This window comes from Salvelinus namaycush, chromosome 4, assembly GCF_016432855.1.
Source record: "Salvelinus namaycush isolate Seneca chromosome 4, SaNama_1.0, whole genome shotgun sequence".
Lineage (NCBI taxonomy): Eukaryota > Metazoa > Chordata > Actinopteri > Salmoniformes > Salmonidae > Salvelinus > Salvelinus namaycush.
In genome coordinates, this window is record NC_052310.1 from 26,058,047 (window position 1) to 26,129,691 (window position 71,645).

General features: G+C 42.3%; 5 protein-coding genes across 11 annotated transcripts in view; all 5 read right to left on the minus strand.

Annotated features, from left to right (window-relative positions):
- Positions 1-7,575: 7,575 nt before the first annotated feature.
- On the minus strand, positions 7,576-19,864 carry LOC120046385 (sesquipedalian-1-like). 3 transcript variants are annotated; one of them, XM_038991570.1, is made up of 4 exons: positions 19,581-19,864; positions 16,757-16,877; positions 8,604-8,910; positions 7,576-8,156 (listed from the first exon to the last, which is right to left on the minus strand). In XM_038991570.1, exons 2-4 carry the CDS (start codon positions 16,835-16,837, stop codon positions 7,726-7,728), a joined length of 819 nt encoding a protein of 272 aa, XP_038847498.1. In that variant the 5' UTR covers positions 16,838-16,877; positions 19,581-19,864; the 3' UTR covers positions 7,576-7,725. The 3 variants fall into 3 exon arrangements, with proteins under 3 accessions (XP_038847498.1, XP_038847497.1, XP_038847500.1); XM_038991569.1 differs by lacking the exon at positions 19,581-19,864 and adding an exon at positions 17,416-17,696; XM_038991572.1 differs by lacking the exon at positions 19,581-19,864 and adding an exon at positions 17,061-17,361.
- Positions 19,865-20,433: 569 nt separating this feature from the next.
- On the minus strand, positions 20,434-24,323 carry zgc:113090 (uncharacterized protein LOC553741 homolog). 2 transcript variants are annotated; one of them, XM_038991578.1, is made up of 3 exons: positions 24,011-24,323; positions 21,933-22,123; positions 20,434-21,820 (listed from the first exon to the last, which is right to left on the minus strand). In XM_038991578.1, the coding sequence occupies exons 2-3, from the start codon at positions 22,120-22,122 to the stop codon at positions 20,877-20,879; spliced, it is 1,134 nt and encodes a 377-aa protein (XP_038847506.1). In that variant the 5' UTR covers position 22,123; positions 24,011-24,323; the 3' UTR covers positions 20,434-20,876. The 2 variants fall into 2 exon arrangements, with proteins under 2 accessions (XP_038847506.1, XP_038847507.1); XM_038991579.1 differs by lacking the exon at positions 24,011-24,323 and having other exon boundaries at positions 21,933-23,011.
- Positions 24,324-36,396: 12,073 nt separating this feature from the next.
- Positions 36,397-39,658, minus strand: LOC120046387 (zinc finger protein 24-like). Of its 2 annotated transcripts, none has more exons than XM_038991577.1 (2): positions 39,131-39,658; positions 36,397-38,800 (listed from the first exon to the last, which is right to left on the minus strand). In XM_038991577.1, exons 1-2 carry the CDS (start codon positions 39,318-39,320, stop codon positions 37,875-37,877), a joined length of 1,116 nt encoding a protein of 371 aa, XP_038847505.1. In that variant the 5' UTR covers positions 39,321-39,658; the 3' UTR covers positions 36,397-37,874. The 2 variants fall into 2 exon arrangements, with proteins under 2 accessions (XP_038847505.1, XP_038847504.1); XM_038991576.1 differs by having other exon boundaries at positions 36,398-38,827.
- Positions 39,659-39,766: 108 nt separating this feature from the next.
- LOC120046386 (zinc finger and SCAN domain-containing protein 2-like) lies at positions 39,767-47,286 on the minus strand. 3 transcript variants are annotated; one of them, XM_038991573.1, is made up of 3 exons: positions 47,082-47,286; positions 45,896-46,105; positions 39,767-41,243 (listed from the first exon to the last, which is right to left on the minus strand). In XM_038991573.1, exons 1-3 carry the CDS (start codon positions 47,083-47,085, stop codon positions 40,210-40,212), a joined length of 1,248 nt encoding a protein of 415 aa, XP_038847501.1. In that variant the 5' UTR covers positions 47,086-47,286; the 3' UTR covers positions 39,767-40,209. The 3 variants fall into 3 exon arrangements, with proteins under 3 accessions (XP_038847501.1, XP_038847503.1, XP_038847502.1); XM_038991575.1 differs by lacking the exon at positions 47,082-47,286 and adding an exon at positions 46,481-47,060 and having other exon boundaries at positions 45,896-46,102; XM_038991574.1 differs by having other exon boundaries at positions 39,768-41,243; positions 45,896-46,102.
- Positions 47,287-70,613: 23,327 nt separating this feature from the next.
- The window catches only part of pkmyt1 (protein kinase, membrane associated tyrosine/threonine 1), a 10,503-nt gene continuing 9,471 nt past the window's right edge, over positions 70,614-71,645 (minus strand). Inside the window, exon 8 of the mRNA XM_038991581.1 lies at positions 70,614-71,405. Within this exon, the coding sequence (XP_038847509.1) occupies positions 71,000-71,405 (406 nt within the window). The 3' untranslated portion in view covers positions 70,614-70,999. The remainder of the gene's footprint in view (positions 71,406-71,645) is intronic.

Sequence of the window (71,645 nt, forward strand, 5' to 3'; positions counted from 1 at the left end):
CTCAAGGGGGCTAACTTTAGCTGCACCATCAAGTTTGGCAAGAAAAGAGGGAGCTGAGGAAAGTAAGAGAGAGAGGGAGGAGCAAGGGTATCGCCTTTCCGTCACTCCAAAATAGGCACAGGGAGTCTTAGAATTAGATGAATTCGAGCACAACATTCAGGCCTTACTTTGGTGTCAGTGTCACACTTGGACTAATATGGACAAACCTCTATTGCAGCCTTTGGGACTATTGAACCGCCCCTCGGCCCTTCCTCTTCCTCTCTCTCTTTAACACTTCATTCATAGCATGCTCAGGGTCTTTGTTGTAGCTATTTTTCATTTTCTTTTATTCCATCCACCCCAAGGCGGCAAACAACACAATGGGCTATTGTGGCATATCCATTGTATCCATGTCATGCCTGTTACCAGTTGCAGGTCCTTCCTGTTACAACACTTTACACTGTCCATAAAACAACAGATAAGTATGTATTTCAAGCACAGGCTTTAAAACATATTTTAAAGTCACCACTTGTTTAACTGACCTGTTGAGATCTGTGTATACAGTACGTACCCCCTACTAGTGTGGAAGAAGCCAACTGAATGGATTACAGTACTGACATGTGGAAACTGTTGGCTGAGGGGGATTGGTAACATTCCAGTAATGACAAGGTCACACATATTCAAGAGACAGAACAGAATATAGCAACAATTGCTAAATAATTACCAAAATATACTATACATTCCTGCAACTCCAGTCCTGGATTACCCCCAACAGCACACATTTTGTTGTTTGATGTGATTTTGATTTGACGACTGGACTAAACAGAAATGGTTTTCCAACATGGAGGCTCTAATTTGGGTTGCTCCTGGTCCCTGGAGATGCCCAGGACAGTGCTTGACTGAACAGGCCACCAGACCACCAACTCAACTCCATATTGGGGCTCGATGGTCGGCCATCTACCATGGAAGTGTACAGTGGAGCTACGTATGGAGATATCAGTTCTCACGGCTCCCTGAAACTCTACCTCTCTCCCCTCAAACTACCGCACAATGTTTCTTTCTTTGACATTCAAGGGCCTTCCCTCCAAAATCTGTCCACCCTCAGTTGATATGTTTTCTTCTCTGTCTCTGCTTTTCTCCCTCATACACATTGCATAACTTGTGAGAAGAACCAGTGGAGAAGTTTCAGTTGGAAGTAACGTAATGGGCTTAGTTGACAAGTGAGGAAAAACAGGAGTGCTTTGACAGAGTGTAATTAAAAATAAAAATAAATTAACAGCTGTGGATAGACCAGAAATAGCAATGCCTCCGCCTCCCCCTGTTCTCATTCGGAGACATTTTGGCTCTCCCTTTAACTAGAGTCTAAGGGCCCGGGGCTGGGTTTCTACTAAGCCAACATATGGAATTGTTTTAAGATGGTCATACCAAGGATCATTTAGCTATTTGATTTGTAATTTTAGGATCTCTGTAGGTATAAAACAAATATTTACTAATCATTTTATGAAACATTGAATTGGGCCTTAATGCTATTAGCCCATAGAAACGCATTGAATAACATATTCATAAATGGCAAAGCAGATCAAAAGGAAGTATGTTTTGAAGTGTCTGTCCTAAGGTGCATTCGGAATGTATTCAGACCTTGTTTCCCCCCCCCCCCACTTTGTTATGTTACAGCCTTATTCTAAAATGTATTAAATCATGTTTTCCCCATCAATCTACACACAATACCACATAATGAGAAAGCAAAAACTGTTTTTTAGAAATGTTTGCAAATTTATAACAAATAAAAAAACATATCACCATATCAAAACATTTTTGAACTTTTGGCAGCAATTACTGCCTCAAGTCTTCTTGGGTATGACGCTACAAGCTTGACACACCTGTATTTGGGGAGTTTCTCCCATTATTCTCTGCAGATCCTCTCAAGCTCTGTCAGGTTGGATGGGGAGCATCACTGGACAGCTATTTGCAGGTCTCTCCAGAGATGTTCGATCGGGTTCAAGTCCGGGCTCTGGCTCGGCCACTCTAGGACATTCAGAGACTTGTCCCGAAAACACTCCTGCATTGTCTTGGCTGTGTGCTTGGGGTTGTTGTCCTGTTGGAAGGTGAACCTTCGCCCCAGTCTGAGGCCCTGAGCAGGTTTTCATCAAGGATCTCTCTGTATTTTGCTCCGTTAATCTTTACATCGATCCCGACTAGTCTCCCAGTCCCTGCCGCTGAAAAACATCCTCACAGCATGATGCTGCTATCACCATGCTTTACTGTAGGGATGGTGCCAGGTTTCCTCACGGCGTGACGCTTGGCATTCAGGTCAAATAGTTCAGTCTTGGTTTCATCAGACCAGAGAATCTTGTTTCTCATGGTCTGAGTGTCCTTTAGCTGCCTTTTGGCAAATTCCAAGCTGGCTGTCATGTGCCTTTTACTGAAGAGTGGCTTCCGTCTGGCCACTCAACCATAAAGGCCTGATTGGTGGAGTGCTGCAGAGATGGTTGTCCTTCTGGATGGTTCTCCCACTTCCACAGAATAACTCTGGAGCTCTGTCAGAGTGACCATCGGGTTCTTGGTCACCTCCCTGACCAAGGCCCCTCTCCCTCGAATGTTCAGTTTGGCCGGGCGGCCAGTTCTAGGAAGAGTCTTGGTGGTTCCAAACTTCTTCCATTTAAGAATGATGTTGGCCACTGTGTTCTTGAGGACCTTCAATGCTGCAGAAATGTTTTGGTACCCTTCCCCAGATCTGTGCCATGACTCAATCCTGTCTCTGAGCTCTACGGACAATTCCTTCGACCTCATGGCTAGTTTTTCCCCCCTGACATGCACTGTCAACTGTGGTACCTTATATAGACAGGTGTGTGCCTTTTCAAATCATGTCCAATCATTTGAATTTACCACAGGTGGAATCATATCAAGTTGTAAAAATATCTCAAAGATGATCAATGGAAACAGAATGCACTGGAGCTCAATTTCGAGTCTCATAGCAAAGGGTCTGAATATTTATATATATATATCCACATTTCTAAAACCCTGTTTTCGCATTGTCATTATGGGGTATTGTGTGTATATTAGATGACATTTCTCAAAAACAGGTTATAGGCTACATGTGCACCACCGAGTCAGAACAGTAACGTTAGGCGAAATTAAGATGTGAGAATAGACCAAATTATTAGGGTGAGACACATGGGCTACTAACAGCTTACTACACAACATACACTTAGTATTACTTTCTTAGCTACATAATACATATCTCCATGGCGTATTACATCATTTATGCAGCATCATATAAGACATTGTTCGACTCACCTTGTTGTGATGTGCTCACTTGAACAGTAAGGTGGCGCGGTGATCCTTCGTGGGCAAATTTTGTCTTCAAAGAAAGATTTACAATTCCAAGTTGGATAACCGTTCAAAACGTATTCTCCCAGTCTGATCAAGTTTATTCCAGGCTTTGCAAGTGGTAATGATTGCGGTTAGCCAATGTCACCGATTCCTTCCAAACCACTCATTGTTGAATTATCGATTTCCAACTTGTGTGTAATGCATGTAATGTTTATGTCCAATGACCGATGAGCACCAATACATTTTATCTATAATGTATCTTAATTATTTATCTTCATAGGACAAGGATTAAAAAGGATTTGCCAGTAGATTGTCGACTTGATTCATGATGATGACGGCTAGCTAAGATTTTGAAAGTAAGATGTTGACATGATCAGTCCAATCAAAGCTACTGTACATACAGTTGAAGTCGGAAGTTTACATACACTTAGGTTGGAGTCATTAAAACTAGTTTTTCAACCACTCCACAAATTTCTTGTTAAAAAACTATAGTTTTTTTGGTAAGGACATCTACTTTGTGCGTGACACAAGTCATTTTTCCAACAAATGTTTACAGACAGATTATTTCACTGTATCACAATTCCAGTGGGTCAGAAGTTCACATACACTAAGTTGACTGTGCCTTTAAACAGCTTGGAAAATTCCAGAAAATGATGTCATGGCTTTAGAAGCTTCTGATAGGCTAATTGACATCATTTGATCCAATTGGAGGTGTACCTGTGGAAGTATTTCAAGGCCTACCTTCAAACTCAGTCCCTCTTTGCTTGACATCATGGGAAAATCAAAAGAAGTCAGCCAAGACCTCAGAAAGCTGAAGAACACCATCCCAACCGTGAAGCACGGGGGTGGCAGCATCATGTTGTGGGGGTGCTTTGCTGCAGGAGGGACTGGTGCACTTCTCAAAACAGATGGCATCATGAGGCAAGAAAATTATGTGGATATATTGAAGCAACATCTCAAGACATCAGTCAGGAAGTTAAAGCTTGGTCACAAGTGGGTCTTCCAAATGGACAATGATCCCAAGCAAACTTCCAAAGTTGTGGCAAAATGGCTTGAGGACAAAGTCAAGGTATTAGAGTGGCCATCACAAAGCCCTGACCTCAATCCTATAGAAAATCTGTGAGCAGAAGTGAAAAAGCGTGCGCGAGCAAGGAGGCCTACAAACCTGACTCAGTTACACCAGCTCTGTCAGGAGGAATGGGCCAGCATTCACCCAACTTATTGTGGGAAGCTTGTGGAAGGCTACCTGAAACGTTTGACCCAAGTTAAACAATTTAAAGGCAATGCTACCAAATACTAATTGAGTGTAAGTAAACTTCTGACCCACTGGGAATGTGATGAAAGAAATAAAAGCTGAAATAAATCATTCTCTCTACTATTATTCTGACATTTCACATTCTTAAAATAAAGTGGTGATCCTTCTTGGAAGGGCACTAGTAATGTAACTATATGGCAGGACACAGAGGGCAATCATTTTTGATGTCTCCCATTACTAAGGACTGGTGACGTAGTTACTCCATCAGTGACAGAACACTGAGCCAATCACAGCACAACGTTCCTATTTTCTGGTGGCTCGCCTCCGCCACAGAAAGCACTGAGCTAGGCTGAAACACCTGCATTTTGGAGCTGCATAACTCAAGAAAACAAAACAGAGACCATGTTTGTATGCGACTTTATTAACTCAATGGTTTAAAAAAAAAAAATGACATTATTTGCAAACTTAAATGTGACTCGTATTAATGCCAAAATAACATGCAAAACAGACATATATATTTATATATTTTATGCAAAAAATGTGGGCCACCTGGCATGAATGACAGATCTCACCTGCTCTTGTGGCTGAATGGAAGCAAGTCCCTGCAGCAATGTTCTGACATCTAGTGGAAAGCCTTCCCAGTAGAGTGGAGGCTGTTATAGCAGCAAAAGGGGGACCAACTCCATATTAATGCCCATGATTTTGGAATGAGATGTTCGTCGAGCAGGTCTCCGCATCCTTTTGATCATGTAGTTTATCTGAGTATACAAGAAAGCTCAGGGCCCGCATACACAAAGCTTCTCAGAGTAGAGAATTGGTCATAATACAGACATTTTACTCTTACTGTTATGGGTAAAAATAAAAGCTATACATAAAGCCTCTTAACTCATAGTCCTACCTAGTCAACAGCGACCTCATGAGCTGTCCTAACCAGTTAAGAGTTACAAGCAGGTGTCTTGATAAGCGAGTCAGTGGTTCCTGCATCACATGCAATTGCTTTGGAGTTGTTCAAATTACATTTTGATATTTCTAAATGACCAATCCATAAATCTAGAGACTTACATGCAACAGTATCTCTTGCACTTTTGACAATGCTTTCACAAGAGGCCTATTTAACACATGCCTAAATACATATAACCATTAGGCTCATAAATAAACATTTTCTTTCCATTATTTGATAACCTACATCATGTTATCCCTTTGGAGCGAAACATCACATTGTTAAAAAAAGATACCTAAATTGGGCTTATGTTAACTTCGATTGTGTTCGATGAAAATTATAGACCATTCAAACACTAGATGCAACATTGTATGCAACATCACTGGAAAGTGACTTGATGCCTACTGTGCCAAAGCGATTTAGAGTTGTTAAACGTGAGTGATGATGAGTGTGTTGATATAACAGTAATATTGTCCAAATTCCTCTTTTAAAAACCATCAGAATTGGATTTAAAAAAAGGTTATGTAAGCCTACATATTAGGCAATAATTAAGAGTAGGCAAAGTGATCGTATCAGGCAAAAAATTATATCAATTGTTTTACCATTTCAACAGATGTTGTACAGTCACATTCACCGTGGTTAGTTAATCCCCATTATTTGCAACTATGTCAATGAGCGTCATAACAATCTTTCCTTTGCGGTACCTCAAACTGTCGTGATTACCAGCTAAAATAAATCAAATTTATCTCAGAATGTTTATTTAACTAGGCAAGTTAGTTAAGAACAAATTCTTACTGACAATGATGGCCTACCACCCCGGCCAAACCCTCCCTTAACCCGGACGACAATGGGCCAATTGTGCGCCGCCCTATGGGACTCCTGATCACAGCCGGTTGTGACACAGCCTGGGAATGAGCCAGGGTCTGTAGTGACGCCTCTAGCACTGCAATGCAGTGCCTTGGACTGCTGCGCCACTCGGAATAGAACAGGTGTAGACCTTACCGTGAAATGCTTAGTTAATTTAGTAAATATTTTCTTAACCAACAACGCAGTTCACGAAATAGAGTTAAGGGCTTGTAAGTAAAGTAAAAATAAAAGTAACAAAATAACGAGGCTATATACAGGGGGTACCGGTACCGAGTCAATGTGCAGGGGTACAGTTTAGTCAAGGTAATTTGTACATGTAGATAGGGGGTAAAGAGGACTATGCATAGATAATAAACAGCAAGTAGCAGCAGTGTAAAAACAAAAGGGGGGGTGGGTCAACAGTCCGGGTGGCCATTTGATAAATTGTTCAGCAGTCTTATGGCTAGTCTTCAAACAGGTTTTAACAAGATTCCAGGGACCTTTTCTGAAATGCTTTGTGGATAAAGGCCCTGGATATTCTGTTGTTTTTTTTTACCCATATTTAACCCCTTTTGGGGGGGGAGCACTAAAGTACTTAAATACATTTTTAAACCGGTACCAGGTTACCTTCAGACGAGTCTTGTGAAGCTTGTGGCTGTTGTGGAGCAAAACAACCAACATGTAGCCTACGTGTTCGTGAGCGCTTTCGATGGTGGGGTCATATTAATTAGTACCCTAAACCGGTTAGTTCGTTTGGCACATTAGCGGTACTGACATCAGACAAGTCCCGTGGGGCTCAGTGTCAGCGAAAAGGGATTTCATGTCACCAAGGAGGAACATTTGTGGACACCCAAATGGTGTATTGGAGTGCTCAGTTATCAATGGCACCAGATGAATGTATTTCCCATACTGTATTCATTTTTAGGTTGCATCTAACAGCGTTTCATATCCTCTGCATAATTTGTGTGGGTTGAGTTGCTGTGTTGAATAGACTATTTTTGGAATCATCCTGGCTTTTGTGAATTTCAACCAATGTGAAGAAGACAACTAATAATACATGCAATTGATTTGTGAGTTTATCTATTGAATGTAATAGCTGTATTATTACGGCATTACATGTAATAATATTGTAGCTTATTGGCTCTAAATGGGGAGAACAACTGTTGATAAATGATTGACTTTTAAATCATAGATATTAATTCAAATGATTGGGGAAGAGGAAAACTGTCTAAAAAACATTTATTTTAAAATAATCATTATATATTTTCTTACATTCACAAATATTCATTGATGTTGGCATCCATTATTGCAATTGGTACAGACTCCTTTGGTATGGACTGTTTACATGCTTATAGTGACATACCATGCTGAATCAACCAAAATCAATTAAGTCTTCTTCCTGAATTACATCTTTCTGTCCCCTTCTCAACCAATCAGCAATCAGCTCCTTCACCTCCTTGCCAAAGTCCTCGTGCAGTTCGCTAAATTCCACCTTGGGTCCTGACCCAGTCACTGACCACTCCCCTTGGGGTGGGGCTGGGACATTAATAGGCACAACATTTGCATTTCTCTTGGGCCAGAGTTTTGGAGACCTCTTATTGGTTGGTTTAGAGGAAATGGGAGGAATTTGTAGCATTTGATTTGTGCTAAAGCTATGCCCGGCTCCCACACCTGGCCCTAGGTACTGTGAAAGGGTGGCGGTCCCAGAGTTCAGCCAAATCAGCGACTGAGTTGGCCTCTCTGTGTTTGGGCCAGCCAGTGTAGACTGCTGGGATGGGTCATCAGGAAATGCTTTCATGGCCTCTGTGGAAGGAGTAAGGAGTGACTAAGAAAAAAGGTGCGAGGACATTCATGGACACTTTTTCATCAAACACCATTCATGGACACTTTTTCATTAAACACAGCTGAACATTGATGAAGGTGCTTTGCATATGTAAAGCCATCACGCGTATAAGTAGCGGGAACCACTAACTCATAAGTACATTTCAACGCGGTCACCAATCCTGATCCTGTAGATATTTAGGACGTGCAGTTTTATTCCAGCCCAGCACTAAAACACTTGATTCAACTAAATCGGGGACTTGATGATTAGTTGAATCCGGTTATTTACCTACTAGCTCTAGACGACCAAGCTTGACCACTTGTCTTCCAGCTACTCTCATGACCAGGCAAACACCTTGTTGATGTATCTACTCCTAATTATCTAGCTTGCCTAGTGCTGGAATGGAACAAAATCCTGCACCCATTCACCTTTGTACTGTTTTTCCAGATCCATGACCAGCGCGGCCAGGTAGCCGTGGTTGGCCGACAGCAGGGCCCTGATCCAGCTCTCCTGGCTGGGCTGGTCCTCTGCGGCTAGCTTGTAGGTGCGCAGGCCCGGTTCACCGCTCCACACCAGCGAAAAGGCAAACTGCTCTTCAGACTCGCACAGCTGCACTGAGCAGCCCTCCAAAACAATGACGCCAAGCAGGTCGCGGTGGTTGGGCCGGTCCTTGTAGAAGAGCAGGTTTGCCTTCAGCATGAACCAGCGCTTCTGATAGGAAGTGTTTCTCTCACCCTGTATGTAATGGTACAATGGGATGTTTAGTCAAAACAATCTGTTGTTCCAACAGGTCTGATGTCAGTATCAGCCAGGGGGTATGCAAATAGTTATTGTAGTTGAATCATTCTGAATTAAAAATAAATATGTACATAATTTTATTTTCTTTAAATCTAGCACAAATGAATGTGCTCTGGAGAGAACATTTTACATATCTGGCATTAGTACTGTATTAAAAAATATCTTTATCATATAAAAAAATACCAATAAAAACTAGTTTACTTTATGTGCAGGCCTGAATAGGCACTCTTCCCGTTCCAAGCTCAGCCTACACAGTCAAATACGTGCGCCTGTGCAGTTTATTGCTCAATTGTCACTGAGGGGGTTTCGACTAGGCTGAACCAGGGTGCACCAGGTCATGGCCCGTCAAAGTTGCACTTCTGCTTTATCCCAACCGCTCCGAAAGACACACATACAGTGCCTTCAGAAAAGGACTTTACTTTTTCCACATTTTGTTGGGTTACAGCCTGAATTTTAAATGGATTAAATTGAGATTTTGTGTCACTGGCCTACTCACAATAAGATCAGGAGTAAAAATGTGCTTAACAAATCACATAAGTTGCATGGACTCACTCTGTGTGCAATATTAGTGTTTAACATGATTTTATGACTACCTCAGTTCTGTACCCCACACATATCTGTAAGGCACCTCAGTCAAGCACTGAATTTTAAACACAGATTCAACCACAAAAACCAGGAAGGTTTTCCAATGCCTCGCAAAGGGCACCTGTTGGTTTAAAAAAAATATATATATATATATATTGAATAGCCCTTTGAGCATGGTGAAGTTATTAATTACACTTTGGATGGTGTATCAATACACCCAGTCACTACAAAGATACAGGCGTCCTTCCTTACTCAGTTCCCAGAGAGGAAGGAAACCACTTAGCGATTTCACCATGAGGCCAATGGTGACTTTAAAACAATTACTGCGTTTAATGGCTGTGATAGGAGAAAACTGAGGATGGATCAACAACATTGTAGTTACTCCGCAATACTAACCTAAATTAAAGAGCGAAATGAAAGACTGTACAGAAAACAAATATTCCAAACATGTATCCTGTTTGCAATAAGGCACTTAAGTAAAAGTGCAAACAAATTGGCAAATAAATTAACTTTATGTCCTGGATACAAAGCGTTATGATTGGTGCAAATCCCCAACATGACATCACAGAGAACCACCATATTTCCAAGCATGGTGGTGGCTGCATAATGTTATGGAAATACTTGTCATCGGCAAAGACTTGGGAGTAAAAAAAATATAAACATTTGTGGAATAAAGCTAAGCACAGGCAAAATGCTAGAGGAAAACCTGGTTCAGTCTGCTTTCCAACAGACACATTCACCTTTCAGCAGGTCAATAACCTAAAACACAAGTCCAAATATACACTGGAGTTGCTTACCAAGACAACATTGAATGTTCTTAAATTGTTCTTAAATGTTCTTAAAAGACTGAATGGCTGTCTAACAATGATCAACAACCAACTAGACATAGCTTGAATCTTTTTTTAAAGATAATGCGCAGATATTGTACAATCCAGGTGTGCAAAGCTCTTAGAGACTTACCAAGAAAGACAGCTGTAATCACTGCCAAATGTGATGTATTGTCTCAAGGGTGTGAATACCTATGTAAATTCAATATTTATGCATTTCATTTTCAACACATTTGCAAACATTTCTAAAAACAGGTTTTAATTTTGTCATTGGAATATGTTCCGGGATTCATCCAATGGAATTCATCCAATGGAAACCAATGGAATATGTTCCGGGATTCATCCAATGGCATATACACCATATCAGTCACTGGCTTCAACGACGTCGTCCCCACAATGACCGTAGGTACAGATCCAAACCAGAAGCCATGGATTACAGGAAAAATCTTAGCTAAAGTCAAAGAGCTGCCGCTTTCAAGAAGCGGGACACTAATCCGGACACTTATAAGAAATCCTGCTATTCCCTCAGATGAACCATCAAACAGTCAATGCGTCAATACAGGACTAAGATTGAAACCTACTACACCGGCTCTGACACTCGTCAGATATGACAAACTACTACGGACTACAAAGGGAAACCCAGCCATGAGCTGCCCAGGGACGCGAGCCTACCAGACGAGCTAAATGCCTTTAATGCTCACTTCGAGGCAAGCAACACTGAAGCATGCATGAGAGCACCAGCTGTGCCGGACGACTGTGTGATCACGCTGTCCACAGCCGTTGTGAGCAAGACCTTTAAACAGGTCAACATTCACAAGGCCGAGGGGCCAGACGGCTTACCAGGACATGTACTCAGAGCATGTGCGGACCAACTGGCATATGTCTTCACTGACATTTTCAACCTCTCCCTGACCGAATCTGTAATACCTACATGTTTCAAGCAGACCACCATAGTCCCTGTGCCCAAGAAAGCGAAGGTAACCTGACTAAATGACTACGCCCCGTAGCACTCACGTCGGTGACCATGATGTGCTCTGAAAGGTTGGTCATGGCTCACATTACCATCATCCCAGAAACCCTATACCCACTCCAATTCGCATACCACCCCAACAGATGATGCAATCTCAATCACATTCCACACTTCACACTGCCCTTTCCCACCTGGACAAAAGGAGCAACTATGTGAGAATGCTGTTCATTGGCTACAGCTCAGCATTCAACACCATAGTGCCCTCAAAGCTCATCACTAAGCTAAGAACCCTGAGATTAAATAACTCCCTCTGCAACTGGATCCTGGACTTGATGACTGGCCTCCCCCAGGTGGTATGGGTAGGCAACAACACATCTGCCACACTGATCCTCAACACGGGGGCCCCTCAGGGGTGCGTGCTTAGTCCCCTCCTGTACTCCCTGTTCACCCACGACTGCGTGTCCAAACACGACTCCAACACTATCATTACGTTTGCTGACGACACAACACTGGTAGGCCTGATCACCGACAACGATGAGACAGCCTATAGGGAGGTGGTCAGAGAACTGGCAGTGTGATGCCAGGACAACAACCCCTCCCTCAATGTGTGCAAGACAAAGGAGCTGATCGTGGACAACAGGAAAAGGAGGACCAAACACACCCCCATTCACATCGACAGGGCTGTAGTGGAACGCAATGAGAGTTTCAAGTTCCTTGGTGTCCACATCACCAACAAACTATTATGGTCCAAACACACCAAGAGAGTCGTGAAGAGGGCACGACAACACCTTGTCCCCCTCAGTAGACTGAAAAGATTTAGCATGGGTCCCCAGATCCTCAAAAAGTTCTACAGCTGCACCATCGAGAGCATCCTGAAAGGTTGCATCACTGCCTGGTATGGGAACTGCTCGGCATCAGACTGTAAGGCGCTACAGAGGGTAGTGCGTATGGTGCGTATATCACCAACTACTTCTCAGATAGAGATCAGTGTGTCAAATCGGAGGGTCTGTTGTCCGGACCTCTGGCAGTCTCTATGGGGGAGCCACAGGGCTCAATTCTCGGGCCGACTCTTTTCTCTGTATATATCAATGATGTCGCTCTTGCTGCTGGTGATTCTCTAATCCACCTCTACGCAGACGACACCATTCTGTATACATCTGGCCCTTCTTTGGACACTGCTAACAAACCTCCAAATGAGCTTCAATGCCATACAACACTCCTTCCGAGGCCTCCAACTGCTTTAAAATGCAAGTAAAACTAAGTGCATGCTCTTCAACCGATTGCTGCCCGCACCCTCCCGCCCGACAAATATCACTACTCTGGACGGTTCTGACTTAGAATATGTGGACAACTACAAATACCTAGGTGTCTGGTTAGACTGTAAACACTCCTTCCAGACTCACATTAAGCATCTCCAATCCAAAATTAAATCTAGAATCGGCTTCCTATTTCACAACAAAGCCTCCTTCACTCATGCTGCCAAACATACCCTCCGTAAAACTGACTATCCTACCGATCCTTGACTTTGGCAATGTCATTTACAAAATAGATCCCAACACTCTACTCAGCAAACTGGATGTAGTCTATCACAGTGCCATCTGTTTTCTCACCAAATCCCCATATACTACCCACCACTGCGACCTGTATGCTCTCGTTGGCTGGCCCTCACTACATACTCGTCGCCAAACCCACCGGCTCCAGGTCATCTATAAGTCTATGCTAAGTAAAGCCCCACCTTACCTCAGCTCACTGGTACAAATAGCAACACCCACACGTAGCACACGGTCCAGCAGGTATATTTCACTGGTCATCCCCAAAGCCAACACTTACTTTGGCCGCCTTTCCTTCCAGTTCTCTGCTGCCAATGACTGGAACGGATTGCAAAAATCACTGAAGCTGGAGTCTTATATCTCCCTCTCTAACTTTAAGCATCAGCTGTCAGAGCAGCTTACCGATCACTGCACTTGTACACAGCCAATCTGTAAATAGCACACCCAACTACGTCATCCCCATATTGTTATCTATACTCTTGCTCTTTGGCACCCCAGTATCTCTACTTGCACATCATCATCTGCACATTGATCACTCAATTGTAATTATTTCGCCTCTATGGCCTATTTATTGCCTTACCTCCCTACTCTTCTACATCTGCACACACTGTACATAGATTTTTCTATTGTGTTATTGACTGTGCATTTGTTTATGTGTAACTCTGTGTTGTCGCACTGCTTTGCTTTATCTTAGCCAGGTCGCAGTTGTAAATGAGAACTTGTTCTCAACTGGCCTACCTGGTTAAATAAAGGTGAATAAAGGCCACTAACAATGAAAAGAAATGTCTTTAAAAATGGATGGCAGTTGGGAGGAGGCAAGATCAGGTGGGACCATTCTAGCCAATGAGAGGGCAGACACGCGTGTGAACAACAGGCACAACGGTTTCCACTAGTTACCACAGCCACAAAGTCAAAATTGTCTATTTCGTTTAAAAAAAGTATATAAACAAAAATGTGCTTTTTGGTTTCAATTTAAGGTTAGGGTTAGGCATAACACATTTTAAGATGTTAAATTGTAGAAATAGGTGGACTTTATGACTGTGGCAACTAGTGACGACCAGGCACAACTCCAGTATAAAGTAATTTTTCTCAAAGTTACCAGGATGTCACGTGTCCGACTTACATCAATAGACTCTTAACAACCTAATCATTACGAAACTTCTATTCGATCAAATAAGCCATATATAATTCGACAATCTGACAAAAATTCCTCGCTTCGTGAGCGAAAAAAAGCCACCTGCTGGAGAAGACAGATTTTGGGCACAGTTATCAACTCTCGCTTCGCATCTTCCTCTCTGGCATCACTGCTTGTGACTGCGTCTCATGTAACTCCTTCCCTGATAAATATTTTAGTCCCAGGAACTAATCTGCCGCATCCACAATAATGACCATCTTCTTGGACTTTCCCTCCACTTTAGCCGTCCCAATGATCACTGTTACCATAAAAAAAAAAAAATCACAAAGTCCACCTTTACATGTAACATCCTTGGATCCTGCTGGTAGAAGCCAACTCTGCAGTCTGCATTGAAGGCTTACCCAACACCATGGAGTCCTTAGGAGTACCTTTAGTTCCCTCCACCCTTTTGACAGCCTCTGCATATGAAATACTCTGGACGACCCTGACTTTGGCAACTTCATTATTTTTCGACCTCGTCAGGCACTCCAAAAATTTGCTACGTGCTTTCCACCACAGTTGCAACACTTTACAGCTTCTTCAAAAAAAAATCACCATGAGCTTCTTTTCCACAACTTCTACATCTTGGATTCCTCCACCTGCAGACACTCTCTACATGTCCAAACATTCTACACAGTTTACACTGCAACTGCCTGGAAATAAAAGCTCTTACGGTAAAGTGCACATACCCCAGCTTAATTCGGGTCAGGAGGGACTCCACATCAAAAAACAAGAATAGACCAGCTCTTCTCTTTCTTGCCATTGAGCCAACAATTCATCCTCCATGCATCAACCACTCCAAGAACACTCATCAGCTCCTCAATGCCCACTCCCTCCGAGACTCCAGCAATTACTCCCTTGACAGTTTATCTTCTCCTTAGCTCTGCATGGCCATCAATTCACCTGATACCCAACACACGCTTCCTCTGTTCAGCAGAAACACAAAAAAGCAAGACCAGCCCACTCCTCGTGACCCCCACCGACTCCACACCTCTCTCTACCATCTTAAATACTTCTAACGGATTTGACAATTCAGTCCCCAATTCTCCCAGGATCCAGACTCACAACAGATATGAGGTATTCTCAACATTAGGAGTCTTCTTTCCAACCCTAACTTTGCTTCTTTTCCCATTATTTTGGACAGAGGTCCATTCTTCCTTATTTACACTGCTATCCGATTCATATTCCACATCCCCCTCTGCCATCCTTCCTTAATCAGTGTGCCCTCATCTTCTCCTGATGTGCTATCATATTCCATTGTTTCCCATCTCTGAGCACACCTGCCCTAACATTTCATCATGCTTAGGGTCATGTATAGAAATGCAGGGCAGGCCATTATTTTGGCTACCATGGCTATGCTCCCATAGGATGAAAATGCCCCTATCCACAGGGCTTGAGTGGTCACTGAAAGGTTTGATGAGCATGAAAGCGATGTAAACCATATGCCATGGTCGTCTCTGTCACCAGATCTCAACCCAATTGAACACTTATGGGAGATCCTGGAGTGGCGCCTGAGACACGGTTTCCACCACCATCAACAAAACACCAAATGTAAGAGTAAGAGTTGGAGACACTTGTGGAATCTATACCAAGGTTCCACAAGTGATTTTCTGGCTCGTGCTGGCCCAACGCCCTATTAAGTCATGTTGGTGTTTCCTTTATTTTTGGCAGCTACCTAAAGTTAAATCTAGACTTGGTTTCCTCTATCACCCCAGCTGCCAAACTAACATGATCATCCTACCCATGCTAGATTACGGAGACATAATTTATAGATGGGCAGGTAAGGGTGCTCTCGAGCGGCTAGATGTTCTTTACCATTCGGCCATCAGATTTGCCACCAATGCTCCTTATAGGACACATCACTGCACTCTATACTCCTCTGTAAACTGGTCATCTCTGTATACCCGTCGCAAGACCCACTGGTTGATGCTTATTTATAAAACCGTCTTATGCATCACTCCCCCCTATTTGAGATAGCTACTGCAGTCTTCATCCTCTACATACACCCATTCTGCCAGTCACATTCTGTTAAAAGTCCCCAAAACACACAGATCCCTGGGTCACTCCTCTTTTCAGTTTGCTGCAGCTGAGACTGGAACTGGAGTTTTATCTCAATCTCTTCATTCAAAGACTCAATCATGGACACTTTTACTGACAGTTGTGGCTGCTTTGTGTGATGTATTGTTGTCTCTACCTTCTTGGTCTTTGTGCTGTTGTCTGTGCCCAGTAATGTTTGTACCATGTTATGTTGCTACCATGTTGTTGTTTTGTGTTGCTGCCTTGCTATGTTGTTGTCTTAGGTCTCTCTTTATGTAGTGTTGTCTCTCTTGTTGTGATGTGTGTTTTGTCCTATATTTATATTGTATTTATTTATTTTTTCTAATCCCAGGCCCCGTCGCCGCAGGAGGCCTTTTGGTAGGCAGTCATTGTAAATAAGAATTTGTTCTTAACTGACTTGCCTAGTTAAATAAAGGTCAAATAAAATTTAAATGAATTTAAAAAGTCACTTCGTTTTGCCCTGGCTTCACCATTGGCTTTGAATGGGCATTTGATACACCTAATTTAGTCAATCTGCAATTAAAAGGCAAGGTTAACAAGCAAAGGATTGTGATAGCTGAAATTATAGAATATACAAGTTAGTCTGTAAGACATGCAGAAAGGCGTGTTATCGGGTTACCTTTTTATACAGGTATCCTTCTTTGTCGACGGGTGAGCTGCACGACTGAAAGTGAGTGAGGATCTTCCCAGTAATCTTCATCTCAACACCATGCTTTTACCATAGGAGTAGCTGAGTTGGGCTACATAAAAACAAGGAAGTTAGTAGGGCACCCACCACATCACTGCAGCACATTCTCTCACTGCGGACTTTAACTTGGCAAAAAAATATTCAAATGTTTTTGAATTATCGAATATTTTTTTTGTCTAATGATTTAACGCCATTTGCGTTTGAACTTTGAGATTGTATTACAAAGTTCGCATACTTCATTGCTGTGATGGTGAAATGACGCATCTTTACGAATATTAGGCTTATTCAATATGCGCAAATTCATTCGCTCGATTGTTTAGCTACCGTTCACAATCCGTAATTATTATATACAATTATAATGCTTTGTTGCAGCTATGGGGATGCGTAAAACAAAAACGCATAGGCTACTGTAGCGTTCATCATGAGAAATCCCCTTAACGTATCTGCTTCCGCATTTTTAAAATAAAGGCAAATGGAAGTTTTGTAATATTATTGGGCTAAGAAGTCGAAGGCTACTTCTCTTCATCGAGAGGAACTAAGATGAGTATGCCTAGTAAAAGAGCATAGGGTAAATGGGGTTGTTTACTCACCTCTCTGTAGAATAACGTGTAAAGGCTCACCAGGTATTGGCTAGATGGGATACAGTTGTTGTCAAATTGACGTAAAAATAAAATGTTGCATTTTAGCTAACCCTAACCCTTTTCTTAACCTTAACCTAATTCTCATAATCTGTTACGTTAATTATCCTAACCTGCTACAAAAAGTCCATTGTGACATAAACTGTATCCCTTCTAGACAAAACCGTCCTACCAGCTCCTTGGGTGTTGTCAAACACTTCCTGGTAACTAAGGTGAGCGCTCAACTGAGCACATCATCCAGGTCAGCGCCTCATAGGTAACATGGGCCACGCCCCTCAACTGTATGCTGATAAAGCCAGGGGTGTAAAGTCTTTAATAAGTAAAAATACTTTGAAGTACTTCTTAAGTCGTTTTTTGGGGTACCTATACTTTACTATATATATTTTTTACAACTTTTACTCCACTACATTGCTAAAGAAAAGATATACTTTTTACTCCCATATATTTTCCCTGACACCCAAAAGTACCTCTTACATTTGGAATGCTCTGGCAGGACAGCAATATGGACCAATTCACACACCTATCAATATAATGCGTTGTCATCTCTACTGCCTCAGATCTGGCGCAATCGCTAAACACAAATATTGGGCTTGTAAATTATGTGTGTTGGAAGTGTGTCCTTGTCTGTCTGTAAAAAATAAAATGTTGCAATCTGGTTTGCTTAAATTTGATGTATTACTTTTACTCAAGTGTGACAATTGAGTACCTTTTCCACCACCATACATAAGTACATTTTAAAACCAGATACGTTTACTCAAGTAGTATTTTACTGGGTGACTCACTTTTACTTGAGTCATTTTCTTTTAAGGCATCTTTACTTTCACTCAAGTATGACCATTGGGTAATTTTTTCACCACTGAAGCCAGCATTGGATTGAATGAACTGTATTCACAATGTCAGGTCACACTAGATCTGAGGTCATGTTGATAAGGGACTCCTTTGTCATGGGGATGTATACCCCATTGTCTTCTCTGTTGGTTTATGCAAATCTCATCAACAATCTCATACAATCTTGTTGTACCCTATGAAATCATACTAGGTGTTTATCCTTTGAACTGTACAATTTAGTTAATGATTTGTGATAGTTTCTGAATGTGTTGCAATTGCCTCAAATGCACACATAATGGAAATTACTTAGATGAAACTGCTTATGTTAATGTTGATTGCGGAAACAGTCATGGGAATTAATTCCATACAGTGTTAAATGCCATGTACTATCCTCATGGGTTTGTAATAAAGTAAAGGCACATGCTTATCATGTGTCTATTTCATTGTCTGAGTAGTGACTGACCACCAAACACTATAAGGCTGTGTTTACACAGGCAGTCCAATGCTGATTTTTTTTCACTATTTGAGCAAAAGCTGCCTGTGTACACACAGCCTAAGAGTTGCACAATTCCCCACTCTAAGACTAGTGCTATTTTGTAACATGAGGTAGGCCTATCTTTATGACGATTATAACGTTAGAGCATGACATTCTGAGATGAACACTAAAATAACCCTGTTCCTGTTTTGTCCCAACTAGCCACCAGACCAACTAAGCTAATTGATCAGTTCAATGATTGACTAAACTCAACACACCTGAGCCCTATACTAGCCTGCTCCGGGTCAGGCGAACGCCATTTATCCTGAAAGGTTGCGTCATCATCCCCTTCATTTGAGGAAAATAACGGATTAAATATTCTAATCCAATGTTTGTGTTAAATGGTAATGTTAATACCTATCAAATTTAGTAATGACAGAAAGCATTTGAAATTTCACAAGGTAAAACATTTTGTATGAATTAATACAATTATTGTATCGATAGGAGGGGGGAAAGGTGCTCATGCATTAATACGCACACCAAAACCGGCATTAACGATAATAAAATAAAGACCGCACTTCTAAAATACTTTTCACACCATAGCCTGCTAAATTTGCAAGCTAACCTTCATTTAATTTTGAAAATGAACAAATGAAAATGTGTCTTTCAGCATTCTCAGCGAGGATTTCGACATTCACACGCAGTTATAAACCGTCTAGATTTAACAGTAGGCAGGCGATCAATATCCACCGTCATTACGGAAACCATCTAGCGTAAGAACCGAACAGAAGCAAACAAACGGGGCGGGACCTACCTGAATTTGTCCAATAGGAAGTCTTGAGTTTTCCGTTTTCAAAACAGAAACAGCGTAATTACAGCCCTGGCTAGCTTTAGAAAACCATGAGTAGATCCAGCTTCATTCGTAGTATATCCGAAGAGGAAGAGAGGCCGAACTCGGAGGAAAATCTGTCTCTCTCTAGCAGGAGTTGTTTTTTCATTGTTTCGCCCACCAAGCAAGAACTTTCATAATACTGACATTTTTTTATCATGCATATTCATGTCATGAGGCTAGTAGCATAGCATCCCTCTCCATTGAATACTGGCCGTTGATGTCAATGTAACAGTATAACTTTAGTACGTCCCCTCGCCCCGACCCGGGCGCGAACCAGGGACCCTCTGCAAACATCAACAACGGTCGCCCACGAAGCATCGTTACCCATCGCTCCACAAAGGCCGCGGCCCTTGTAGAGCAAGGGGCACATCTACATCTAGGTTTCAGAGCAAGTGACGTAACTGATTGAAACGCTACTAGCGCGTACCCGCTAACTAGCTAGCCATTTCACATCCGTTACATCAACAAACCACATCGAATATTAAGAAATAGATTACAACAATGAGCTGTATCCACCAATTCAAAGAGAGGATAGGCAGGAGCTAGACAGACACCGTGCTGCTTCGTGAACGACGACTTCCATTGTTAGGGTGGAAAGACATGTCAGTATCTCCATACTCTTTGGTATACCAGGTAGGTTAAAACAAAAATATTACATGCCTGAGTCACTACAGGACCTAGGTTGCCTACTCCTCTGCATTAGAGGTTGCAAGCCTGTTCAATTCATTCTATTTCTATGTTCTGACAGGTAGAAAGAGAGTCTTGACCCAAGTCCTCAGTTTGCTCACTTCTCTCTTTAATCATCATGAACACAATGTTGTAATGCTAGATATTTGTCACACAACATCCAAGCCTTTCCTGTATGTGTACAGAGGAGATAAATGTTTCAGTGTACAAAACATTATTTTGTTGCTCACACCGTACTCTCTTATTCAAAAGCCAGTGATAAGAGGTTTGCCTATTGAATAATGAACACTCCAGTGGATCAAAGGTATGCCATCCACTAATGGTCAAAATACATGTTACCCATTGACTAAATCGATAACCTGAATAAACCAGCCAATCCACCCACGAGTATGACCCAATCACTTTACTTTTTCAGCACTGCAGATCTTATGTTAATTTCAGTACCACGCACTGCATGTGCATTCATATAGTCATTCATATGCACTGTATGTGCATTTATATAGTTTTTTCTCAAAAGATTGCTTTGAACGCCTAGTTCGACTGTTGATCTCTCCATGCCTGCTGCAGGTGTAAGGTCTCTCCGATGTGGATCTTCTGATGCCTCTTTAGGTTCTCCCCACGGCTGAAGCTCTTGCCGCACTGGCCGCAATAGTATGGCTTCTCCCCTGTGTGGACCCTTTTGTGCTTTTTGAGGTCCCCGGCCTGACTGAAACACCGACCGCACTGAAGGCAGCAGTAGGGTTTCTCGCCCGTGTGACAGCGCTGGTGGATACGCAGGTTCCCCACCCGGCTGAACGTCTTGCCGCACACAAAGCAGCTGTGCGGCTCATCCCTCCTGAAGTGTTGCCTATGGTGTTTCCTCCCGTCCCTGCTGTTTTTCCCAAACCCAAACCTCCTCCCGACGCTGTTGTGACTCGAGTGGACGAATACGAGTTCGTTATATGGTCCAGTGCTCACATGAGACTTGTGAGCATTCGTTGTTGGGTCGTAGCGTGTGGAATTGCAGCTTAAATCGACACAATCAAAGGTCTCCGGGATAGTCAACGTTTCGGGGGCTGAGCACTCGGTGGGCTCGGGTTCCGTCTTGATAACAGTCAGATTGATGCCAAGCTGGGTGTTTCCCTGTGAAGTGCTATTCAAGTCTGAGTGCGAGTCATTTTTCACACCCTGAGGCATGTGGACCAAAATGGCTTCATCTGATTGCTGTGCCACCCCCTCATGATGCCCGGGTAAGGTTAAGGTAAAGTTACACTCTGTCTCATAGTGTGCTGTTTGATCCAGCTCCAGTGCATTGTACTCCTCCTCCTCCTGCCTTAGTCTCACAGTCTGTTCGAAGGTGAGCGCTGGTTTCTCATCTACCTGTGTGGGCTCTGGGCTGTCCTGCCTCAGACTAGGGCTCCAACCCTGCTCTGACGGTTTCTCGATGGCCGCACTTCCATGGCCACCAGTTGCAGGAAATGTTGCAAGTTTAGCAGCTGCAAAACAAAACGATGAAAGGGTGAACTTGAGCAAGCAGCAGAAAATGCCATCTTATTGATTTGATTATGTTGGCCAGCCACCCACCACCGAGACACTATCCTGACTCACCTGTGTTCTCTCTCTTCATCTTGTCCTGCATTTCCTGCAGTCTTCTCCTCAGACTCTCATTCTCTCTCTGAGTTCTGGCTGTTTTCTCCTGGTACTCTGACACAGTCTCTTTCACCACCTCCAGAACCTCATGCACTGCCACCGTCAGCAGCTTCGCCACACGGGCATTCAGACGCTCAATTTTGGACATCCTGAAAGGAACATAAACAGAGGAGTCTGCTGGTCTGGACCAAAAACTATTGCATTACTTTCATTTGATGATAAGCAAACAGTGCAGTGTCAATTCACCTGCCACTAGATATTGATAGGAGGGATCGACTGTTATTGAATGACATATTGAACAGCTTATCCAATTTGAACAGAAAGCTCAACCAATGAGAATGCTCATTGGTTGGTCACCCTCTTTGGTTGTACCTCTGTAGTGTAGTGTTGCACGGTATACTGAAACTTCGATACTAGAACATGAAAAACGGTTCGGTACTAGAATTTGTTGCTTTCTGTACTTCTGTCAAATGTGTCTCACGTCGTATAATGATTGAGAGGATGAAGTCTATCAGCGCAGCCGATGTCCCCTTCTGCAGTGAACGCACCGTTCATGCCTCTTACCTGCTCCATTTACTCATTGCTAGCTCCCCACTCATGCTGCACAGAAGTTACCACACTTGAATAATGCAACACGGCATGTAGAAACTGTTCACAAAACAATGTCCATACAGGCTAGAAACCTTCTACAATGCAAGAAGATACCGGTAGTTACCAGTTGTAATTGTAGGTTAACTTTCATTGCTAGCTTACAGCTGAAGCTAACATCAAACAATTCACAACCCTAGTACTTTGTGATATAATGCAAATCATTATGCAAAATATGCTGAATTCAAAGCGGTGTCACCAAAAACTTTATTAATTCACTTAATCGTCTCTGCATCACATCCAAAGATACTTTCCCACCATCTGTAACGTCTCCCTCAACTGACTATATGGGCATATTTTTTATTTAATTTCACCTTTATTTAACCAGGTAGGCCAGTTGAGAACAAGTTCTCATTTACAACTGCGACCTGGCCAAGATAAAGCAAAGCAGTGCGACACAGAGTTACACATGGAATAAACAAACGTACAGTCAATAACAATAGAAAAAACTCTATATACAGTGTGTGCAAATGAGGTAAGATTAGGGAGGTAAGCAATAAATAGGCCATAGTGGCGAAGTAATTACAATTTAGCAATTAAACACTGGAGTGATAGATGTGCAGTAGATGAATGTGCAAGTAGAGATACTGGGGTGCAAAGGAGCAAAAATATTAATAAATAACAATATGGGGATGAGGTAGTTGGATGGGCTATTTACAGATGACCTATATGCCTCGTCATGAATGACTTCATTAATGGATTTTATAAAATAAGAGATTGTAAATGTTGATCAGTACAATAAAATAAGTCACAAATGGGAGGGAAACAGATTGTCATCTGTAGCCACATTAAATAATTGTAAAAGTATTTTCTTAAAACTGCATTGTTGGTTAAGGGCTTGTAAGTAAGCATTTCACTGTAAGGTCTACACTTGTTGTATTCAGCACATGTGACAAATACAATTGGATTTGAATAGTGAAACCAAGCACAATAACTCAATGTATGCACTTACTCATTGAATATGCTTTCACCTGTATTGTGAATAGGCCCTAGGCCATCTTGATTTACCATGTTTACCAATAGAGATTTACCATTCAAATAAATGATTACCGTTATGTAGTTACATTGGTAAAAACAGTCAAATTAATTATGATTGTACAATTTATTAATTGATGCATACATGGCTGTCTCTGAAAAATGTTGACATCAAATTTAAAATGTAATGATATTGAACTCAAAAAGATATCCAACGATAAAACAGAGCAGTAACGTTAGCTGAGTTATCCGTCTGGATCAAGTGCCATGGTATCGAGTTACTAAACCTGGTATCGAAAGAAATTCTGGTATCGTGACAACACACTCTAGTGGTGGAAACCCAGTCAGTGAGTTGGATACACTTTGTGTATGACACTCAAGTTTACACAAAAAAAAAATCAAACAATAGATACCTCTCTTTGTTGACCCTTATCCGCCGACTAGGTGTCCAAAACAACAGACAAGTTTGTATGGGGAATGGGCTAGCCAGCTAACGTTAACGCGTTAGTTAGCACAGTACAACACAGTCGCCAGGAAAACAACGTGTCCAACCTTTGGCTTACAACTTTTTAAAGTAATGTTGATAAAATGTACATTGTAAACGAAATAATCTTCGTATGAATACAGGTTAACTAATTGAACTAAGGTTCATGTTTTGATAGAAAAAAAACACGCAGCAGCAGCCTCCAAGTATGACGCCCGCTATGAAGCAGGTAGGAATAAGGAAGTACTTCCAGGTCACGGATATTTTTCGATGAGGTTTATAAGCGGTTGGCATCCCAAAAAGGTTGCATTACCACCACCTACTAGACTGGAGTACAACTTCCTTAAACTTTGTTTAAAAATGTTTTTAAATAATAAAATAAACAAATAGTCTACACTTACTAAAACCCACTCCACTATTTAAAACTATTTAGTCCTACCTCAGGCCAACAGCCTGAAAGGATGGGACACTACCACACAACACACCCTGTAACTCTTCTGACATCAAGTTTCGCACACCCAAATACCTCTCTGCAGCTGCCACCACCATTTTTCTGTGACTTACATTCCATCCCTGCAGTAAAGTTGATAACCATTGCTATAAATGAAAAAAATCCAATCTTACTGAAACGTATAACTCTTTTGGCCTATCACTTTGTACTGGTACAGCTCTACTACTCACACCACTCCTCTCAGGATCTCTCCCCTTGACCCAACTTCCTCTACTTTCTTCACTGGCTCAGCATACGACAACTTCTGCAGTACTCTAACCCTGGAAACCTCAACCTGCCTCTCTCGCACCGGACATTTCTGATCCCCAGCCCCATGGGCACCCCTACAATTAAAATATACCACTAGTTTCCCCAATGCTACACATTCTTTTGTCTCATGCCCTTCTGCACACTTCTCACACCTAGGAACCTCCCTCCTACAGACTGCTGCCACATGCCTATGAGCTTAACACCTGTAACAATGTAATGTATTCGGCACAAAAGCTTGTACGAGATAACTTATATATCCTAACATCACTTTGTTGGTCAAAGACTCAACATCAAAACTCAAAAGGACAGACAATGACTCTTTTGTTTCACCACTCACACCACCCTGTCTGCGTCGCACCAAATGATGAGCGTCACAAAACCAGGTCACAGATTTTCTTCTTCTTTAAATTTGTATTGGTGGATCGCAACTAACTGAAAGGTGCATACACCACCACCTACTGTACGGGAGTGTGAGGATGATCACAGACTCCCAATGTAACAGGGTTGGTTATGTTTCCACTTGCCTCTAAAGAAATGTGTATTTAATGTTCAAGCATTCTTATTGGTTAGTTCAACTCTGATGACAATAAGGTGTGTTGTGATTGGCCCCGCTTGCAGATAGGGGGAGATCGCGAACGTCAGGTCTTCCCAGTAGGAAATGTGATGCAAGGGGTAGGTCACGTTCTGAATACTGTTTTCTATTTTCTATTTTACAATGTGTACAAGTTTGCTGTACGTTACTGATTTATACATGTGTGGGTATATGGTACCTGTTAGGGATTGAGGGGCTTTCTGGGATGTGCTTTGGCATATGATTGCTGTAAATAAGTGTGTTAGCTAGCATACACCGATGTCATGGTCACATAAGCCACTGCTAACACAGTTGTCTTCATGCTACAGATTTTGCCATCGACAGCCATCAATACTGTTAAGCCCTGCACAACTAACGTGCTGTTTCCTATTTAACAACAGGTATTTACACGTTATATTTTGTATTGTATTTTTGTATTTTGTTCGCCCAGTAGGAAAATGTGATGCAAGGGATTTTGCCATCGACAGCCATCAATACTGTTAAGCCCTGCACAACTAACGTGCTGTTTCCCATTTAACAACAGAAATAAATGATGCTCAACTGGGACCACTGGCCGAAGTGATTTATTTTGAAAAAACACAACGCATGGAGAGTACATTATACATCTGTTACACTGGTGCCGTGACTCGTCTTCTTGTCTTCGCCGGACGTCACGTGGAGGGATCGGAGACCCGGCTTCAAGAAGTACTGTGGTTGCTGATGCACGCCAGAGGCCTAGGTTTTGCATTCTGCAATTCATCTGTTTCGTCTACTGTTCTGGAAAGTGAATTCATTACACTTTGTGAGACAAAAAGGGAAGGGAAGAAAAATTCCTCTACCATCTAACCTTACAACCAATAAAACCTCACCACTATTCCACTACCTGACCCTATCTGATCCTACACCAGGCCGGCATTCTGCGAGGACGGGACATTATCGTTCAACACACCTTGTAACTCCTCTGCAGTAAAATATCATACACCCAAGTACTTCTCTGCTGCTGCCACAACAACATCTATTTTCTGTTATTTACATGCCATTTCTGCGGTACAGTTGATAACCATGGCTATGAACGCTAAGAAGCCAACCATACTGAAGCACATGTTATTTCGATCATTCCCCATTGGCCTCAGCCTACTCACAGAGAACCTCTTACATGCTGCCCAGACTGGACGTGTCGCGTGCGCGAGCATAGCAAAATAAGTGTACACATACATGTTATTCAATCATTGCACCCACGCTGCTCGCACGCATTAGCAAGCATCTGCGTGGTCAGGCGCTAAAATAGAACTTGGTTCTATTTGTGACGCTCAGCAAGTCCTGCCTCTCCCATCTCCTCATTGGTTTTTAGGAGCAAATACCCACGTGCCGTCTTCTCATTGGTTTTTAGGAGCATATACCCACGTGGGTGATTGAAAGATGAACTGAGGTCCACACTCCAGTCGGTTGTGGTAATGCACCTTTTAAAGTTGGTTGCCAACCGCCACATAAATTCCAAAGAAGAAGAAGCCTGAAGGAGGAAAGATTACTAGAAACAAACGTTTACCCTTTTATCTGTGGATTAATTGGTGGAGTAGAGGACTTTGAGCATTTCAGGTAAAATAACAACCCAATGTTTATATCCCAGGATAAATTAGCTAGCAACAGCTAGCTAGCTAAATGCCCATAAATGTTTAATACTTTTCAACCTGTCCCCAAATTAATATAATTGGTTCAGAGTTTCTTTAGATATTTCAACCTGCGTGTCCTGATCGGTTTTGGTGTGGGGGGACAAAATCAACATGCGTGCGATGGAGCGTGCGTTCTACTTCTTCACTGTTTCCAGAAGGGTTTAACATTAAAAAATAAATCTAAACATACACATACAAACGACAACATTACTAAATAAACTAAAGTAAAAAAAGTAACACAATAAAATAACAATAACGAGGCTATATACAGGGGCTACCAGTACCGAGTCAATGTGCAGGGGTACAGGCTAGTCGAGGTAATGGAAATAATTTGTACATGTAGGTAGGGGTAAAGTGACTATATATATATATATAATAAACAGCGAGTAGCAGCAGTGTAAAAACAAAGGGGGGTGGGGGGGCTAGAAGCTGTTGTTCAGCAGTCTTATGGCTTGGGCGTAGAAGCTGCTAAGGAGCCTTTTGGGCCTAGACTTGGCGCTCCGGTACCGCTTGCCATGTGGTAGCAGAGAGAACAGTCTATGACTTGGGTGACTGGTGTCATTAACTACCCTCTGTAGCACTTTACGGTCAGATGCCGAAAAGTTACCATACCAGGTGGTGATGCAACCGGTCAGGATGCTCTGACGGTGTAACTGTAGAACTTTTTGAGGATCTAGAGACCCATGACAAATCTTTTCAGTCTCCTGAGGGGGAATAGGCTTTGTCGTGACTTCTTCTCAACTGCCTTGTTGTGTTTGGACCATGATAGTTTGTTGGTGATGTGGACACTAATGAACTTGAAGCTCTCAACCCGCTCCACTGCAGCCCCGTCGATTTGAATGGGGGTGTGTTTGTCCCTCATTTTCCTATAGTCCAAGATCAGCTCCTTTGTCTTGCTCACGTTGATGGAGAGGTTATTGTCCTGGCACCACACTGCCAGGTCTCTGACCTCCTCCTTATAGGCTGTCTCATCGTTGTCGGTGATCAGGCCAACCACTGTTGTGTTGTCAGCAAACTTAATGATGGTGTTGGAGTCGTGCTTTACCATACAGTCATGGGTGAACAGGGAGTACAGGAGGGGAATAAGCACTCACACCTGAGGGGCCCCCGTTTTGAGGATCAGCATGGCAGATGTGTTGTTGCCTACCCTTGCCATCTGGGGGGCAGCCAATCAGGAAGTCCAGGATCTAGTTGCAGAGGGTGGGGTTTAGTCCCAGGGTCCTTAGCTTAGTGATGAGCTTTGTGTGCACTATGGTGTTGAACGCTGACTACAGTCAATTAACTTTATTTATTATTATTTATTTTCTTAACCTTTATTTCGCTAGGCAAGTCAGTTAAGAATAAATTCTTATTTACAATGACAGCCTACAGCGAGCAAACCCAGACAATGCTGGGCCAATTGTGCGCTGCCCTATGGGAGTCCCAATCACAGCTGCTTGTGATACAGCCTGGATTCGAACCAGGGTGTCTGTAGTGACGCCTCTAGCACTGAGATGCAGTGCATTAGACTGCTACGCCACTCGGGAGCCCAACCATATAGGTGTTCCTTTTGTCCAGGTGGGAAAGGGCAGTGTGGAGTGCAATTGAGATTCTGTCATCTGTGGATCTGTTCAGGCGGTATGCGAATTGAGTGGGTCTAGGGTTTCCGGGATGTTGTTGATGTGAGCCATGACCAGCCTTTCAAAGCACTTCATGGCTACTGATGTGACTGCTACGGGGCGGTAGTCATTTAGGCAGGTTACCTTCACATTCTTGAGCATAGGGACTATGGTGGTCTGCCTGAAACATGTAGGTATTACAGACTCGGGCAGATAAAGGTTGAAAATGTCAGTGAAGACACTTGCCAGTTGGTTCGCGCATGCTTCGAGTACATGTCTTGGTAATCCGTCTGGCCCAGCGGCCTTGTGAATTTTGACCTGTTTAAAGCTCTTGCTCACATCGGCTACGGAGAACGTGATCACACAGTTATCTGGAACAGCTGGTGCTCTCATGTATGCTTCAGTGTTACTTGCCTCGAAGCGAGCATTAAAGGCATTTAGCCCATCTGGTAGGCTTGCGTCACTGGGCAGATCACGGCTGGGTTTCCCTTTGTAGTCCCTAATAGTTTGCAAGCCCTGCCACATCCGACGAGCGTCAGAGCCGGTGTAGTAGGATTCAAAATTAGTCCTGTATTGACGCTTGCCTGTTTGATGGTTCGTCTGAGGGCATAGCGGAATTTATTATAAGTGTCCGGGTTAGTGTCCCGCTCCTTGAAAGCGGCAGCTCTAGCCTTTAGCTCGGTGTGGATGTTACCTGTAATCCATGGCTTCTGGTTTGGATCTGTACGTACGGTCACTTTGGGGACTTGAGGAAGCTGGTGACTGAGGTGGTATACTCCACAATGCCATTGGATGAATCCTGGAACACACTTGTTTTCTCAATCTAAGTAATATAGATGTATGTATGAGCATACAGTATATTTCCATTCACAAAGATACACTGTGTAGTAATGAACATTTTAAGCAAAAACAATGCGCCAGAGTTACTGCAGGAGCTAGAATGCTTTTTAGACCACCACTACCATGCCCCGTTGGACATGAAACATGTCAAAGGCAGCAACTGCGCTTGCTCCGTCATATGCCCACCGCGCAAAAAGTAACAACCGTGGCCTTTTTCATCCAAAACCACTGGCGAAGGAGAGTCTTTCAGCACGGAGGCTATGGACGTGCCAGGGACTGCTGGAGTCTATCAACAAAAAGCTGGCGAAACTGGAGATGCTAGAGACAACCCAACAGAGCATCGCAGAACTGACACCTCGTTTGGAGTTCAGCCGAAAGGAAATAGACAAACTGAAGAAGGAGAATGAATCTTTGAAAGGTGCTGTACATAACATTCAGAATGCAGTTGAGACAATTCATCGGGTGAATAGAACACTGAAGGAGTCACTGCTTGATGTACAATCTCAAGGAATGTTTAGTGGATTCCTGAGACAGACAATATCTAACCAGATGATAATGTGAAGGAATTTATGACTGAAAAGCTGAAACTGCCCTCCAATGTTGTGGAGAATATCACCTTCTCCAGGGTGCATAGAATGGGGAAACCATTCAGAGCCATACCTCACGCAATTATTGTGCTCTTTAAACATATCAAACAGAAGGGAATGGTCAAAACCAGGGGCAGAGAATTAAAAGGAGCTAACTATGGGATGAATGACCACTTTCCCCATGACATAAACCAGAGACGCAATGTACTCTATCCTGTCATGCGAAAACACAGGGGGCCGGAGTGACAGAGATGCAATGGTTGTGGATAAACTGTACATACAGTTGAAGTCAGAAGTTTATATACACCTTAGCCAAATACATTTAAACTCAGTTTTTCACAATTCCTGACATTTAATCCTAGTAAAAATTCCGTCTTAGGTCAGTTAGGATCACCACTTTATTTTAAGAATGTGAAATGTCAGAATAATAGTAGAGAGAATGATTAATTTCAGCTTTTATTTATTTCATCACATTCCTAGTGGATCAGAAGTTTACATACACTCAATTAGTATTTGGTAGCATTGCCTTTAAATTGTTTAATTTGGGTCAAACATTTTGGGTAGCCTTCCACAAGCTTCCCACAATAAGTTGGGTGAATTTTGGCCCATTCCTCCTGACAGAGCTGGTGTAACTGAGTCAGGTTTGTAGGCCTCCTTGCTCACACACACTTTTTCAGTTCTGCACACACATTTTCTATAGGATTGAGGTCAGGGCTTTGTGATGGCCACTCCAATAGCTTGACTTTGCTGTCCTTAAGCCATTTTGCCACAACTTTGGAAGTATGCTTGGGGTCATTGTCCATTTGGAAGACCCATTTGCGACCAAACTTTAACTTCCTGACTGATGTCTTGAGATGTTGCTTCAATATATCCACATAATTTTCTTGCCTCATGATGCCATCTATTTTGTGAAGTGTACCAGTCCCTCCTGCAGCAAAGCACCCCCACAACATGATGCTGCCACCCCCGTACTTCACGGTTGGGATGGTGATCTTAAGCTTGCAAGCCTCCCCCTTTTTCCTCCAAACATAACAATGGTCATTATGGCCAAACAGTTTTAAAACAAATCATCAGACCAGAGGACATTTCTCCAAAAAGTATGATCTTTGTCCCCATGTGCAGTTTCAAACCGTAGTCTGGCTTTTTTATGGCGGTTTTTGAGCAGTGGCTTCTTCCTTGCTGAGCGGCCTGTTAGGTTATGTCGATATAGGACATGTTTTACTGTGGATATAGATACTTTTGTACCGGTTTTCTCTTCATCTTCACAAGGTCCTTTGCTGTTCTGGGATTGATTTGCACTTTTCGCACCAAAGTACGTTCATCCCTAGGAGACAGAACGCTTCTCCTTCCTGAGCAGTATGACGGCTGCGTGATCCCATGGTGTTTATGCTTGCATACTATTGTTTGTACAGATGAACATGGTACCTTCAGGCATTTGAAAATTGCTCCCAAGAATAAACCAGACGTGTGGAGGTCTACAATTTTTTTCTGAAGTCTTGGCTGATTTCTTTTGATTTTCCCATGATGTCAAGCAAAGAGGCACTGAGTTTGAAGGTAGGCCTTGAAATACATCCACAGGTACACCTCCAACTGACTCAAATTATGTCAATTAGCCTATCAGAAGTTTCTAAAGCCATGACATAATTTTCTGGAATTTTTCAAGCTGTTTAAAGGCACAGTCAACTTAGTGTATGTAAACTTCTGACCCACTGGAATTGTGATACAGTGAATATTAAGTGAAATAATCTGTCTGTAAACAATTGTTGGAAAAATTACTTGTGTTATGCACAAAATAGATGTCCTAACCGACTTGCCAAAACTATAGTTTGTCAACAAGAAATTTGTGGATTGGTTGAAAAACTTGTTTTAATGACTCCAACTTAAGTGTATGTAAACTTCCGACTTCAACTATATGCACGCACCACTTTTCCGTTTATTATTTTTTAGTTTTTTGAAATAAGTAATTTTTTCCATTTCACTTCACCAATTTAAACTATTTTGTGTATGTCCATTACATTAAATCCAAATAAAAATAGATTTAAATTACAGGTTGTAATGCAACAAAATAGGAAAAAAACGCCAAGGGGGAGGAATACTTTTGCCACAATAGTAATAATTTTACTTGTATTTTTTTTTAGACGAGCACCTTATAAACTGCATATGCCCCCAAAAAACTGTTGTTTTCACAAAAACAAAATCACTCATTATGGGGAAAATCAGGTTGTATGCGCTGTTGAAACTAACACAATTAAAAAATCACATGGAAACTGGAGGACAACCTACTTTAGACAACCAGCTACATTTTGGACTGATGCATTTTGATTTGGGGGTTTGCTAAAACGAAAAGAGAAACACAACACTTATTTGTCAATCACTCATATTGATATCACGTTGGAATCAATAACATTAGGGGGGGTCGGGTTACACATCCTGTTAAAACTAACCTTATTAAAAAAAACACAGAATCTGGGAATAATTTGTATATCACTGGTTAGAGGACAACCTGTAGAAGACAGCCAGCTACAGTTTGGATTGTTGCATTTTGTTTCAAGTGGGTCACCAATGTGGAAAGGTCAACGCAACACTTTTGTTAATCACTCATATCGATATCAATTTGAAATCAGTAGCGCACGGGCAAACGTTAAGAGGTGTATGCACTGTTTAAACAAACACTATTCAAAGGCCACAATGAATCTGAGAATAATTTACATATCAGTGGTTAGAAGAGAATTTGCTAGAAGACAGTCATCAAAATTCTAGAACAGTGGTTTCAAACTCATTCCAAGGAAGGCCAAGTGTCTGCGGGTTTTTGGTTTTTCCTTTCAATTAAGACCAAGACAACCAGGTGAGAGGAGTTCCTTAATAATTCGTTCTTTACTAACCCGCAGACTCTCGGCCTTAAGTGGAATGAGCTTGACACGTGTTCTAGAATGTCGGATGGAAGTTTTGGAAGGCTGCCAAAACAGGGAAAGAAACAAATCAGTTGCTTTGTTATTTAACTTCAACAAATCACGACCCGCCATAGGATATCAACAGTGACAAGGGTTGGTTGTTATTTGAGTGATAGTTTAACTCTCAAATCCATTAATTGGTGTGAGGCCAGCGTCTTTTATACAGGGAGCTTTCAAATTTTCCACGACATTTGAGTTAGAAAATGAAAGTAGACCACCAGTGCATACCATAAAATCAACAGTGCAAAACCAATGATATTGCTCTGTTTTAAGCAATCGATTTTGTGTCATTGTGTTGACTTTAAATGTGTATACTAACATCACTAATGAGGTAAAAAGGATGTGCAAATACCCTCAATTCAATGTGGTCAAAACGTGACGTTGTGTAATGTAGTAACACATTCTGTCCAAGTACAGGAAATTAGAGTAACAGGGTTGGTTATGTTTCCACTTGACACTGCAGAAATATGTATTAGATGTTTATGTATTCCCATTGGTTGGTTGAATTTACATATTAATATTATGACATTGGTCATACTTGCAGATAGGGGGGAGATCGCAAACTTAAATTCTTCCCAGTCTGATATTGACATTCAAGCGGTAGGTCATGTTCTGAAATACTGTATTCTATTTTTCATATTTACAATGTGTGCGAGTTCACTATGTACATGTCCTGATATACACTACTGTTCAAAAGTTTGGGGTCACTTAGAAATTTCCTTTTTTTCCATGAAAACATACATGAAATGAGTTGCAAAATGAATAGGAAATATAGTCAAGACGTTGACAAGGTTATCAATAATGATTTTTAATTGAAATAATAATTGTGTCCTTCAAACTTTGCTTTTGTCAAAGAATACTCCATTTGCAGCAATTACAGCCTTGCAGACCTTTGGCATTCTAGTTGTCAATTTGTTAAGGTAATCTGAAGAGATTTTACCCCATGCTTCCTGAAGCACCTCCCACAAATTGAATTGGCTTGATGGGCACTTCTTACGAACCATACGGTCAAGCTGCTCCCACAACAGCTCAATAGGGTTGAGATCCGGTGACTGTGCTGGCCATTCCATTAGACAGAACACCAGCTGACTGCTTCTTCCCTAATTAGTTCTTGCACAGTTTGGAGCTGTGCTTTGGGTCATTGTCCTGTTATAGGAGGAAATTGGCTCCAATTAAGCGCCGTCCACAGGGTATGGCATGACGTGGCAAAATGGAGTGATAGCCTTCCTTCCTCAAGATCCCTTTTACCCTGTACAAATCTCCCACTTTACCACCACCAAAGCACCAGCAGACCATCACATTGCCTCCACCATGCTTGACAGATGGTGTGAAGGGAGTAGTACACAGTTTTGTAAGAGATTTTCCATTTCTTGGCAATTTATCGCATGGAAGAGCCTTCATTTCTCAGAACAAGAATAGACTGACGAGTTTCAGAAGAAAGTTCTTTGTTTCTGGCCATTTTGAGCCTGTAATTGAACCCACAAATGCTGATGCTCCAGATACTCAACTAGCCTAAAGAAGGACAGTTTTATTGCTTCTTTAATCAACACAACAGTTTTCAGCTGTGCTAACATAATCACAAAAGGGTTTTCTAATGATCAATTAGCCTTTTAAAATTACAAACTTGGATTAGCTAACACAACGTGCCATTGGAACACAGGAGTGATGGTTGCTGATAATGGGCCTCTGTACACCTATGTAGATATTCCATTTTTTATTTTTTTTTATCTGCAGTTTCCAGCACAATAGTCATTTACAACATTAACAATTCTGATCAATTTGATGTTATTTTAAATGGACAAATAATGTCATTTTCTTTCAAAAACAAGGACATTTCTAAGTGACCACAAACTTTTGAACAGTACCTGTTAGATATTTGATGCATCCTGGGATGTGTTTTGTATGTTATTGCTGTAAGAGCGCGTTAGCGAGCATGCTCTAATTGTAATGGTCACATTAGCTCCCAGTTATTCCCATGTTAAAACAAACAAATCACGAACCTACAGCCATCAACATACTGCACATCTATTGTGCTTCCTTGTGTCTATCGTCAGGTACTTACATTTATTGTACTATTTTTTGTCATTGTTATAAACATTTCAATTTAGGCTGATAGTGTTCATACACTGAGCATACAAAACATTAAGAACACCTGCTCTTTCCACGACAGACTAACCAGGTGAAAGCTATGATCACAATATTTACATTCAGCTTTTTGATACCTTCTAATCTGGGAGCATGTAGCCCTTCACACTCATACCCGTATATATGGGTTGAAAATGGCATATTGGACACCAATAAGCACCGAAATTGGAACGTAGTGTACAGCAACATGCTATACATGATGGCAATTCACAGCATTGTGTGTTTTGACAGACAGACGTTCTGAACTTGAGCACCGCACGCAACAAGAAGTTGCCCCCATCCCTCCCGATAATTGGGTAACTTCTGCAATTTTTTGGTTGTCTGTTATGTCATCATACACTGGGTTGTTCTGAACACAATGAGCCTGTTCGTTTATTGGGAAGAAGATTTGCTGTGGCACACGCACCTGAATGTACTCATGACTCCTTTCTATGTGAACCGAAATTACAATCGGTTTCTCTGAATTGCCTTGTGAAAGCCTAACACTGTCAGATCATATAGGTTAAAAAAAAAAGAGTCATAAAAGTGCATTGAAATTGATTAGGATCTGTATACACTTGAGAGGTGTGTGGTCACTTGGAGACCAGTTAGTCCTCTCACCCTTGTCATTTTTGTCTTCCACAATTTTCCAGCAATAGTCTTATGTTACTGAATGCATCCAGAGTAGTTTCTGATTTCTTTATCAACAAATGCGGTGAAAAGTACAGTAAATGTAAAATACACATTTAAAATCAGTGTAATGTTTGGATTAAGACTTGTGTCTGGTGAACTGTTGTGTACTCACCTTTGGTCTAATAATATCCCCATTAACTCCAAAATCCTGGTTATGCATATGCTTTTCGCATATTGCTTTTCGTATTTTTCTGTAACAAACATGTACATTTAGCCCTATCCATGTAGACCATTTCCCACATGTGAAGGGTTTGCATGAATTAAGATGGGTTTCAATGCATTCTTACTTTAGCTGCTTCAATGCATTCTTACTTTAGCTGCTTCAATGATAACTATTTTTAAACTGTAAGCATTTAAAGATATTGTTTTTTAAATTATTATTAACCTTTATTTAACTAGGCAAGTCAGTTAAGAACAAATTCTTATTTTCAATGACAGCCTAATGGGTTAACTGCCTTGTTCAGAGGCAGAACAACAGATTTTTACCTTGTCAGCTCGGGGATTCGATCTTGCAACCTTTTGGTTACTAGTCCAACGCTCTAACCACTAGGCTACCTGCCACCCCCATCTTTTCTTGGAAGATATCTCAATTACATAAGCCTATCTCACTATGTTAACCTCTTCCACTACTATTAATAATAATACTTTCAGCCAGCTGAGCAAGCGCACAAAGTTTCTACTAAAACGTCCTTTTCTAGTTGACATTAGCTGTGTCCAATCAATCAATGTCTGGTTGTGTGGGAAGTGTTTGGCTGTGGGATCACCTAAGCCAGTGGAAGCATAGCTCTACAAAACTTAATTGTACAAAGCCTATTATTTGGTAGGGAATACTATGATCTACTATGTAGATCAGTGATTCTACACCTCACTTTGCTCAAGCTGATCCACTCCAATGGACTCAGAATTTGTCAAACTTTTTAAAATTAGGGGCATTTTAAGGGGAGAATCAATTAAACAAACCACAGGACATTATGCTTACAGGGTAAGGAAACCAATATGTGATTTTGTAATTTGGGTGAACTATCCAATGAAAGTAAGTATCAAATGCTGTCACACATCAACCAATTATACATTTATTTGAACAGCTTATCTATGAAACACATGCTGCATACACACTGTCCGTCCATATAGCGTGTATTGATCCATGCTTGATTATGTCAATTAAGATAACTCACATTGTAATGATCTAACCTTAGCCGTGGTAAGCGTTTTACAAACACTTCCATGAGTTGACTATTGGGAATGCAGTTAGTGCAGTCACGTTGTTGGCTCTACAGGCCAGTTGCTGGTTTGATCCCAGTGTAACCGATGTGAAATGGCTAGCTAGTTAGCGGTGCGCGCTAGTAGACGTCACCCGCTCTGAGACTTTGAAGTAGATGCTTCCCTTGCTCTGCAAAAGCTGGAGCTTTTATGGAGTGACCGGCGGTAACAATGCTTTGTGGGTGACAGTTGTTGGTGTGTTCAGAGGGTCCCTGGTTCAAGCAAGGAGAGGGACGGAAGCAACACTGTTACATTAATGCTGTTGACCCGGATCACTCAGTTGGGCTTTGTCCGGAGGAGGTCAAAGTGGGTTGAGTACAGCCAATGTAAAATTTGGCTAGCTAGTTAGCGGCGTGCACCAGTAGCGTTCAAATCGGTGAGGTCAGCTGCTCTGAGACCTTGAAGTAGTTGTTTCCCATGCTTTGCAAGGTCTGCAGCTTTTGTGGAACAATAGTTAATGATACTTTGGAGACAGTTGTTGATGTGTTCAGAGGGTCCCTGGTTTGAGCCCAAGTTTGGGCATGGAGAGGGACAGACAACACTGTTACACAAACTAGTCCCAATTTCACTCACAAAAAGTGTGGTCTACATTATACCTTGTGACCATGTAGTAAGTAAGTGGCACACTACGCTTTGGTGGTGCAGCACAAATCACCCCAACATCCATACAAACAGGCCAAAGTTCAACAAATGCACTTCACTTTTGATTCAAGGACAATTAATCTGAAAGTCTGAAACTTTATTCAACACTAAGATGCCTAACAACGTGAATTCTCTGATGCTTCTTAAGGTGACTGGACTGACTGAAAGTCTTGCCGCACTGTTGGCAGCCATACGGTCTTTCCCCAGTGTGGACCCTCTTGTGTTTCTGCAGGTTCCCAGCGTGACTGAAGCGTCTCCCACAGTGCAGGCAGCAGTAGGGTTTCTCCCCTGTGTGACAACGCTGGTGGATTCGAAGATTCCCGATCCGGCTGAACGTCTTCCCGCACAGGATGCAGCTGTGGCTCTCCTCACGCCTAAGCAGAGGCCTGTTTTGTCGCCTGGCGTCCTGGACCAACTCTGGGTGACATGTGAAGGGAAACGTGTCCACAAAGGTGTTTAGACCTTCTGCGTTGATGTAGTGCACTATGCCGTGCATTTCCGGGTTGTTCTGCATGGGTTCCGGGGCACTGTGATTATGTGTTGCGCTACTATTCGAGTCATCGCACTCAAAAAATGGGTTCTGGTCTGGGGTCTCTTGGGGGGCAGAGGAATAATCCAAGTGCTCAGGTTCGGTTTTGATTTCACCCGAGAACAGACCTGGGTGAGGAGGAGAGCTGGGATGGCTTAGGGGTAACATGTTGGAGGACATATGTCCTGTGTGCATGGAGTCTAGGTCGGCGTCACACAGAGAATGAGGCATGTATACAGTCAGGGCTGCCTCTGTCACCTGTGACAACCTCTCGGGAGGCGCTCCGCTACGCTCAGCTAACGTTAGTGTGACATTACACTCAGTCTCGGAGTCCTCCAAGTGGTCTAGCTCCAGTGAGTTGTTGTACTCCAGTCTCCTCCACGGTTTCTGGGCGAGCAATGGTTTGTCCTCGTGCTGTGTAGACTCGGGGTCCTGCTGCCTCGGCCAGGGGCTGCCCTCGCTTCCCTCATCCTGCTCGGCTTTACCTGAAATGGCTGTGGGAGCAGGGGCAGACTGTTGAGCTGCCAAAGACAAAGATGGTATCAGAAAACCACACCAAACTCCACAGAGGGTAACAATTGTTGATTGTATTCATTTGATCAGGCATATCACAACAATGTTTCTCATCTGTCCCCACAGGACTATCTAAACATCAGAATTAGACCTAGTTTCTGCTGCATGTGCTTGAAGAAAACTACCCCCAACAACTTGATAGCAGTCTCATCTGAGTAACCCAACAAAATAGACTCAGAGCAGAAAGAGTCAGGCCCTCGTTTTTACAGTCAACTAGGTCTATTACTTCAACAACAAGCATTGAATCTCACCTGTGTTCTCTCTCTTCATCTTTTCCTGGAGTTCCTGTAGTCTCCTCCTCAGACTCAAGTTCTCTCTCTGAGTTCTGGCTGTTTTCTCCTGGTACTCAGACACAGTCTCTTTCACCACCTCCAAAACCTCATGCACCGCAACCGTCAGCAGCTTCGCCACACGGGCGTTCAGACGCTCAATTTTCGACATGATTTACAAATTAGGTTACAGGACTACAAAGTACAGTGAATGATTCTGAGAACGTCCAAGTTTGTCATGTAAAAAGGCAGGGCAGGGCTTACTTTGAAGCCATCGATGACCGTCCAATGGTGGCTGTTGTAAGCTAACTAGCTGCTAAGGTTACAGATCTTAACACGCAGATGCTCTGACATGCTAACGTTAGCTTCCGACTACATCAATGCCTGTTTTGGCTCCGATGTTTCTTCTTCGTCGTCGTCTGAGCGATCAACGTGCAAGTTCAACATAAAATGTCTCACCTGTCTCCATTTGTGGATAACTGCTGAACTGTTTTGATGTAGCACAGGGCTCGTCACTTCCGCAAGTCACGTAAAGGGGCGGTTGCCAGAACGGACGCGCCCTCAAGTTCGTATTTCACTTTGACAGTGATTTTCATTTACATTACATGTAGCCCCAACAGTGGAATATATTTTATTAACACATACATGTAATAGTACGTACATTTTGTTTTGGAGAAAAATATTTGTTTATTCAAAATGACAAGAATTACACACATTCTAATCAAATGTAGAGGTTTACTAGTAGTAAATACCAAATAGGAAGATTCCCAGACCCACACCACCATTGTCAGGAATAATACAGTCATTTGTGGTCTTGGGCATTAATTCTACCAGTGAGATTTGACATTTTCAGCACCAATACCAGCTTTTCACAATATTGTCCACATCAGAAAACCCTAACAAAGATTATGAATTATTTCATAAACATAGTAAGCAATTCTCTCCTGTTAGATATTATCCTTTCACTTTCCTGAACATTTCCCCCATACACTTAATCTGACCAACTCTAAATGAACAGAATGTCATAGTTCTCAGTCAAAGATCCCTTATGTTCTCATACATTATGGCACTGATCCTAGGTGAGTGAGCTGGTGCTTCTTGAAATTACTAGAATGACTGAAGCGTTTCCCACACTGGGTACAGCCATACGGTCGCTCTCCAGTGTGGTACCGTTGGTGTATTTTTAGGTAGCCTGACTGACTGAAACGCTTTCCGCACACAGAACAACAGTATGGCTTCTCACCAGTGTGGACCCTCTTGTGTTTTTTAAAATCACCAGCGTGACTGAAGCACCGGCCACACAGAGGACAGCAGTAGCGCTTTTCACTACCGAGATGTCGCTGGAGTATTCTCAACCCTCCTGCTCCACCAAAAGATTTCCTAAACGGGAGGGTATTGTGCTGTTCCTCAAATCGGTCCAATGCCGATTCAGCATTGTTTCCCAATGCAAAAGATTCCCCTGAGCAATTTTGGTTTGGCTGGAAGTACACAAGTTCATAAGACTCTGAGTTAGGTTGAAGAGGGTCTCGATTGAGTTGGGTCTGGGGTAAAATGTGGCTTGAGCCTGCACAGTCATAAAAATGCTTTGGTGTTGAATATGTGACATATGCTTCCACTTCAGGTTCTGGTTTGATCTCCTCAAAAGTCAGCAGTGGTTGAGAGGCCTGAGGGGAATCGTTTGGGAAAAGTGAGTTTGAAACGGTGTGAGTGGAGTTCATATGACTCAATAGTCTTTCTGACAGCGCAGTATCAGTCACCAGAGTGTGGTGTTCCTTTACATGTGTATCATGTCCTATCTCAGATTTAAGATCCAACTCTCTGCTCTGTGTGGTCGTTTCTGGTCGTTCCTCGGGCAGCAAGCTCCTTGGGCCACACGCTGAGTGGAACGACCTGTTCTTCTTTTTCAAACTGATAGGAGGAAAGCCAAATGTTTGGGCTCCAAAGGGTTTTTCGCTGGTAAGTCCATCATGTGGCTCTGGAGAGAGAATCTCTGTCAACTCCTCTTCAGACGGGAAGAGTTCAGTGTCCTCCCCCAGGGAAAGTTCCTGCTTACAATTCTGCAGCTCAAGTTGGACAGTCACAGTCTGCACAGCACCTGTGAACATGAACAAGATGCATATTGGCTTATAGCAAGGTAATAGACAATTGACTGGGGGAGGGTAGCTGATGGTCATAAGCAATACCATTTTATTTGTCCATTGTGAAATGTAAGCGTGTCTTTCTGTATTTAGTTTGTTCTCAATCTCCTGGAGACCAAACAAGAAGCTAGCCCCTGGAGCTTGTTAGGGTTGGGTCATTCCATGCCATTTCAGCAAGAGATTGTATAACTGGCCTGCACAAAATACCCCATAATGTCAAAGTGTAATTATGTTTTTAGACATTTTTACAAATTCATAAAAAATGAAAAGCTGAAATCTTGAGTCAATTAGTATTCAACCCCTTTGTTATGGCAAGCCTAAATACATTCAGGAATATACAATTTGCTTAACAAGTAACATAAGTTGCTTGGACTCACTGTGTGCAATAATAGTCTAACATGATTTTTGAAAGACTACCTCATCTCTGTACCCCACACATACAGATAATTGTAAGGTCCCTTAGTCAATCAGTGAATTTCAAACACAGATTCAACCACAAAGAGCTGGGAGTTTTTCCAATGCCTCACAAAGAAAGGCACCTATTGGTAGATGGGTAAAAATTAAATAAAAAGTAGACATTGAATATCCCTTTGAACATGGTGAAGTTATTAATTACACTTTGGGATGGGCGTATCAATACAACCAGTCACTACAAAGACACAGGCGTCCTTCATAATTCAGATGCCGGAGAGGAATGAAACCGCTGAGGGATATCACCATGAGGCCAATGGTGATTTTAAAACAGTTACAGAGATTAATGGCTATGATGGGACAAAATTGAGGATGGATCAACAACATTGTAGTCACTCCACAATACTAACCTAAATGACAGAGTGAAAAGAAGGAAGCCTGTTCAGATTTTTTTATTATTATTCCAAAACATGCATCCTGTTTGCAATAAGGCACTAAAGTAGTACTACAAAAACAAAAGTGTGCAAAAAAATACCCAGAATACAAAAAGTGTTATGTTTGGGGCAAATCCAACACAAAACATCACAGAGTACCACTCTTCATATTTTCAAGCATGGTGGTGGCTAAATCATCAAATCAAATCCCAAATCAAATCATGTTATTTGTATGCTTGTCATTGGCAAGGACTAGGGAGTTTTTTGGGGGATAAAAAGAAACGGAATAAAAGCTAAGCACAGGCAAAATCCTAGAGGAAAACCTGGTTCAGTCTGCTTTCCAACAGACACTGGGAGACAAATTCAAACTTCAGCAGGACAATAACCTAAACACATGGCCAAATATATACTGGAGTTGCTTAACAAGACGACATTGAATGTTCCTGAGTGGCCTAGTTAATTTTTAAAAGAACAATGTGCAAATATTGTGCAATCCAGGTGTGCAAAGCTCTTAGACTTACACAGAAAGACTTAGAATCACCTTTGGCAGCAATTACAGCTCTAACATGTATTGACTCAGGGGTGTGAACACTTATCTAAATGAAATATTTCTGTATTTAATTTTGAAATAAATGTGCAAAATTTTTCTGAAAACATGCTTTCAAAAAAAGCATTTAATCCATTTTGAATTCAGGCTGTAACACAATGACTAGGTATCCCCCTTTCCCCAATGTGTAATAAGTCAAGGAGTGTGTGAATTCTTTCTGAAGGCACTGTAAAAAGTCAATAAATATAGTACCTAATATCCTATTTGGACCCAACTTTCTTCTAACAATGAGTAAGACATGAGGAATGCAAAGAAATGGTCAAAAGCCACCCACGGTCACACCACACCAATCACACCCCAAAAACAAGTATACAGTATCAGTTCTCTATGGCTGACAAATAGTATGGAGCTGCAGCTCGGAGTATTGTTTCTTCATTCTATGTAATGTATTCTCAGTGAATTTGGTGATGTTTTTTCCCCAATTCAGATAAATTAGTAATTGAAATTGTTAGGTTTATGTCCCATCCTACGTCCTGATATTTCCAGATTCTAACCACTAGATAGTGCTGTTTCTGCTATTATGTGATTTTTGTTAAATGGATAGTTCACCCAAATTACATATTGGTTTTATAACAGTATGACAGCAACCCTTGCTTTGGTTGTTTACCTGGCCACCATTTCAAATGCTAACTTTTTTGCATTTGTGGCACAAATCCAATGCAAGTAAATGGTACCAAAAGTTGAAGTCGGACATGTACATACACCTTAGCCAAATACATTTAAACTCAGTTTTTCACAATTCCTGACATTTAAGCCTAGTAAAAATTCCCTGTCTTAGGTCAGTTAGGATCACCACCTTATTTTAAGAATGTGAAATGTCAGAATAATAGTAGAGAGAATGATTTACTTCAGCTTTTATTTATTTCATCACATTCCCAGTGGGTCAGAAGTTTACATACACTCAATTAGTATTTGGTAGCATTGCCTATAAATTGTTTAACTGGGTCAAACGTTTCAGGTATCCTTCCACAACCTTCCCATAATAAGTTGGGTGAATTTTGGCCCATTCCTCCTGACAGAGCTGGTGTAACTGAGTCAGGTTTGGAGGCCTCCTTGCTCACACACGCTTTATCAGTTCTGCCCACACATTTTCTAAAGGGTTGAGGTCAGGGCTTTGTGATGGCCACTCCAATACCTTGACTTTGTTGTCCTTAAGCCATTTTGCAACATCTTTTGAAGTATGCTTGGGGTCATTGTTTATTTGGAAGACCCATTTGCGACCAAGCTTTAACTTCCTGACTGATGTCTTGAGATGTTGCTTCAATGTATCCACATAATTTTCCTACCTTATGATACCATCTATTTTGTTAAGTGCACCAGTCCCTCCTGCAGCAAAGCACCCCCACAACATGATGCTGCCAGCTCCGTGCTTCACGGTTGGGATGGTGTTCTTCGGCTTGGAAGCCTCCCCCTTTTTCCTCCAAACATAATGATGGTCATTATGGCCAAACAGTTACATTTTTGTTACATCAGACCAGAGAGTACAATAAAAAAAAAGTACAATCTTTGTCCCCATGTGCAGTTGCAAACCGTAGTCTGGCTTTTTTTAATGGTGGTTTTGGAGCAGTGGCTTCTTCCTTGCTGAGCGGCCTTTCAGGTTATGTCGATATAGGACTCGTTTTACTGTGGATATAGATACTTTTGTACCAGTTTCCTCCAGCATCTTCACAAGGTCTTTTGCTGTTGTTCTGGGATTGATTTGCACTTTCCGCACCAAAGTACGTTCATCTCTAGGAGACAAAACGTGTCTCCTTCCTGAGCGGTATGACGGCTGTGTGGTCCCATGGTGTATATACTTGCGTACTATTGTTTGTACAGATGAACGTGGTACCTTCAGGCGTTTGGAAATTGCTCCCAATGATGAGCCAGACTTGTGGAGGTCTACAATTGCTTTTCTGAAGTCTTGGCTGATTTCTTTTGATTTTCCCATGATGTCAAGCAAAGAGGCACTGAGTTTGAAGGTAGGCCTTGAAATACATCCACAGGTACACCTCTAATTGACTCAAATGATGTCAAATAGCCAATTAGAAGCTTCTAAAGCCATGACATCATTTTCTGGAATTTTCCAAGCTGTTTAAAAGGCACAGTCAACTTAGTGCACGTAAACTTCTGACCTACGGGAATTGTGATACAGTGAGTGAAATAATTGAAATAATAATAATTAAGTGAAATAATCTGTCTGTAAACAATTGTTGGAAAAATTACTTTTGTTATGCACAAAGTAGTAGATGTCCTAACTGACTTGCCAAAACTATAGTTTGTTAACAAGAAATTGTGGAGTGGTTGAAAAACCAGTTTTAATGACTCCAACATAAGCGTATGTAAACTTCCGACTTCAACTGTATATTCGCATTTTCACACATCATATCCAAATCATCTATAACTAACATCATTGAGTTACACAATCAAATTGTAGATACTTTTTTAGGATGATTAGGGTGTTAAGCGTAAAAATGCTAATATTAGGTACCATTGACTTGCATTAGATGTGCCACAAATGCTAAAAAGTTAGCATTTGAAACGTTTGACAACAAAACCAAAGCATGGATTTCTGTCACACATTGTCCATAGACTGCTTACGGGTTAAGGAAACCAACATCATTTTGAAATTTGGTGTAACTATCCCTTTAACATTGGGGGGGGGGGGGGGGGTCACAGCTATCCCCTAATTGCACCTAGTGGTCAGAACCTTGTAATATCAGGATGTAGGACGTGACATAAACCTAACAACTTCATACTATGTCAGACAGAGAGAACTGATACAATATACTAGTTCTTGGGGTGGGATTGGTGTGAGGTGTTGAGGGTCCATGGGTGACTTTTGACAATTTCTTTGGATTTCTTACTCATTGTAAAATAAAAAAGTCAAAATCAGATGCTAGGTATTATATTTATTGAATATTATATGAATCCTATAAATTTAAATGAACAATTTGGGTGCCATCAATTTGCTTAATTTCTAAGAGCTCAAAAGTATATTTAAACAAAATAATGTTGCAGGAATGCTAATATCTGTTTAACAACAGAAACAATTTCATAATCTGAGATGGTGTGTGTGTGTCAAAATCCTCTTGTGGCTTTGAGGTGGAAGACCTAGTTTAGAGTACAGTGCGCAAGGGAACATCGCCTAGCATACACTTTTACTACTCGGACTCACCTGTGTTCTCTCTCTTCATTTTATCCTGGAGTTCCTGCAGAATTTTCCTCAGACTCTCATTCTCTCTTTGAGTTCTGGCCGTGTTCTCCTGGTACTCTGACACAGTCTCTTTAACCACCTGCAGAACCTCATGCACCGCCACCGTCAGTAGCTTCGCCACACGGGCATTAAGACGCTCAATTTTAGACATCTTTCGAAGGCTTCCATCTGCTTAATAGATGAGGTGCAAAACTCTTACAAATCAGCACTAGAAATACACAGTTAAAACGTGGTGTAAAATGTATCACATGAATGAAACAATGCAACTGCTACATATGTTCTGTTCAAGCAACAATGTTGCAATAAATGGAGTGCAAGACTTCCAAGGCTAGGTTTTCATGCGAATATTCTAGAACGCGCATAAAGAAAATATGCCCATTTTCCCACCAAATGGATTTATTGCGGATTTTTTTAAATCAGTGCGTGATGACGTATTACACACAACATTTACATTTTCATGTACCGAATAAATATCTAAAGTTCAATGTGTTTCAATCGCATTTTCAACTCTACCGATAGTTTTGTCACAATAGCAAATGTACCTACTCTGGTCTTGGCACTTGCGCTCTATAGCCAACAGCTCGCAAATACAATGTGGGTAGGCTGTGCGGATTGTCTAGTCTACATGATGAGTTATTATGGATAAGAGCGATACTATTTGTATTTGTCAAGCATCGATCATCATGTCCCCAGACTAATACCCTCTTTATTAATTGAAAAGCAGCATCAAGCTCAACACCGTGCACTTTCACCACCATGTGAAGTTCACCGTAACTTATTTCATATGTATCTTAATAAAATGTATGGTTTCCCGAGTCGTACTAGTGTGAGGACCACACACCATATCATCGCGTGACTCCAAATGTACTTCGATATCATGGTTATATCAACATTTGCGCATAAAGGCGTTTCCACCGCCATTTCCATCATAATGAATTTTACCGACACAAAAAGATACAATGTCAAAAAAACAAAATATCTGTCGGCATTTATAACATTACACGAAAACTTCCACAGCGTTTTTTTTATACTAAGGGACTTTCCTCGCATAAAAACTGTGGATCGAAACGTGGTTAATGACAGATATTTACATTACATTTTCACGACGGATAACGTACAAGGATACATACGATTCATGGAACCTTACCCATTTGATTTCTCCTCTCACTCCTTCGAGCATGGAATCCGCCTGAAATGCAAGTTAATCAGAAACCGACTATTGTGCTAGGGTGTCCGCCAGATTCTTGATTCGATATCTCTAGACGGGGACATTTAACAACATATTAGAGAAAGATTGGACATAAACAACATTTGTCAGATCATCGTCTCGTCAGCAGCACAAATGAAATACTTCCGGATCATAAAATATAAAAATAAAAGTCCCTTTCGACATTCAAATCAAAATGTATTTCTCAAACGCGACGAATACAACAGGTGTAGACCTGACAGTGAAATGCTTACTTTACAGGCCCTTAACCAACAATGCAGTTAAGAAAAAGTAAAAAATAACAAATAATTAAATAGCAGCAGTAAAATAACAGTAGCGAACAGAGTCAATGTGTGGGGGCACAGGTTAGTCAAGGTAATTGAGGTAACATGTACATGTAGGTAGAGTTAAAAAGACTACAGTATGCATAGATAATAAACAGAGAGTAGCAGCAGAGTAAAGGGGGGGGGGGGACAATGCAAATAGTATGGGTAGCCATCTGATTAGATGTTCAGGAGTCTTATGGCTTGTGGGTAGAAACTGTTAAGAAGCCTTTTGGACCTAGACTTGGCGCTCCGGTACCACTTGCCGTGCAAGAGCAGATAGAACAGTCTATGACTAGGGTGGCTGGAGTCTTTAACAATTGACAATCTGACAATCTGACACCGCTTGGTATAGAGGTCCTGGATGACAGGAAGCTTGGCCCCAGTGATGTACTGGGCCGTATGCACCACCCTCTGTAGTGCCTTGTGGTCGGAGGCCGAGCAGTTGCCAAACCAGGCAGTGATGCAACCAGTTAGGCAGCTGTAGAACCTTTTGAGGATCTGAGGACCCATGCCAAATCTTTTCAGTCTCCTGCACTCTTCACGACTGTCTTGGTGTGTTTGGACCATGATAGTTTGTTGGTGATGTAGACACCAAGGAATTTAACGCTCTAAACCTGCTCCACTACAGCCCCGTCGATGAGAATGGTGCTCGGTCCTGTAGTCCACAATCATCTCCTTTGTCTTGATCACGTTGAGGGAGAGGTTGTTGTCCTGGCACCACACAGCCAGGTCTCTAACCTCCTCCCTATAGGCTGTCTCATCGTTGTCGGTGATCAGGCCTGCCACTGTTGTGTCATCTGCAAACTTAATGATGGTGTTGGAGTCGTGCCTGACCATGCAGTCATGAGTGCACAGGGAGTACAGGAGGGGACAGGGCACGCACCCGAGGGGCACCCGTGTCTAGGATCAGCGTGGCGGATGTGTTGTTACCTACCCTTACCACCTGGGGGCGGCCCGTCAGGAAGTCCAGGATCCAGTTGCAGAGGGAGGTGTTTAGTCCCAGGGTCCTAAGCTTTGTGATGAGTTTTGAGGGCACTATGGTGTTGAACGCTGAGCTGTAGCATTCTCACTTAGGTGTTCCTTTTGTCCAGGTGGGAAATGGCAGTGTGGAGTGCAACAGAGATTGCATCATCTGTGGATCTGTTAGGGCGGTATGCAAATTGGAATGGGTCTAGGGTTTCTTTCAAAGCACTTCATGGCTACAGACGTGAGTGCTACGGGTTGGTAGTCATTTAGGCAGGTTACCTTAGTGTTCTTTGGCACAGGGACTATGGTGGTCTGCTTGAAACATGTTGGTATTACAGACTCAGTCAGGGACAGATTGAAAATGTCAGTGAAGACACTTGCCAGTTGATCAGCGCATGCTCGGAGTACACGTCCTGGTAATCCGTCTGGCCCTGCGGCCTTGTGAATGTTGACCTGTTTAAAGGTCTTACATCGGCTACGGAGAGCGTGATCACACAATCGTCCGGAACGGCTGATGCTTTCATGCATGCTTCAGTGTTGCTTGGCTCGAAGCGAGCATAGAGGTAATTTAGCTCGTCTGGTAGGCTTGTGTCACTGGGCAGCTTGTGGCTATGCTTCCCTTTGTAGTCTGTAATAGTTTGCAAGCCCTGCCACATCCGACGAGCGTCGGAGCCGGTGTAGTACGATTCAATCTTAGTCCTGTATTGACGCTTTGCCTGTTTGATGGTTCATTGGAGGGCATAGCAGGATTTCTTATAAGCTTCCGGGTTAGAGTCCCGCTCCTTGAAAGCGACAGCTCTACCCTATAGCTCAGTGCGGATGTTGCCTGTATCCATGGCTTCTGGTTGGGGTATGTACATACAGCCACTGTGGGGACGACGTCATCGATGCACTTATTGATGAAGCCAGTGACTGATGTGGTGTATTCCTCAATGCCATCGGAAGAATCCCGGAACATATTTCAGTCTGCTAAAAAACAGTCCTGTAGCTTATCATCTAAGTCATCTGACTACTTCTTTATTGACCGAGTCACTGGTGCTTCCTGCTTTAGTTTTTGCTTGTAAGCAGGAATCAGGAGGATATAATTATGGTCAGACTTGCCAAATGGAGGGCGAGAGAGAGCTTAGTACACATCTCTGTGTGTGGAGTAAAGGTGGTCTAGAGTTTCTTTCCCTCTGGTTGCACATTGACCATGCTGGTAGAAATTATGTAAAATGGATTTAAGTTTCCCTGCATTAAAGTCCCCGGCCACTAGGAGCGCCGCATCTGGATGAGCGTTTTCCTGTTTGCTTATGGCCGTATTCAGCTCATTGAGTGCGGTCTTAGTGCTAGCATCAGTTTGTGGTGGTAAATAGACAGAAACGAAGAATATAGATGAAAACTCTCTTTGTAAATAGTGTGGTCTACAGCTTATCATGAGATACTCTACCTCAGGTGAGCAAAACCTCGAGACCTTCTTACTATTAGATGTCGTGCACCAGCTGTTGTTTACAAATTTAAACAGACCGCCAACTCTTGTCTTACCAGAGGTAGCTTTTCTATCTTGCCGATGCAGTGTAAAACCCGCCAGCTGTATGTTATTCATGTCGTCGTTCAGCCACGACTCGGTGAAACTTAAGATACTACCGTTTTTAAAGTCCCGTAGGTAAGATATATACGTGATCGTAGTTCGTCTATTTTGTTATCCAATGATTGTACGTTGACTAATAGGACTGATGGTAAAGGCAGTCTAAACATAAAAAATGATTACAATTTGTTCATATTTAAGTGACATTTGCATTAAATGTGGGTTTAAAACATGTCTGATGGTCAAATAAATGGTCTATAAGCAAAAATGTATTCCATATAGAGTGATTTGCATTGTGGAATGGGTGGAGTAAAAGGCCAGCAACACTGTATTATTCAGAGCCACATGAAATGACACCATATATACATTCTACAGACACTACTGAGCACAGGAGGCTGGTGGCATCTTAATTGGGGAGGACAGGCTCGTGGTAATGGCTGGAGCAGAATAGTATAAAATACAGCAAACACTTGGTTTCCATTTGTTTGATGACATTCCATTCGCTCCGTTACAGACATTATTATGAGCCGTCCTCCCCTGAGCACCCTCCACTGCTACTGAGTATTCCTTACAATGCTTTTACTGTGGCACCCAGAATACTTTTCGCTCTATAAGCCAATAAGTATACCATATAGTGATTCACATTGTGACCAATGGAATGGCTGGAGTAAAAGGCCAACAACACTCAGTATTATTCAGAGCCCCATAAAATAACACAATATACAGTACCAGTCAAAAGATTGGACACAGCTACTCCTTCCGGGGTTTTTCTTTATTTGTACTATTTTCTACATTGTAGAATAGTGAAGACTTCAAAACTATGACATAACACATATGAAATCATGTAGTAACCAAAAAAGTGTTAAAGAAATCAAAATATATTTTATATTTGAGATTCTTCAAAGTAGCCACCCTTTGCCTTGATGACAGCTTTGCACACTCTTAGCATTCTCTCAACCAGCTTCATGAGGTAGTCACCTGGAATGCATTTCAATTAACAGGTGTGCCTTGTTAACCTTTTCACAGGTACCAACACACGAGTCTGTTCATTCTACAGTGGTCCCTGTAGAGTATGACCAAACCGGTGTGATTAGAACGGGTATTTAGAACGTCCAGTTTCAAATGACGCCACAATCAGCATTTGAGCTGGCCACACTGTTTTTTCAGAAACATTTTGCACAAACACAGTCCTTACAAAGTTATGTCCAGAATGTGAGCAGTTCATTTTTGGATGCAAAGGTTTACACATTCACAGCAGTAGCTACAGCATAACACAATCATCCAAACCCGAGTAATGTAGGCTACATTTGTCCTAGCACTAACTGAGGAAAGATTGACATAACACAAGCGGTCATATTTTTATAACTCTCGGCTGACAGAAACTACAATATGAATTATCTAATAGCAATTGCTATTTAAATTAATGACATCATGGGTGAGCTCACCATTGATCGAAATAATTGAGTAAAACACTAGAAATCGAAAGTAATCAGATGGGTAGTTTGTGCGCGCCGCAATGCTTGTTTTTGTCCCATCAACCAAAGATAATAAGAGGAGACAAGATGAGTTTGGTCTGGTTGTAGTATGCATGTTGAAGGGGGTGTGTCATATACGATCATCCACTTCCCTTCATTCACTTCCGAAAGTTTACCCGAAAGATGAGTGAACCATTCCTTCACCTCATTATAACATCTTTGGTCTGGCATATTACGTAACACCCAGAATGCATTGTATAATGTCAACAAACATGGCACCACACATAGCTGGCAAATAGCTTAGCTCATTATAATCAGTACAACCTTCAAAAAAGTATTTTACACACATCATAGGTGTCCATTACAATATATGCAATAATCGGAATGCATCATTTGTCACCAGTAATTGAAAACATAGGAATAAAACTGTAATACATTATTCTCCATACATACATACTGTATGCGCCTACAGTAGAAACGACAACATGATATACAGAAAATAAGGAACTTACTTTGATAGGAACGCACACATGTCCAAAGTTATTATGTGTAAGGAAAACAACAAGGAAGGCAAAGCGAGCACCAGCAAGAAAATTTTCAAATTCTTGCAAGACTGCGCAAATATTTCAATACTTGATCTGCGCAAACATGAGTGAAGTGTGGTGGCTTCTCCTGGAAGAGAGAAGTTTACTGGCTTGGTAAGGCTTCAAACATACATTGTCCGCAACGCTGAAATGGACTACTTCTATATGAATTAATGAGGAGGCAGAACACACCTCAATTCAAACTGTTGTTAGAAAATACAACTTGATAGAAAATAATTAGAAATTGACAAGTTGAAACATAGCCTATAGATAATTAGCAGGTAGTGCGTGTTAACTGTCCTGTTGCGTAATCATCACATTTTGGAACAGTGAGTGCATTCTGACATCACGTGCATAAAACAACTCACGCTGGGGCGACCATTAGAAATATTTGGAACTCACGTGTGAAAAGGTTAAAAGTTTATTTGTGAAATGTCTTTCCTTCTTAATGCGTTTGAGTCAATCAATTGTGTTGTGACAAGGTAGGGGTAGGGGACCAAGTCCATATTATGGCAAGAACAGCTCAAATAAGCAAAGAGTAATGACAGTGACATGAAGGTCAGTCAATACGGAAAATTTCAAGAACTTTGACATTTTCTTCAAGTGCAGTCGCAAAAACCATCAAGTGCTATGATGAAACTGGCTCTCATGAGGACCGCCACAGCAAAGGAAGACCCAGAGTTACCTCTGCTGCAGAGGATACGTTCATTAGAGTTAAACTGCACCTCAGATTGCAGCCCAAATAAATGCTTCACAGTGTTCAAGTAACAGACACATGTCAACATCAACTGTTCAGAGGAGACAGCGTGAATCAGGCCTTCATAGTCGCATTGCTGCAAAGAAACCACTACTAATGGACACCAATAACAAGAAGAAACTGTCTTGGGCCAAGAAACACAAGCAATGGACATTAGACCGGTGGAAATCTGTCCTCTAGGCAGAGGTCCTCTGTCCAGTGTCTGTGTTCTTTTGACCCATCTTAATCTTTTATTTTATTGGCCAGTCTGAGATATGGCTTTTTATTTGCAACTCTGCCTAGAAGGCCAGCATCCTGGAGTCGCCTCTTCACTATTGACGTTGAGACTGGTGTTTTGCATGTACTATTTAATGAATCTGCCAGTTGAGGACTTGTGAGGCGTCTTTCTCAAACTAGACACTCTAATGTACTTGTCCTCTTGCTCAGTTGTGCACCGGGGCCTCCCACTCTTTCTATTCTGGTTAGAGACAGTTTAAGCTGTTTTGTGAAGGGAGTAGTACACGTCGTTGTACGAGATCTTCAGTTTCTTGGCAATTTCTCGCACTGAATAGTTTTCATTTCTCAGAATAAGAATAGACTGACGAGTTTCTTGAAAGAAAGTCTTTGTTTCTGACCATTTTGAGCCTGTAATGGAACCCACAAATGCTGATGCTCCAGATACTCAACTAGTCTAAAGAAGGCCAGTTTTATTGCTTCTTTAATCAGAACTAAAGTTTTCAGCTGTGCTAACATAATTGCAAAAGGGTTTTCTAATGATCAATTAGCCTTTTAAAATTATAAACTTGGATTAGCTAACACAACATGCCATTGGAAATCAGGAGTGATGCTGCTGATAATGGGCCTCTACACAGGCGTACTGTGTAGACATTCCATTAAAAAATCTGCCGTTTCCAGCTACAATAGTCATTTACAACATTAACAACGTCTACACTGTATTTCTGATCAATTTGATGGTATTTTAATGGACAAAACATTTTGCTTTTCTTTCTAAAACAAGGACATTTGTAAGTGACCCCAAACTTTTGAACGGTAGTGTATGTCCCCATTAACAGTAAAACATAATCAAAAGCTATTTCTTTCACATACTTGCTTTGCTGTTTCGTGTTCATTTGTTCAGTCTCAACCAGGATTTCATCATATATGTCAAGCAGTGAAGTTACAGCTCTGTCTGTCCGTGGCCTCTCTTCCTCGGTGCGCACTGTCACTGTGTCCGTTTCCCTCTTATCCAGCTGTGTCTAACATTTCACGTAAACCCTGTTTGTCTGCATCGAAGTAGCGGTCCTTGTACCTAGCATTGAGCATGGTGGCGACACAGTAAAGAGGCTCAGAAAGAATACCACCAAATCGCCTGTTCACTGCTTCTTGTAGAGTACTTTTGCTTTAACCCCACGGTCTGTGTCGGCAGTTTTGTGGAGCAGGCGTTTCAATGCTACGACAGAGGATATCACGTCTGCTGCAGACGCAGTTGATTATCTTATTTCTCACGTCAGTTGTTCGAATGGAGCTAGGAGTATGTTCATGTTTCCAAGTTTCAAACATGTTCTCAAATGCCATTGAAATGGCAGCAGCGGTATGAGAACCTGCACATTCTTGAGCATACAATACGGCTTTCCTCAGTACGAAATCCTCTTCGACCCACTGTGCTGTCAGACTCAGCATGCTCATGGGGCTGACATCGTTGGTCCAAATGTCAGTCGTGAATCTAATAGCAGTGACGCGCATAGCAAGTAGCTCAGGGATGTGCGTTTCAACAATACTGTGTAACTCCGGTAGGGCAACATCTGAAAAATAGCGCCTACTTGGTAGTGTGTACCGGTGCTCGAGGTGCTCGACCAAACGGAGAAAGCTAACATCATCCATGACAGAGAACTGTTGACTGCCAAGGGCAATGAATTACATTATCTTGGCTTTAAGGGATTTCACCTTTGAGTTGTCTGGCTGAAATTTTCTTACTCTTTCAAATGACTGCTCAACCTGAACTTGGTTAGTTGTTGGAAGTGTGCGCTTAGTATTTTTCTGCTTTTGTTCTCTGTAGCGCGGTATTTTTCGTGGCGTCATTACGTCATCTACCTACATTATATAGGTATGCACGTCAGCTTTGACATCGGTTTTGCACATCAGCATTAAACTAGACATCGGGCTGATGCCAATGTTAGCATTTTTAGCTAATATCAGCCGATTCCGATATGCTTACTTATATATCGTGCATCCCTAGTGTTATTTCATAGTTTTGATGTCTTTACTATTATTCTACAATATACACAATAGCAAAAATTAAGAAAAACCCTTGAATGAGTAGGTGTGTAAAAACGTTTTAATGGTACTGTATACATTCTACAGACCCTACTGAGTATTCCAAACCCAACTTTTACATTACATTGGCAAAAATAATAGTTTTGTCTCTATAAGCCACTATGCAATTTACAGGCCTAAAGTGTATTGCATTGGGACCAATGAAATGGGTGGAGTAGAAAGGGCTGCTGGGTATTTATACCACAGTCATCCAAGAAATAACACCATATTGTGACTGCGTTCCAAAAAAAGGACACACCCTCCTCCACTTACCCTGGCCTTATGCCCTTGGGGGAATCCCCGTCACCATCTTGGCCGTCGGTCCAAATGATTAGCCAAACAAAATAACTTCACAACGTAAACCCATCAGCCCTCGTTTTTGATCAAATATCGTATTACCATAGACTTTTATTTTTAAAGAAAAATTGAAAACTGGAACACTTAATGTTGCTGTAGGGACACTAATGTTGCTGCCTTGACGCCAATCGTCTTTATGCTGCTACATTGTAGCAAAAAGCCAATGTTTTACTGCCACCTACTGAGTTGGAGATTTAGAGCAGGCCGCAATAGTAGTCAAAGGGCCAACCACCAAAAATGTGTTGTTCCGTGACCCAGGAAACAAAACTGCAAAATTTCAACATTACGTATTTAATGTTATGAATATGAACACTGTGTTTTTCAAAACTTGCACATAATTTTCTTATTTTTAATAAAAGTTAGGACTTTTTGTATCGAAATCATAGCGCATTGTCGGTAATTTCCTATACTTTTGTTGCACAATTGCACACATAACTATTTGTGCGCTCGGTGTTCGTCCTTGTATATTAATATTGTATTTATTTTATATAGCGCCTTTCATTTTACAGATCATCTCAAAGACACTTAAAAACAAAAGTACATGTAGTTCTTGGGCTGAACAATGGTCTTCAACAGAGGCTGGCGCGTCAAGGTCACGTGCTTCTCAGGTGGTCTGCACATAGTAGTGATGGGTCGTTCGCGAACGAACGGCTCTATTTGAACGGATCTTTTCTAACATCGGGAGCCAAATAGCATCGGTGAAAGAGACGTACATTTGGCTTCTGATTTGCATAGTGCTACTACGTTTTTTTTTTAACAAAATAATTCCTTAAAGAGGGTGAATCCTCACTGCAGAAACAATAAATAGGCTAGTGGGGAGAGAGAGTGTGTCAATCTGGTCCATACTGCTTTTTTTTCAGTGCGTAAATTCACGACCTGACAATGGTAGCCTACTTTTTGGGCTTTACATTGGATATTTCCACTTTTTCCCCCCATGGTTCTAGAATCTAGATCGATGTTTAAGCATTTTGAAAGAAGAGACATTTGGGAGCCAAATGCGCCGGCTCTTTTACGTGAACAGAGCCAAATGAGCATTCTCACTGCAAAATACTTGAAATGCCCAACACTAGCACATAGGCCAAGCCTCCTTAAAGTCAGTCAAGAGCCTTCACTCTCCACCCTCAGCCACACTGTTCTCATGGGGGAGAAGTCAGAAAATATGGGTTCCAGAGAATTCGGAACCGCATTCGTAATTCTTACATTTAAATTGAAGTCATTTAGCAGACATCCAGAGTGACTTACAGTAGTGAGTGCATACATTTTTGTATTTTAGTGTACTGGTCCCCGGTGTGAATTAAACCCACAACCCTGGCATTGCAAGTGCCATGCTCTACCAACTGAGCCACGCAGGTTACTATCTAATAATATATGTTTTTGACAAATATTTAATAAATGCTCAACAGTTCCTAATATCTGGTTTGTCAAGTCATTGTTATGTATTAGGATCCAATATAATCAGATATTCATTTTAATGGCATAAACATAGACATCATACATGTAACCTGTCAATATGCAATGGGACCAGGACACTAGACCAATGGGACCGTGACACTAGAATTGTTGTAATCTACACAATGAATATTGGTTTGTCAATATTATTACATGTGTACTATCAAAGTTAGTCTGCAGTCAGGGTTAGTAGAATTTCTTTATATTAATATTTGGTTCAGTAACATGAAAAATTCTCAGGACACTAAACTGCTACAATTTAGCAAAAAACGAACTTATTGCAATCATACTTCACCTGCATGTTACTGTTCAATTTTGAAGTGTTGTTAGTTTGATTATTGTACAACTCTGACACAATTACGTCTACAGAAAACATTTAACTACATTACCTTATTTTAAACGTTGTCACGTTTGTCGTCAGGGAAATGACCGGAACAAGGTGCAGCGTGATGAGCGTACATTTCTTTTTATTATGAATGTCGCCAACAAAAACAAGAAACAACAAAAATGAACGTGTAGCTTACTAGGGCTATACAGGCCACTAACAAAGTCGACTACCCACAACTAAGGTGGAAAAACAGGCTGCCTAAGTATGATTCCCAATCAGAGACAACGATAGACAGCTGTCCCTGAACATAGAAATAAAGAAACTAGAATGCCCACCCTAGTCACACTCTGGCCTAACCAAAATAGAGAATAAAAGCCTCTCTATGGCCAGGGCGTGACCCCCCCCCCCCCCCCAAAGGTGCGGACTCCGGCTGCAAAACCTGACTCTATAGGGGAGGGTCCGGGTGGGCATCTACTTCGGTGGCGGCTCCGGTGCGGGACGCAGACCCCGCTCCACCTCTGGCTCCCCCCACTTTGGTGGCGCCTCTGGACTGGGGGCCCTCGCTGCAAGCCCCGGACTGGGGGCCCTCGCTGCAGGCCCCGGACTGGGGACCCTCGCTGCAGGCCCCGGACTGGGGACACTCGCTGGCGGTTCCGGACTGGGGACTGTCACTGAAGGTTCCGGACTAGGGACCGCCGCTGGAGGCCCCGGACTGGAGGCCGTTGCTGGAGGCTCCGGACTGGAGACCGTCGTTGGAGGCTCCGGACTGGGGACCGTCGCTGGAGGCTCCGGACTGGAGACCATCGCTGGAGGCTCCGGACTGGAGAACGTCGTTGGAGGCTCCGGACTGGAGACCGTCGTTGGAGGCTCCGGATCGCAGATCAATACTGGAGGCTTTGTGCCATGGATCCTCATTGCAGGCTCCGGGCCATGGACCATAACTGGAGGCTTCGTGCCATGGATCATGGTCCACGATGATCACTGGTCCCGTGTGGCTCAGTTGGTAGAGCATGGCGCTTGCAACGCCAGGGTTGTGGGTTCAATTCCCACGGGGGGACCAGGGTTCAATTCCCACGGGGGGACCAGGATGAATATGTATGAACTTTCCAATTTGTAAGTCGCTCTGGATAAGAGCGTCTGCTAAATGACTTAAATGTAATGTAAATGTAATCATCACTGGAGGCTTCGTGCCATGGATCATCACTGGAGGCTTCGTGCCATGGATCATCACTGGAGGCTTCGTGCCATGGATCACCACTGGAGGCTTCGTGCCATGGATCACCACTGGAGGCTTCGTGCAATGGATCATCACTGGAGGCTTCGTGCCATGGATCATCACTGGAGGCTTTGTGCCATGGATCATCACTGGAGGCTTCGTGCCATGGATCATCACTGGAGTGAGGAGACGTATGGACAGCCTGGTGCGTGGAGCTGCCACAGGGCTTACCAGGCTGGGGAGACATACAGGAGGCCTGGTTCTGGAAGCAGGCACAGGACTCACCAGGCTGGGGAGACATACTGGAGGCCTGGTTCTTGGAGCAGGCACCGGATACACTGTGCCGTGGAGGCACACTGGAGGTCACGAGCGTAGAGCATGCACAACCCGTCCTGGCTGGATGGTTACCTTCGCCCGGCAAAGGCGGGGCGCTGGCACAGGACGCACTGGGCTGTGCAGACGCACCGGAGACACAGTGCGTAGAGCCGGCGCAGGATATCCTGGGCCGTAGAGATGCACTGGCGGCCAGATACGCTGAGCCGGCACCATCCGTCCTGGCTGGATGCCCACTCTAGCCCGGCCGATGCGGGGAGCTGGAATGTAGCGCACCAGGCTGTGAACGCGCACTGGAGACACCGTGCGCTCCACCGCATAACACGGTGCCTGACCAGTACCATGCTCCCTACGGTAAGCACGAGGAGTTGGCTCAGGTCTCCAACCTGACTCAGCCAATCTCCTCGTGTGGCCTCCTGGTCTTTCATGCCAGCCGTGACCTTGTTTAATCCTGGGCCCTTTTTCTCGCTGCCTCCGCCTTCCTCGCTGCTTCCACCTGCTCCCATGGCAGGCGATCCTTTCCTGCCAGGATCTCCTTACCACGCTGCTTGGTCCGTTTGTGGTGGGTAGTTCTGTCACGTTCGTCGTCAGGGAAATAACCGGACCAAGGTGCAGCGGGATGAGCGTACATTTCTTTTTATTATGAATGTCGCCAATAAAAACAAGAAACAACAAAAACGAACATGAAGCTTACTAGGGCTATACAGGCCACTAACAAAGTCAACTACCCACAACTAAGGTGGAAAAACAGGCTGCCTAAGTATGATTCCCAATCAGAGACGATAGACAGCTGTCCCTGATTGAGAACCATACCCGGCCAAAACATAGAAACAGAAAACATAGAAATAAAGAAACTAGAATGCCCACCCTAGTCACACCCTGGCCTAACCAAAATAGAGAATAAAAGCCTCTCTATGGCCAGGGCGTGACAAACGTTGTGCCCTGCTGAACAGGTCCCGTATTATTGGCAACACCGATGTAAATTATTGATCACCCCGGCTGGGAAGCTGAAAGACATTGGAGGATGATTTGAAGGTAATTTGTAATGGTGATAATTACAGAGAAGTTTTATATCTAACAGGACCACGAGAAGGATAGACCTGTCTCTAGTCTATTTTTACTATGTAGTTATTGGTACAATTTGTTTTTTTATTTTTATTAAGGGTAGTAATTCGAATTTGATTTGCAGTGTTGTTTTTACACATTAGTCACTATGTGAATTATGTGTCAAAATGGGGGAATTACCATTTTTGTTTTGTTTTCTTGGATTGAAGTTTATACACTTTGAGTGATATATAGAAATGTATTGAGTGATGTATGAAGGAGTGCATTGTTGCATTGTTTGTTCTGTTTTGTTTTGATAAATCTCACCAGATTGGGACTGCTGGATGATCGGGATAATTTCCTGATCCTATGACTGTGCGATGAGGTTGACAGTGTGATAATTTGAAAAATTGTTTCAACAGAATGTGATGTTATTTTTTTCCTTTGACATGTGCTTTGGAGATCTGCAATAAGAATATTGGTAGTAGTAACAGTTTGTCATACAGTAGATCGTTTGTTTGGATTTCTTGAATGCTTGTCTGAATTTGCTGAATCAAAGATTCACTGAACTAAATTGTTGTTCTGATCTGTCCTTTCTCGAGATGATGGATTGTGACTACAGATGGTATCTAGATGCATGGAAGGGAATTTGACCAAATAGGGTGTGGACCTCAAAACCACCTGAAGAAATGGCGTTCACTATGGCCATGTCTTGCACCACTTCTATCGAGAGACCAACAACCGGTGTACAGCATCCAGTTGAAGTTATCAAATGCCTTTTCTCTCTGGAGTGAAAAAGAAGTCCACTTGGACTGATCATGGAGAGAGATCCGTTCCAAAACTTCTCTCATATTGCTGGTATACTGGTTGGCAAATGGACGAGACATAATGAGTTGTGGTGGGGTTCAGGTGAGACATTGAAATTGGGACATTATCATGGGCCATCCACGTTGAACTGTAAAGCTATCTGAAGACAATGAAGAAGACACCAGAAGATTGAGTGCCGGAGAAGGGAGGGGGTTGGTCAACTGTGCCCGTAATTGATTTAGACTTGTCTAAATTTTTTATTTGGGGTATCAGATTGATGGGGGAGGTCTACACTGCTGAATTTATAGTGATTTAGGCCAAGAATGCATTGCATCTGTAATTATAACCCTGATGAGAGAGTTAGTTGGGTTAATCATAAGGTGAATATATTGTATGTTAATATGGATGTACATTCTGCCAGTGTTGATGTATGTTAAATTGAGGGTTTAAAATTTTGTGTGATAGAACCAATGTGAATCAGTGAGCAATGTCTTTCAACATTTTGGTTGGATAATTAATTGGGTTTTGAATTATGATTTGGAAACTGAATGATTTTTAAAACTGACTGATTGATTTGAGTAAGTTTTAGTATGTTAAAAACTATTCATGTATTATGGATAGATTTTTTTGATTGTTGTTATGCTAATGATGACATGGGTAAATAAGTTGTGTACTATGTTGAGACTATTATCAGCATGCCTTGGTGAATGGAGGGGTGAACTCTGATCCTGAGAGTGAAACTGATCCTAATCCATTTGATTTATATCCATTACCAAATTGAAATGTTTAATGATAATGCTCAGGAACTATGGCAGGTTTATGCTAATGGCACATAGAGTCCATAGGTGATGCCTTATACATAGTGGGATCATGATGCTTGTCCTGGGTCATGTTCATTAGGCACTAAAGGGAATAAATGTATTTTTAAACCTTGTAATTTTACTTTTAAGTTGAGAGAATTCTCAAGATGGGGGAATGTGATAGAAAAATTTGGTATTTACCTGATTTGTTTGATATTAATAGTTAGCAATTAATACTTAACAAATAGGAGGATATTTCTGTCCTGTTAGTGTCTGTGTTTTTATGGTCTCCACTCTAGTTCCCTGCAGCTACTCTGGGCGTATGGTCACCAGAGATGGCTTGAGCTGACAAATGAGTTAAAGACTGCATTACATAGACAAGATGTGGTGGGTGTAACCAAAATAGCCAGGAGGAGTATAGAACAATTCCTCATTGTCTCTAAATCATCCTTGCATGTGGGAAACTAAGCCAGGGAGGGGTTAAAACAACACCCACGTGCAGATAACGACAGGATGAACCCAGAGTGCCTTATTATGCTCCTTGGTCTGCATGAGCGGGGTTGAACCAACCATGACTGAGCATTGTTAGTGTCAGCTATATATAGTACTCTGCATTTGTGTAAAGGTTAGGTTAATCTGTCCAACAATCAAGGGTGGGGGGCGGGGGGGGTCGACCAGCCTCATTATCGCAATAATTAATCGATATTAAATAAAGAGGATTGTTTGAAGAAATGACCAAATCTCTCTCAGTACTGAATTTCCACGACAGCTTGCAATTGCGTGTATAATTATTACAATTTCAATTAGAGGAAATAAATTGTACATTTTACAGGTTATGATCAAAACAACAACCAACTCTCTGACATATAAAGAGAGAGGGAGAATGATAGAAGAGGTAGAATGTTAAACAGGGACTTCGAACAGATATCTCTGTGTTGTCTTTGATAATATAGCCAATTTTGACTTTGTGGCTGTGTCATATGTGGCTATATACAGTACCAGTCAAAAGTTTGGACACACCTACTCAATCCAGGGTATTTCTTTATTTGTACTATTTTCTACATTGTAGAATAATAGTGAAGACATCAAAACTATTAAATAACACATATGGAATCATGTAGTAACCAAAAAAGTGTTAAACAAATCAAGATATATTTTGTTTGAGATCCTTCAAAGTAGCCACCTTTTGCCTTGATGACAGCTTTGCACACACTTGGCATTCTCTCAACCAGCTTCATGAGGTAGTCACCTGGAATGCATTTCAATTAACAGGTGTGCCTTGTTAAAAGTTAATTTGTGGAATTTCTTAATGCGTTTGAGTCAATCAGTTGTGTTCTGACAAGGTAAGTGTGTGATGGATTCTGTTAAAATGTAACATGTTTCAAGTTAAACTGTAGTTTGTTTGTATCCTGTTTAGTGAATGATTACTGTGAGTATTAATGGCGATTAGGCCATGAAACTGTGTGTCTGCTAATTTGGAAAGGTTGACCTAATCAGATAAGAGGAAATTGCCTAGGATCAGAGAGCAGGGTCAGGCCCAGGACAGTGAAGATGGACGGGGTGTGATTCTGACGTTGTAAATGAGAACTTGTTCGCAACTAGCTTACCTGGTTAAATAAAGGTGAAATATATATATATTTTTTTTTTAAACATCTAGCTTAACAAAGAGAGGACATGGACATTCCACAGATATGGGAAACTCATTGGGGTCACAAAATGTATAGCTGGGGAAGTGACACCTACAAGAGTGTAGTGACCAAAAGGAGGGAAGAGTATAAGATGTGTTGTGAACTTTCTAAATGTATGCACTCAGCTCACGGCATCCTTGGTAATAAACACTTGAAACTTCTCTGGAGCGTTTGGTCTCAATTGCTTATTGCAAAGAGGTTGCAATAGCATTTTTCTTTTTAACAGGTGGTATACAGAAGATAGCCCTATTTCGTAAAAGACCAAGTCCATATTATGGCAAGAACAGCTCAAATAAGCAAAGAGAAACAACAGTCCATCATTACTTTAAGACACTTTGAAAGTTTATTCAAGTGCAGTCGCAAAACCATCAAGCGCTATGATGAAACTGGCTCTCATGAGGAAAAGGAAGACCCAGAGTTATCTCTGGGTCTAAGTTCATTAGTTACCAGCCTCAGAAATTGCAGCCCAAATAAATTCTTCACAGAGTAACAGACACATCTCAACATCAACTGTTCAGAAGAGACTGTGTGAATCAGGCCTTCATGTCGAATTGCTGCAAAAAAAACAACTACTAAAGGACACCAATAACAAGAAGAGACTTGCTTGGGCCAAGAAACACGAGCAATGGACATTAGACCAGTGGAAATCTTTCCTTTTGTCTGATGAGTCCAAATTTGAGATTTCTGGTTCCAACCGCTGTGTTATTTGTGAGATGCAGAGTAAGTAAACGGATATTCTCCGCATGTGTGGTTCCCACCGTGAATCATGGAAGAGGAGGTGTGATGGTGTGGGGGTGCTTTGCTGGTGACACCGTCTGTGATTTATATAGAATTCACACTTAACCAGCATGGCTACCACAGCATTCTGCAGCGATATGCCATTCCATCTGGTTTGCGCTTAGTGGGACTATAATTTGTTTTTCAACAGGACCCAAAATACACCTCCAGGCTGTGTAAGGGCTATCTGACCAAGGAAATGGAGTGCTGCATCAGATGACCTGGCCATCACAATCACCCGACCTCAAACCAATTGAGATGGTTTGGGATGAGTTGGACCGCAGAGTAAAGGAAACGCAGCCAACATCTGCTTTTCAAATGATAGTCCCATCTGTCGGTACAGTTGATCGGTACAGTTGAAACCGGGATTCATCCGTGAAGAGCACACTTCTCCAGCTTGCCAGTGGCGATCGAAGGTGAGAATTTGCCCATTGAAGATGGTTACGACGCCAAACTGCAGTCAGGTCAAGACCCTGATGAGGACAACAAGCACACAGATGAGCTTCCCTGAGATGTGTGCTTCCCTGAGACGGTTTCTGACAGTTTTTGCAGACCCACAGTTTCATCAGCTGTCCAGGTGGCTGGTCTCAGACGATGGTGAAAAAGCCGAAGGTGGAGGTCCTGGGCTGGCGTGGTTACACGTGGTCTGCAGGTGTGAGGCCAGTTGAACGTACTGCCAAATTCTCTAAAACAACACATGGTAGATAAATTAACATTCAATTCACTGGCAACAGTTCTGGACATGCCTGCAGTCAGCATGCCAATTACACTCTCCCTCAAAACTTGATAAATCTGTGGCATTGTGTTGTGTGACAAAACTGCACATTTTAGAGTGGACATATTGTCCACAGCACAAGGTGCACCTGTGTATTGATCATGCTGTTTAATCAGTTTCTTGATATGCCACACCTGTCATTTAGATAAACACATTTTCCCGCAAAATATGAGTGAAATTAGCTTTTGTGCGTATGGAACATCTTTTATTTCAGCTCATGAAGCATGGGACCAGGACCAACACTTTACATATTATGTTTATATTTTTGTTCAGTATATATACACTGCTCAAAAAAATAAAGGGAACACTTAAACAACACAATGTAACTCCAAGTCAATCACACTTCTGTGAAATCAAACTGTCCACTTAGGAAGCAACACTGATTGACAATAAATTTCACATGCTGTTGTGCAAATGGAATAGATAAAAGGTGGAAATTAAAGGCAATTAGCAAGACACCCTCAATAAAGGAGTGATTCTGCAGGTGGTGACCACAGACCACTTCTCAGTTCCTATGCTTCCTGGCTGATGTTTTGGTCACTTTTGAATGCTGGCGGTGCTCTCACTCTGTTCACGCTCTCTTATCTGTTCTGCCTGCGGCTATGGAACCCTGACCTGTTCACTGGACGTGCTACCTGTCCCAGACCTGCTGTTTTCAACTCTCCAGAGACAGCAGGAGCGGTAGAGATACTCTGAATGATCGGCTATGAAAAGCCAACTGACATTTACTCCTGAGGTGCTGACCTGTTGCACCCTCTACAACCACTGTGATTATTATTATTTGACCCTGCTGGTCATCTATGAACATTTGAACATCTTGGCCATGTTCTGTTATAATCTCCACCCGGCACAACCAGAAGAGAACTAGCCATCCCTCATAGCCTGGTTCCTCTCTGGGTTTCTTCCTAGGTTCCGGCTTTTCTAGGGAGTTTTTCCTAGCCACCGTGCTTCTACACCTGCATTGCTAGCCGTTTGGGGTTTTAGGCTGGGTTTCTGTACAGCACTTTCTGACATCAGCTGATGTAAGAAGGGCTTTATAAATAAATTTGGTTGATTGATTGATGGAAGCAACAATCTATCCCCAATATTAAAGCTGATCCACCCCTTACATTTAAAAAAAAAAATAATAAAAAGTATATAGATTATATATATATATGTTATACCTAGGGTTAGGTTTAGGGTTTTTATGGCAAAAAAACAGTATGGGTTTATAGCTATCTTGCTCCTCCTCCCTGTGGCCTTCAGCGGGTACTACATATATCATTCGCGACACTTAAATCAAATCAAATCAAATTTTATTGGTAACATACACATGGTAAGCAGATGTTATTGCTCGTGTAGTGAAATGCCTGTGCTTCTAGTTCCGACAGTGCAGCAATATCTAACAAGTAATCTAACAATTCAACAACAACTACCTAATACACACAAATCTAAGTAAAGGGATGGAATAAGAATATGTACAGTACATATAAACATATGGGTGCGCAATGACCGAGCGGCATAGGCAAGATGCAATAGATGGTATAAAATACAGTATATACATATGGGATGTAATGCAAGATATGTAAACATCATTATTAAAATGGCCTTAATAAAGTGACTAGTGATACATTTGTTAGAGTGGTCAATGATTTCAAGTCTGAATGTAGGCAGCAGCCTCTCTGTGTTAGTAATGGCTGTTTAACAGTCTGATGGCCTTGAGATAGAAGCTATTTTTCAGTCTCTCGGTCCCAGCTTTGATGCACCTGTACTGACCTCGCCTTCTGGATGGTAGCGGGGTGAACAGGCAGTGGATCGGGTTGTTGTTGTCCTTGATTATCTTTTTGGCCTTCCTGTGACATTGGGTGCTGTAGGTGTCCTGGAGGGAAGGTAGTTTGCCCCCGGTGATGCGTTGTGCAGACCGCACAACCCTCTGTAGAGCCCTGCGGTTGAGGGCGGTGCAGTTGCCGTCCAAGGCGGTGATAACTCCCGACAGGATGATCTCAATTGTGCATCTGTAAAAGTTTGTGAGGGTTTTAGGTGACAAGCCACATTTCTTCAGCCTCCTGAGGTTGAAGAGGCGCTGTTGCGCAATCTTCACCACACACCACACCATTTCAGTTTGTCTGTGATGTGTATGCCGAAGAACTTAAAACTTTCCACCTTCTCCACTGCTGTCCCGTCGATGTGGATAGGGGGGCGCTCCCTGTGCTGTTTCCTGAAGTCCACGATCATCTCCTTTGTTTTGTTAACGTTGAGTAAGAGGTTGTTTTCCTAACACCACACTCTGAGTGCCCTCACCTCCTCCCTATAGGCTGTCTCGTCGTTGTTGGTGATCAAGCCTACTACTGTTGTGTCGTCTATAAACTTGATGATCGAGTTGGAGGCGTGCATGGCCACCCAGTCATAGGTGAACAGGGAGTACAGGAGGGGGCTGAGCACGCATCCTTGTGGGGCCCCAGTGTTGAGGATCAGCGAAGTGGAGATGTTGTTTCCTAACCTTCACCACCTAGGGGCGGCCCATCAGGAAGTCCAGGACCCAATTGCACATGGCGGTGGTTGAGACCCAGGGCCTCAGGCTTATTGATGAGCTTGGAGGGTACTATGGTGTTGAATGCTGAGCTGTAGTCAATGAACAGTATTCTTACATATGTATTCCTCTTGTCCAGATGGGATAGGGCAGTGTGCAGTGTGATAGCGATTGCTGTGGACCTATTGGGGCGGTATGCAAATTGTAGTGGGTCTAGGGTGACAGGTAAGGTGGAGGTGATATGATCCTTGACTAGTCTCTCAAAGCACTTCATGATGACAGAAGTGAGTGCTACGGGGCGATAGTCATTTAGTTCAGTTTCCTTTGCCTTCTTGGGTACAGGAACAATGGTGGCCATCTTGAAACATGTGGGGAGAGATTGAATATGTCCGTTAACACACCAGCCAGCTGGTCTGCGCATGCTCTGTGGACACTGCTAGGGATGCTGGCTGGGCCGGCAGCCCTGCGAGGGTTAACACGTTTAAACATCTTACTGATGTCGCCCACGGAGAAAGAGAGCCACAGTCCTTGGTAGTGGGCCACCATAGTCACAATGGGTACAACATCTCCTATGCACTTCCTTATAAACTCACTCACCGAATCAGCATATAAATCTATACTATTCTCTGAGGCTACCCGGAACATGTCCCAGTCCGGTGTGTTACTAGACTCATAATCTGAGGTAGCAACTGCATCAGATCTACAAATCAATGAGCTAGACCTATCAATTTCGTGAACTTGCGCAGCATTCGCTCAATTTGATGCATACGAACGAACAGATTTCGACGAATATCAAATTACCCAGCATCCATTTAGAAACAACAAATCGTCAAAAAAAAGGTTATTTTATAAATAGAAAAATGTCTTCTGGCTGTTTAAATCGGCCACATCTTGAAAAAGAGGACAGGGGCATGCGTTTTGTTTAGGTCTTACACCTTTTTCTGAAAAACGCAGGTCTCATTGCTAACAATAGCGAAGCTGGCATTGTGATGCAGAACAATGGGCTGGTAATAGAACATTCAGAAGGTGAGTTAGTGCTACGGTGCGCAATAGAATTAATAGGAACTGGCAGGGTGAAAAATGCCCTAAAATAAGGCCAGTTGTTTTCGCAAATACTTCAAGACTATGGAAAGCAGCTGGGACATATGGTAACATTATGAAACTGGGCTCCATTGCGGATACAATGAACTATCTTTGCATGTGTTGCTCCATGTGTGGCTCCTTATCACAATCAATCAGTATGGCAAAAATAATCTCTACACAGAAGGCCTTAGAAATAATTGTTGCAGAGAGAGAAGCTAGTGTGTAAGGAGCGTCTTCTACTATGGAAGATGAAGAATTTTCTCTGTCAATTCGGAGTATGACAGTGAGTTGGAAGAAGAGGATGAGATTGACTTTCAGCCAGCCCCAGGACCAGTCCGTCAGCAGCCAGCCCCAGGACCAGTCCGTCAACAACCAGCTCATAAGCAGCCTGCAGGAGGAGTAACATGGATGTCACCATTTTTTTTAAATTGAATGGTCTTCTTGCTCAAGGAATGAGCTACCTTGCATGGCTGCCAATGCGATAAAGATGCAACCAGGGCCGACGCGCATGGAGGTTACTCACGTGCAGGACACAGTCTTCTTTTGAACTGTTCATCTCAGACACCATCTAGAAAATAATTTTGGACTACACTAATTTGGATGGGAAGGCATGTTTTGGAGAGAGATGGAAGGAGATGGACCAAACTCATTTACATGCATACTTTGGAGTTCTTATCCTTGCTGGTGCTTTCAGATCCAATGGGGAATCCACATAATCCCTGTGGGATGCAGAAACTGGTAGAGAACTTTTCCATGCAACAATGTCTCTGGAAAACTTCCACATTATTTCCAGGATCATCCGCTTCGATAACCGGGACACCAGACCAGCTCGGCGGCAGAGAGACAAGCTAGCTGCAATCAGGTCAAGTGGGTGGACCACCTTCCCCTGTTTTACAACCCTGGGCCCAACGTTACTGTTGATGAGCAGCTTATGCCATTTAGGGGCCGCTGCCCCTTCAGGCAGTACATACCGTCTAAACCTGCAAAATATGTAATCAGGATCCTGGCTGCCTGTGATGCTGCTTCATCATATGCATGGAACTTGCAAGTGTATACGGGGAAGCCAGATGGAGGAGCCCCTGAGAAGAACCAAGGGATGCAGGTTGTCCTGAACTTGACAAAGGGACTCCGTGGCCACAATATCACGTGATAACTTTTTTACTTCGCACAAGCTGGTGACTGGCTACAGCTGCAAAAGAACCCTACGCTGGCCACTTGTGATATTCTTCAACATCTTGAACATCTCGGCATACAACGTGTTTGTCATCTGGATGGCGTTGAACACAGATTGGAACAGAGGGAATCTCCAGAGGAGACAGCTCTTTCTTGAGATGTGCAAGGCATTGATAAGACCTCAAATCCAGAAGAGGAAACATCCCAAGGATCCCAGCCATCGTGGGGAGGATTCAGGAGGATGCTGGTTCCCCATCCGCCCAACCCACAGAACCAACAAGTAAGTGTGAGTGATGTTGTCGCATGTGTGTGTATCTGACTCTCCTACCTGGGCCTGCTGTAACTATTTACGTGAGTGAGATGTTAGACACATTCCTGAACGAAGTGTTTTCATCATTCTAGATTGCAGCCGGTAGCAACAAGAAGCGCTGCGATGTGTGTGGACCCAAGGACAGGAAGACACAGTACACATGCATCAAGTGCAAGAAATACAGTCCCTCATGTGGTGTGTAGACTGGGCTTAATTTGTGTTCAACGGGGTTCATTTATCGCTTCCATTAAATACTGTTTGTAAAATTTGTCCTTCCAATTTGTTCAGTTCAAAGCCATAAACATCAATAGTGATGAAAACCTTGTTTCATTTATATTTGTTCAAGATAAATAATAATTCCACCCATGTCTTAATTGAAATTGATTTGTTTACAAAAATCACATTCTATAAAAAAAACAGAGTGATTTCATTGATAAATGTAATCTAGCAGAGGTAAATGGAAAATTTTAACCATGTATGCTGTCAATATTTCTTGTAATTGATATGCCAACATCTAAGTATTTTTACGTAAATTGTTACGGCTGTACTGTTTCAAAAACCCAATAATGTTGTGGGTCCATCAGACCCACGTACATTGGGTGAATAACAAAAACATGAACACCACACAAGGGTTAAGCTTACATGCAGGTGTTCGGAGCATGCTAATTAGCACAGGTGGCCGCCTATGTCTTCCGTAAACAAGTGCTGTAATATGGAGATATGGACGTGTGGAAACACTAACCTTATGCCTAGATGTGTGTGAATTGCAATTATATTATTTTCAGTAAATATTTGGGCTACATTTTTTCCCCCATCTATGGATCACATGTAATCAATTGAGTATGAAGACACAGGATAAGCTTCCAACGTCTCTTTAATTGGATTTGAGTCATGGATTATAGCAGTAAATATGAGCTATTAAAAATGTTCTCGCCTTCACCAAAATAGTTGATTGTGAATATACAAAGACATGAAAAGTTCATAACGGAATACTGCATCAAATCACTTGACCCATTCTTTTAATGCAAGCAATTACAAATTGAAGTAAGAACTCGTTAACTCATAAAAACGGAACACAATTGACTAATTTCAAGCAAAACAATTGTTCGAAAGAGGCATTTTAAAAACAGAAACTGAGAACTATATAATACATATGGCAATTCATTCCAGTGGTTCTCCATCTATTACAATGTAAAGCCGGAGTTCGTATGTCGTCGTTCTACACAATTTACAGTCTCGCTCTCAGGATTGTCCTTCCAACGTAGAAGTCGTCTCATCGAACAGACTGAGCAGGTTCTTTGGTTCAAAGCTGGGTCGAGGGAGGGGCTCTGAGCGGACCCAGTTCCGGACGGGCCATTGGGAAGTGTGTGTGGATGTGTTGTGCTGATTGTGTGCGTCCATGGACCGGTCTATCAGGCTGAGTCTGTGAGAGCCTGTGTCTTTGGGGGACCCTGTGAGTGCTGTCATTGTGTGGTGGGATCTGTCTGAGTGGATGCTGGAGGGTGTGTGTGCGAGGTTGAGGCTACGTGAAGGTGTGTGGATGTGACCAGAGTGTGTAGGGGTGTGGGCAGGACTGAGTTGATGGAATACTGGAGGGGAGTTTGGCAAAGGGGTGGAGGTGCTTCCCATGGATAGCCGGGATTTGATTCTGTTGAATGAGAAATTGTGTGAATGTCAAAGGGAAATAATAAGTGAAATATAAGTTAAGCCTTTTTCTATTGAGTAACTGTGGCTGAAAGGATGGACAAAAGATTGATCTCACTATACCTTTTCAGCAGCAGTGCTAACATTGCATTTTATTTTAATAATTTTTTATTGTTGACTCTTTTAGCTTAATAGGTACAGTTGCGGCAAATATATTGCCACCCTTGCACTTAAGTAATTCCTG

Excerpts from the sequence above, each read along its gene's own strand:
- LOC120046387 (XM_038991576.1), bottom strand. The coding sequence starts at position 39,320 with ATGTCGAAAATTGAGCGTCTGAACGCCCGTGTGGCGAAGCTGCTGACG. Across the intron at positions 38,828-39,130 it reads GATGAAGAGAGAGAACACAG|CTCAACAGTCTGCCCCTGCT; the intron begins GTGAGATTCAAT and ends TGTCTTTGGCAG.
- zgc:113090 (XM_038991578.1), bottom strand. The coding sequence starts at position 22,122 with ATGTCCAAAATTGAGCGTCTGAATGCCCGTGTGGCGAAGCTGCTGACG. Across the intron at positions 21,821-21,932 it reads GATGAAGAGAGAGAACACAG|CTGCTAAACTTGCAACATTT; the intron begins GTGAGTCAGGAT and ends TTTGTTTTGCAG.
- LOC120046386 (XM_038991573.1), bottom strand. Across the intron at positions 41,244-45,895 it reads AATGAAGAGAGAGAACACAG|GTGCTGTGCAGACTGTGACT; the intron begins GTGAGTCCGAGT and ends TCATGTTCACAG.
- LOC120046385 (XM_038991570.1), bottom strand. The coding sequence starts at position 16,837 with ATGAAGATTACTGGGAAGATCCTCACTCACTTTCAGTCGTGCAGCTCA. Across the intron at positions 8,911-16,756 it reads AAGGATACCTGTATAAAAAG|GGTGAGAGAAACACTTCCTA; the intron begins GTAACCCGATAA and ends CATTACATACAG. Across the intron at positions 8,157-8,603 it reads TCTGGAAAAACAGTACAAAG|AGGCCATGAAAGCATTTCCT; the intron begins GTGAATGGGTGC and ends CTCCTTCCACAG.